Genomic DNA, 65,733 nt, shown 5'->3' with positions numbered 1-65,733 from the left:
AGGAAGTAAAGGGCTAAAGGTGTAGGAAAAGTGGGAAGGGTGGGGGAAAGGTAATAAGGGAGAGGAAAAATATATGAGAAACTGAAAAAATGGAAATAAAGTGTTTGTAAATGGGGAGGGGAGGAGGGGGTGAAGGGAAGGCAGGGACAAGGGGAAAAAATGAGAACCAAGACGTATTATGTAAAGGTACAGGATCCCAATAATGAATGTAACTGTATTGTATACCTAGATTGTACCAATCAACTCATAAAAAGAAAAAAAAAAAGAAAATGGAGTACTACTCAGCTACAAAGAATGAGAAATGAGAGACATTTATAGTTAAACGGATGCACATTGAGGCGATACTCTTAAGTGAAATAAATAGGACATATATGTGTGAATACCAAATAGTTTCTCTAGTGTGAGAAACTGAAAGTGTAAATAAGGACTAAAAGGTATAATAGATAATGTAAAATATGAAGAAAACGTTGAAAGGGGAAGGGGAAATGGAAGGAGTAGGGGAAAAGAAAGAAGGGAATAGAATTAACATGAGAAAAAGAAAAAATGTAGATAGGGAGATGTGGAGGGGTTGAAGGGAGGGCAGGGGAATGGGGAAAAAATAAGAGTCAAGATGGATGATGTAAAGGTACAAATTTCCAATGATGAAAGTTATTACATTGTATAACTTAATTGTGCAAAAAAAAATAATTAATTTTTTTTAAAAAGAGTAGGGTTTGGTATTTATGATGAAAATGAAGGCCAGGGATGGCTCGGGAGAGACAGAGGATTGCAGTAGCAGAATTCCCTGACATTTAGGGAGATGTCTAAAGAATCCCTTAAGATTAAGAAAACCTTAAGATAAAGTGAAACTTTGATATGACACTTTTCAAATTAAAAATTTGCAGACTGGATGCATCAAATGAAAACTTGCCTGTTGCAATGTTATGGTGACCTCTTGTGGCTCAGGACTCTAATGACTGAAAAATTAACTATGGCATTGTGAACACAAGATGTTTTTCAGTAGCCTCATTCAAAGCTCTTCCAAACTGGCAGCATTTGTATCTTTCACAGCAATGTTTTTTGTTTGTTTGTTTGCTTACTTGCTTTTATAGTATCGGGGACTGAGTTCAGGCCTTCACACTAGGTAAGACCTCTACTACTGTGCCACAGCTCCAGCCCAGGGGCTACCTTTTCAGCATAGTTATTAGGGATTTTTTTTTTTTAAATCAGTGTGTTTTTGTAATGATTCAATTTCTCCAAAAAGCTCTTGTTGCTCAGTAAGCAGAAAAGATGATAAGAACAAAATGTAATAAAATATAAGAAAAATTATCATCTTTCTCAGATAATCATTCATTTTCCAGCAAGCCAGTATACAGAATTAGATAAAAGTACTAATAAATTCCAGTGCCACAAAAAAAATACAACAGATTAAGTGACTCTTCAAGATGCGATCAACAATTTCTGAACCATGAAACTCTATAAGATATATGGCCCAATTTCTTAAAAATCAGAAGTAGGAAGAGAAATGATGTAGCTAAAAGAAAATTAAAAGACATACAATCCAATTGCCCCCTCTTTCACACAAACTATTAAAAAATCAAATAAACACTATGAGGCGTTTAAGAAATTGTGAACATTAACTGATTGGTGGGGGGGTCAGTTCTGGGGATTGAACCCAGGGTTTCACACCGAGCTGCATTTCTAGCCCTTTAAAAAAATTTTGTTTTTTTTAAATTTTGAGACCATCTCATTAAATTATCCAAACTGGACTGAACCTTGAGATCATCCTGCCTCTGTCTCCCAAGTAACTGGGATTACAGGTATGTGCCACCTGCACTTGGCTCATTGAAGGGGTTTTGATGACATTAAGGAAAACTTTTAAGTATTCTAATAGAATCATGATTGTATTGTAAAAGAATTTTTATCTTTTAAAGATACTGAAATATTTATGTATGAAATAGTATACTTTGGATTTATTTGAAAATAATTCAGGGTGAGAGAAAGTAAGTAAATTTATAGTTCAAGGGATGGCAAATTACAGCCCAGAGGTGAAATCTGGCCCAATAATCTGTTTTTATCAGAATACAGTAATGCTCACTTATTTGTGTGCGAACTATGACAGCCACTCACTACAATAGCAGAGTTCATGTTCAAGAGAGCTTCCACAGTTCATGGGGCCACAGAGAAAAGCCTGCTAATCCCTGTGATGACCGGACCAAGGCTGGCCATAAGCAACCATTATGGAAGCCAACCATGGGGATTTATTACAGCAGCATTTAGTTTTCTGTATGTTTGAAACTTTCTGTAATAAAGTCCTTTTTAAAAAAATGTAATGGTGTTAGAAAAGGACTTTGACTTGACTTCTGACTTTTTAAAGGATAGCATATGAGATAATTACATCCTTTGCCGCCTGTAAAGCACCTGCTTCAGGGGGTGTAGGGTTACCCACCGTGACACTGGCTCAGAGTTCTCAAGGCCCAAGCCTTCCTAACTACATCCCAGACACTCAGTGGAGGATACTCAAGCAGCCTGGGTCTGCTTTACTACTTCACCTTCAAGAGCCTACCACACCCAGAAAATTCTTTTTGTGACCAGAAGTATAGACTCTATTGTCCTCTAATGCTATAAAGCTAATGATTTAAGCAGGTGCAGTGACACTCGCCTGTAGTGCCAGCACTTGGGAGACTGGGGCACTTGGATCCCCCTGGATCACTTGGATCCTCCTGGATCACAAGATCAAAGCTATCCTGGGCTACACAGTGAGACTCTCTCTCAAAAAAAAATCCTTTTGGGACCTCTTAAAATTGACAGGAAGTCACAATAAAAGTTATATAGCCTATACAGATATAGACTATCTGTAGTTATATACCTATGTTATTATGCTACAAGCCATACCCTTATTATGTATTTAGAAATACTTATCAAGTGTGATGTTTCCTAGAGACACATGGATTAAAGACTCTGTAAGAGTAATTTAAAGTCATGCTGGTGGTCTGACTCTAGTAAACACAGAGAGCAGGTTTTGAGTATCCCACAAGCCATGCTGCTACACACGGTGAAGAGAGAAAACCAGAGGAGTCCTTCAGGACTGAGTCTAGCCTTATGTGATCAGGTTTAGGGTGGTTTGCTGGGGACTGGAGCAGGAAGAGCAGCCACTGCAGTAGCTCCTTTTATGGAGTACTTAGCGCACACACTCACATGTGCTAGCATTTTAAGGATTTCATCTCAGTTAGTCTTCAGAGCCACGTAGGAAGTGAAGCATTATACCCATTTTGTCATGAAAACGCTGGGCTCAGAGAGAAGCAGTGACCAGTGCACACCTGTCCCACTGCAAAGCCCACTTTCCTGAACATCAGTGACTTTAATCACGGAAATGCATTTATTTATTTTGCTTTTATCATAAGCACCTACTTATAAAAATGCCCCAGATCTTGTCACTGTATTGGGGTTCCTCTTATTTCTTATGAGTTGAGTCTGTGTTTGACAAATCCCTGCGGCAGGAATGAGGCATCTTTTCAGCTAGGCTCAAAGGCTAGTGTGAGGGGAAGGAGAAACACTGCCTGTCTAAGCCCTCAATTTAGTTAGAGCCCAAAATGTAGGCATCTCTCATTTTAAAGAATATTGGAACTTTTTCTCTACATATGAATAATGTGGTAATTAATATAAAATATAAAAGCCTATTTGTATATATTAAGCTTATTCTCTTTGATGGTAACTTATCTATTAATATACATGATTGTTCATATAAACAATGAGGAACTTCTATTAAATTGCAAGTGTCACAATGGTTGTGATTTTTGGAAAAGAATCCTATCTTAAAGAGAGATACATATTGAGTATTTACAAACAGAATTACATAGTGTCTGCCATATGCATCATGATAGTCCAGTATGAGAAAGGGTATTAAAAAAAACATTCATTATCAAAATTGATCATTTCTGAAGGTGAGTAGCAGGTATTCATACTAGTTTCTCTACTTTTGTAAATAATGGAAACTTTCCATTACATAAGATTTTACAAGAGAACAACCTTAAATTGAAAATTAAAAAGCTGCTACCAGTTTCATGAATAAATGTAGAATTGGACAAACTGGACCCACACACACAACAACAACAAAATTCTATTGCTTTGAGCATGTTGAGCGGCAGGCCTATCTAGAGGAAAAACTGTGCCTTATGCTGTGCAAGTTTAATAACTGCCCCTCACAGATTTGTGTTCATGTTTGTAATAAATTTTACTAATACAAAAATCATGTATCACCCAAGATACAAATAGCAGTAAAATAATATTCTTTATTATGAATTCCATATGGTAAGTTGATTTCACTATGTCTTTTATTGTTTGTTGTTTTGTCAGCTGCTGAGCAGAACAAGCAGCTTTAGGGTCAAACTTCTCTATTAAGGGGAAGTTTTCCTGCCTTTAAAAGACTGATATGTTCTTTCAACTGTTCTTTCTTTGTGTTCCAGCTAAGACTTTTGGGGAAAACTAAAGCAGAACTAGCCATGTTCAGCGAGTCACTCTGTCCTGTTCTTTTGGGTGATCTGCTCACTAAATTTCCTGCTCTGAAGCATTTGTGTTCCCATCTTTCCTTCCCGAACATGCGGTTTACGAGCTAAAACAGAATACTCAGTAAAGTGTCTGCCCCAGCATACGCTGTCTTATGTAAATATATATGTTTCCCTAATAAAATGCCTTCTACCACTTTCTTTGTTGTTTTGCAAATAACTCCAGGGACCTTTTTACTTGCTTCTAGTAATAAATCTCTTCAGGCTCCTTTAGCTTCTGTTTATACTCATTGGCTCTACCCTCACCAAGAAGGGAACCCATTGCATTCACAGTTGTTTTGCGCTTTTATCTATTACCAATCTACAGTTACAACTGATAAATAAACATACTTCCTGTTTGAATGCTTGTCATTATTTTTTATTTATATTAATGAATAATAGGAAAGTGGAACAATGAAGACCTAAGTCATAACTTCACTTGCTCTGCATAATGAGTGGCTTCTTCGCTGATTCAATTAAATTTTTAAATAATGAAAGAATATTTATTCAAATACTTTTTGCAACCCACAATATAATGGCTATAGACTCCACACACTTTGAAATTTAATTTTTTATTAACATTTTAAGGCTGAACAATCAATAAAGCAATAAATCAAGCCCTAGTTTTTTTCATTTGCATACTTTCATGGTGTAAATAGTTCTACCTTGGGTGGCCAAAAGTAGACACAAGGTAGTGCACTATTGCATAGACTATTTGCCATACTGGTTCTGGCAGCAGCTCAGCAGTAAAGCACTTGTGCAGCATACATGAAGCCCTGAATTCAATGCCCAGCATCACCAGCAAAACAAAACAAAACAGAAAGAATCTTCCCTACAAATAACAGACATAGTAACTTCAAGTACATGCATAATAGTAAACTACAATAGAATAATTAGGAAAATATACTTGTTTTATAATTTATTTAATTATAAGTTTATATTAGTTTGAACTATATAGACAACTGACATACAGCCATCTTTAGTTTTATCAAAATGTGACCTGAAGTTCTCTGAGGAAGTTACATCTGTACTGCAAATCCTGCACACTGTTCAGGGTTATCACTGGGATTGTGGAGTGATGGAATATTGTAGATTGAAAGCCAAAATTATTTTGGACTATCTTTCGTCTCTTGCAATTATCATTTACTACCAACTTCCATATCTGACCTAACATCCTTGTGACTAGTAGGCAAAACTCTTGGAATGTATCATTAAGCTTAGCAGATCTCTAGCCTCCACCAGCCTAAAAGCTAAGAATGCGATAAAAAAGCACCTGAAACTATAGAAGAGATTTTCCCACCTTCCTCTGTGTAGCCCACTTACCTGATATGCCTCACAATGTCATTGGTAAATTTGTTGATCTATGTCTTTCTTTTGTTTTGTGACTATGAAGTTCCTGTAACCCTTGCCAAGGTGGAACAATCCATTCAGGGTAACTTGAATCTGTGTGTCCAGGCCAGTTACTCCCCACTCAGAATAAGCAACCTTCTTACTTCCTTTAAAGCAGAGTTGTTATTTTACATTGGTGAAAATTATAAATGAACTCAATTATTCAATATGAAACGTACTAAGGATGTTTGAGGATGGTGGAATCGTCAGATGGAGGGGTAGATGAAAACATATACATAGATGATGACATACAAATAAAAGTTTATGCTATTTATTAAACATTTCCTAAGTCAGGCACTTTGTGAAGCTAAGTTGATTCTGTGTGATTTTCAACAATCAAAACAGAATGCGTACTGAGTCAATCTTCCCTACTCCCAAACAATGTGGACACCCAGAGACAGAGCCTGAACAATTTTTGGCACTTTATTCCACTAAAAGGATTTGACACAATGCATGTGAGATGCTACATATGGGTCAATACCATTCAAATGTTTGACATAGTTTTTGAGTGAAGTATATTAGGAGAACAAGCACTCCTTTTTGGAGCAGGACACAAGTAAGCTCCTACTTTATATATATATAAGTACCTACTTTATTACCAACACTGCAGTCTGAGCTACTTCACAGCTTCTGCTAGCAGACTCCTTATCTGCAATTTTAGTACTAAAATTGTCTCTGCTGATACTTGTCTCAGAATAATCAGGAGACTCAACTCAGAAAAAAGAAAAAGAAGAGCGCATTACATTTTACAAGGTGATGGATTCTTACTACAGAATCACAGGGCTCTGCTCCTAGACTGGCTAGGAAATACATAGTAGCTCTTGGCAATTTTAAGACATTATTAATTATTTGTTTTACAAATACACTTTGTTGTTGAATTAGCTTCTCGGATTTCTCCTAACTGCTCACTTTTGATCTAGTTACATCATCTAGTATTTTTATTTTGACAAAAGCCTTCTCTTTGTTCATATTGGTAGTCCTCCCAAAATTTGGAGTAATGTAACTTGAAAGTGGGAATGTTTCCAAAATATTCAGACGTTTGAAGCTCCAAATAGCAAAACCACAAAGGGCTAGTATTTCAAGGAGGGAAGAGCAGACTTCAGACCTTTCCCTCCTTTATTCGTCCCAGGAATGATTTTTGCCCTGGATTGATTTGGGTAATCTGGCTGATTCATTCTTGCCATAAAAACAGGTCTGAGCACACTGTTTTGAAAGCCACTAAAACCGGGCAGAACTAGTCACGGAAACCCTGACTATCAGCTGATTGTTTATACCACCAGCACTTTTCCGGACTAGGGCAAGTCGACAGGGCTGACCAAGACTCCAGAGCTGTTCAGCTGCAATCGCAGCCATCCTTCCCCATGCTGGAGAGTGCGGAGCTGCACTTCAACATCGACCATGGCTACCTGGAGGGCCTGGTACGAGGGTTCAAGGCCAGCCTCCTGACCCAGCAGGACTACATCAACCTGGTCCAGTGTGAGACCCTGGAAGGTAAGTGCAGCTCATCTCATCCTTCAGAGAGAGGAAATGATGTCCCTCTCCCCATGAACTTGGATAAGGTTAAAAAAAAAGACTATTTCTGTATATTTAAAGTAAGTGAAATATAACATTTCCTTTCCTTTTGAATGTAGAATACAAATCACAGTGGTTGGTATAAGTAGTACCTGTGACTTTTGATACCAACAGAAATTCAGTCTTGTCATATCTTTTTCTAAATTCTCACAGATACTTTAAAGTATCATTGATATTTTCTCTATTTTGAAGTTAGATATTACATGCATTGTTTTATTTTGTTTTGGTACCTGGGAACAAACTCAGGTCCTTGTGCTTGCAAGGCAGGCAGTGGCACCACTGAGCTAAATCCCCAGCAACACAAATCCTTCAAACTTGTGTTTTCTTCTTCCTTACCAGCATTACTGGAGATCAAGCCCAGTGAGCTACATTCCCAAGTTTACTTTATTTTATTATTTTGAGACAAGGTCATGCTAAGTTTGCCAGCCTCATCTGGAACTTATGATCCTCCTTCTCAGCCACACAAGCAATTGAGATCACAAGCCTGTGCCACCATGTCGGGCTAAACTTGATTTGTGATGTTTTAATAAAGAAGCATTCCATTTATTACATACCTTATAAGCATTTTATTGCATACTTTAAAATACATTATAAAAGCATTAAGCTTGATGTTAATGTTTAATAAAGAAACATTCCATTTATTGCATACTTTAAAAGCATTTTGATAACTATATTTAAAATATTTGATTTCCTTTGTAATCCTATATGTTTCACTCTACATATTTGGAGAAGGTTCTCACCAAGTTGGCAGGGTATCTGTAGCAAGCAAGAAGGAAAGAAGCAAGAGAGAAAAACAAAGAGAGAGAGAGAGAGAGAGAGAGAGAGAGAGAGAAGAAGGGAGAGGGAGAGAGGGAGGGAAGAAGAGAAAATATTTTAGTCTAGTGAATTTTTTTAAGCCCCGGTTTCTCAATATTGATTTGAGAGTATGAGATTTGCCTTTAATTTAAACTTTTTTTAAAAAACCACAAGTGTGATGACCCAACCTTAGATTCAAAAAATACCTCATTTATAACACGTGATGGTAATGCCTGATTAGCTGAGATATAGAGAAAAATAAATGAGAGAGCCCTTGGTAGATGGAGATGATCTTTAAACCACATTTTCTAAATCCTTACCCAAGACTCCACATCTGTAACAATATTTTATTATTAAAAAACAGCTTCAAAAATTGAGAACCAAGACCTGTCATGTAAAGGTACAAAAGCCCAATGATGAATGTAACTGTACTGTATACCTAAAATATACCAATAAACTGAATAAGAAAAAAATTTAAAAAAATAAAAAGCAGCTTCAGGGCCAGGGCTTTAGCTCAGTGGTGCCATTGCCTGCCTGCCTCACAAGCACAAGGTCTCCAGTTCAATCCCTAGTACAAAAAAAAAAAAAAAAGCTTCACTTTCTCACTTTGAAGTCAATAAAGTGCTTTAAAACTTACACATTATTCTATAAGAAGCAAGTAAGCACCAAGGATAAAACCTCCAAGAAAGTGTATTAGTGAGCAAAAGTAAACCAAAATTTTCTGAAGGTGACTTTGCAGACTTCTCAGGTAAAGCTGAAGGGTACTAGGGTCACTTGTTTATGGTTGTGACTGGTCAAAGCCAGAGCTGACTAGACCCCAACCTGGGACAGACCCTGCCCTTTCATTAACATTGGGAATGCTAGAATCTTTCAGGTGATAACTAATTCTGTCAGCTACAAATAATGATAATAATTCTAATAATAATACTCCTAGATCCTAAATGCCTTCAGCATAACAAATTAGGAGTTTGGTGACTGAAGAATATTAATCAAGTATAGAAAAAGCTACATAAATTAAAGTAGAAAAATGTTAAAACAGCAGAATACAAATGAGATTATGAATGAATTCTGAGAGAAGCCATTTGAATAATTTTTATTCAGTTTTCAGTCAAGTCTTTAAATGAAGTGAGGAATGCAAATTTAAGTGCAAGCAACGCAAAATATCTTCGCAATGTCAAAATCAAAGCTTAATATGCTCACAAAATAATTCAGAAATAAGTCAAGGAAAGCCATATCTAAAGCTATAGAAAAAATTTCTAGGAAAAAAAAAAAGTAAAAATCAAGAGTTTAAAAGTTGCTCCCAACATTTTCTGCCAAAAGATTCTGTTGAGGGAGGAAGAGAAAGAGATGAGAAGAGAAGAATGAAGTTAACAGATCTGTTATCTGAATAGTCCCTTAGTTGAATCTAGTACCTCTGTCTTCAATTTGAGATAAAAAGACCATTTTGGAGCTCTCAGAAGTGAAACTTACTGGGAAATATATGCCTACATGTATATGTACAAGGAACATATTGAGAAAATATTGAAAAATAGACATAAATGAATATGTGCAGAATTTTCCACACGATGTTAGGGGATTGTGGGTCTCCCAAATCCATCCCTGCACCCTGTTTAAGAAATCCTGCCATGTACACCATTGCTTTATCGTCATCGGAACTCAATGTTTTTACCTTTCTTCTGAATAATATATTTTTTTCAATTATTCATTTCACAACTATACTTCAATCTGTGTGCTAACTTACTACATGAAGATTTCCACAAATATCAAATATGAGTTACTAAATCATGTTTGGTTCATCGAAGCTCTGAACATTTTTGACCTAAATAAGAATTCCATGCCCATATTTAACAATTAAAGACCCTGAGGATTCGTATGGCTGTGACCAGCATACAGGCTGTCAGTCAGAGAAGAGAGAGTTACCTGCATCTCCTTTTCCACTAAAATGCCACTACTCACTGAGTATTAATTGAAGATACCTGAATAGGTCTATGTTCAGTTGATGGCAGCTTCATTTTAATAGTAGAAAATAATGGGGACTGCCCAGCCTGATAATTTTCCAGCATGTGGGGGAAAAAAATTGTGAAGACCAATGCATTTGTTGCTGATGCGAATATACTTAGAGAGCCTTAGCCACCTTCTGGGCTAGATTCAAAGTTGAGAATTAATCAAAAGCATTTGCTGGGGTAAAATTTAAAGAGTTAAGGATTTCTATTTACTTTTGCACAAAGTATGCACTGTACAAATTATGGATAAGGAAGAAGAGGTATAACTGTGTCTTTACAATGCTATCTGTTGAAACAAGTGCTTTATAAGTTAGAAAAGCTAACTTGTAAGCAAAATTGGATATGTTTAAAGGCCTTTATAAAGCCTCCTTAAATGTGTTCTGACCGCAACAAAGTATTTTAGAAACCACTTACAAGGAACACATAAGGTTTTAGGTAAATTTAGAAGATTAATAAAATTGTCCAGAAAAGGCTTAGGAAAGTTTTAGTACTCATAGTTGTTCTGGATTGTGTATGTAATGGGGCAAATGTGGTGAGAAATACTCATCCATTCCAAGGCCTGTCCCTGACTAACCCAAACTAGTCACCGGGACCCACCACGATTCAATCTTTCCTAGGTACAAAAGAAGGAAGCTCTTATTCCTTAAAATATTACCACAGCTATTTTGTCAGAATTTTAATTACAAATAAGACGATTGTGTAACTATTCTTTCCTCTCTGCCAAAGAAGGGATGTTGAAGCAAATACATAAAGTTTAGCAATACATTTTTTTTCTAAGACAGAGTGAACATGTGCACTAGCTCTCTAAGGTGTAGGAGAGCACTTTTCATTGAGTTTTTACTTTGTGCTCCTTGCCATATTTTTTGGAAGGACTGTGGGGAGCCCACTATGTCTCATTAACAGTAATAAGAGGAGCTTGACCTTCAGTCATTCTCCACCTGTGCCCTTTGGAAAGAATTAATTCAACATTCCTATCCTAAGTACTTCCCAGGGCCAAGGAAATAAAGATACATAAGGTATAATTCATGCTTTAGAAAGACTTCCACTCTGAAGAATAAAAATATTAGAAACCCTTAAGGGGGCCGGGGATTTAGCTTAGTGGCTCCACTGCCTTCACTGCAAGCACAAGGTCTTGAGTTCGATTCCCAGAACCAAAAAGAAACCCTTAAGGAAGAGAGCTTGGCAGTACCACCCAAACTACAAATACATGTCCACTCAGCCCTTGAATTCCATGTCCTACAAAAAGATTTGCACACATGTGAGATGACAGCTGTGAAAGGCTCTTCATGTAGCATTGCTTTGAGTAGAGAAATAGAAACAAATTAGATGTCACTCTGCAGGGAACAGGTTAAATCAGTTATGGACCATTCACATGATGGAATCTTCTGCAGCTAGGAAAAAAAAATGTAAGAAGCTTAAGGAGCACTCTAAGAGGAGGGAAATGAAAAGATCGCTTGGATTGAGGTAAGTGAGGCAAAGAATCATGTGAGCATGCTGCTTTGTAGTAAGAAAAGGCAATACATCTTTAAAGTGTTTTCTACATGATTGTCTAGATGCAAATAAAATACGAAAAGGTCCGAAAGATTGAAAATAGCAGTTTCCTGTGGCTAGGAAAGAGGTGCATAAAGTGGTGGACAGGTGGTGCTAAGTAGAATAGAATGCTCATAGTTTATCCACCACCTGTTTTTAAATTTTAAAAAATAAATATAAGAGGAAGACTCTTATTTCAATAAGCTTTCTCCAGGATTCCTTAGGTATTATTTGTACCTCCAGTGATAGGACTCGTGATTTATGTTTTATAGTAGAAATGCATATCCAACACTGTCACTGTTCAAAGATACATCAGTGGCTTCCATCAGGCAAGATCAATGTCGCTCTTTGCTTAAAGGGCTCCAGTAATCTGGCTGATCTCTACCTTTCAAGCATCTCCTCAGATCCCTCTGCCTTTTCTCAAGCTATTCCTTCCATCACAAATTCCATTCTCCATCTGGTTTCCCTGGAGAAAATCCATTCCCTTTAAAGTTTCCTTTCAAGCCTCATTCCCTGCAGACCCTTTGCTGCTAAAGCCCTGGTGAGACAGAACTGACAAGGCTCAACTTCTGTACTGCAACTTGTAATAAGCCTTCTGTAGGGCATCCATGACACTTGCATAGGGGTGTCACCCCGGGGCAGGACATTTGCCCCACTTGTCTTTCTAGTCCCAGAGACTATCAAAGTTAGTCCCAACTCATGAATGAATAAATGGCTTTTTCCCCTACATATTGAAAGACCACTTTGTAGCCTGTTTGTTTGTTTTTCTAGTGTTGGGGATCAACCCAAGACCTCATGCTCTACCACCGAACTACATCCCCTACCCTCTTATAAGCTTCTTAAGGGCAGAAAATACACCTTGAGCTTTTCTTTCTCCTGCCTCCTGGACCCTAAACTAGTGCTTTACATAGTAAGAATCTGAAAATGCACATTAGAAATAACTGTGTTCTGTTTCTTGGCTCTGAGATGGTAAGCAATCCATTTAACTTTTAATAGCCTGGTGCTTTTTAATACATTACTTAGATAACATCCCCCCTGACATAATGTCCAGCTCATTGGAAGATCAGACATTTCTGATAATGTTTTGGGTACTGTGAATCTTTGGCATTTCTGAGGTTCACCTCTCAGCTGCAGTGCCTGTATAACAAAAATGGGTTTTCCTTCTTCTGCTAGACTTTGGAAATCCTGAAAAAGTTCTTCCTGCTTCTTGGTGGTAGTTAATGGCATTTGGTATATGACTAATTGATCCTGTTCTCTTTCAGAGAGCACCATTTTTGGAAATATTCATTTTGGGGATAAGAATCAAAATGAAGAGTCAAACCTGGTAACATTCATTGAACTATGTATCATGAAGCACTGTGTGACTATGAGCATATAGGTTTCAGATTTAAATCACCGATTTAATTTTTGAGGCTTATGTAAGTGACAAAATATTGAATTAAGTACCATAGTGAATATGAAAAGCAATAAGACACTATTTGCTACTTGAGCAATTATCTAGTTGAGAGGATATAGTCAATCAGTAAAAAAAAAAATAAATAAATAAAAATACAAAAATATGAATCCGGCAGTAAAATTTGTAACAGACTATGTATGTACCTAGCATCTACAAAGCCCAGGTTTCAATCCTCAGCACAACAAAAACATTTCAAACCTATATTGGAAAATGAACCAAACGGAGTAACAGTAGGCTGAAAAACATAATTTAAGAGACATGTTCTACATGTACCAACTCCTCATGATGAATGTAATCATGATGTACTGCAAACACACGAATAAAGAGAAACAGAACAGGTCACTGAGGTGGTGCTCAGAGAGCAGTTGAAATGGCAAAACATTTTAGGTATGCAGAGAAAACTATGAATTACAGAGGGGAAAACACAAAAGCATCTATATGAGGGAGTAAATAGGCTTGGCAGCAGTGGAAGAATACCTGGAGATCAGGCTGGAGTTAAGGTTGGGGACAGTGTGTAAGGAACTTGAAGGTCTGATCGTGAACTTTCAAGACATTGAACCCCACTGAAGGAAGACGAGAGTCCCGCGTGAGTCCTCAAGCACTTGCAGGCATGGAAAACTTGAACTAGTTATTTCTCTGAGCCTCTGTTCCTTCATCTATGAAATGAAGAAAGTTAAAAGGCAATGAACCCTAAAACCATTGTGTCAATGGTAAACATGGTACGAATCCTGTAGAAGCTGTTTTTAATTAACCTACCACTCTTAACGGCTTCAGGCTCTTTGTAAGATCGTTACAAAATCAAAACAATTCTTAGAAAAGGTTGAACTTGCAGCTGGAAGTGCAAGAGGAAAAACAAGCCTGGGAAAATCATGTAAGAGATGGATGCAGTAATCTAGCTGTCAGGGGGTCATTCTATAAGTATCAGAAAAGTAAGGAGTAGCTATCAGAGAAGATACAGGAATTCTGCATAATAAAACACCAAAGACTGAAGTTTCAATACTGTACGGATAGTACTAATGTAACAAGAAAGGAGGGCAAGTGTCTACTTGTATAGATACTGATATATTTATTAGAAGTCTGAGTAATTGGACTGAGAATGTAGCTCAGCAGCACAGTGCCTGCCTGGCAAATGCAAGGCCCTGAGTTCAATTCCTAGTGCCCCCCCCAAAAAAAAATCTGAGTAATTTTTAGGTCTGATGGAAGAATCAAACATTTTGCTTGAAAACTTTCAAGCTTAGAGAATAAAAGTCAAAGATCTAAAAAAAAAAGAGTCAAAGATCTTACAAGTGAATCAATTTTTTTTTTTTTTGGAATTGGATTAGTACACATGAGAAGCTAAAATGAATATTTTGTAGTAGCTTCCATATCTGGCTCTTTACTTAAGTGGACTGTCCGCAGAACCATCACTCCATTCCACCCCTGCTCTAACCTGAAAACATAGACTCTATATATTTTGGGGTGAAGGGAAGGCTGCTGGGGATCAAGCCCAGAGCCTTGAGCATGATGGGCAAATGCTATACTCGCAGTCCTCTGTGTCCATTTTGTGGATAAGGAAACCGTTCAGCACTGGCGGAGGGGAGGAAAAGCACTCCCACTTCCTTTGGGGACAGCACCCTGGACAGTTACATCTAAAGCTGCTTCTTGTAGAGAGAGAGAGAGATCCAAATAGGGAGCAGCATGGAAAAACTAGGACTTTTCTAAAAATGATTTGCCAACATATTAATGTTGGCAAAAACATTATTAGAAGACAACCACAAAGTCTCTGCTCCCCATCCTGAGTCATTCACTAGCCCAGTGATCTCAAATAATCCCCTTAGTTCAGTGGCTGCCACCCTAAGAAGATACTTTTTAAATATTCTGATCATGCATGAACATGCGGGCACATATTTAGTTATGCTACTCTGTGATATACTTTGATATTTGTTAGAACAGCCTAATGGTTCCTTTTATTCTATTTGTGATTAGGACCTAGTAAACTGATTTACTTGGAAGCAGTTCCACAGTTTGGAAAATGTTCTATTTCCTCATTAAAATTAAACCAACAACAACAACAACACCATTTGCCACACCATCTCTCTGGGTAAAAGCGTAGTGTAATTTTCCCAATTGTGCTCTGCGAGGGGGCCCATTGTTCTTCAGTGGTTTGAAATGTTCTGTACCATACTCTTTTCAAAGAAAATGCTGAAATTAATGTATGAAATGTTTCCAATTCCTACCATAAAGAAACCTGTTTATTCCAAACTTATTTGACCACAAAGTCCTACTGATACACCTACTTAGATGCGTATTTAGAGAAGTGCAGGGGGGAAAATGAAGTCAACTCATTTTAAAACCCATAAAACTGTGAACAGTGTTGCTGGCAGTCTGTCGTCATCTCAGAGAAAACATTTCAGGGCCTAAGATTTTCTTAAAATCTGCATAAGACTGTCCCTTCGATCATTTTGCTGCTGCAGAAGGGAGGTACCTTCTCTTCCACTGACTCCAGCACTATATTCCAAGATTCCTACAGGGTCTGACAAATTTGAGACATTTAATTTCAGGATCTCACTAGCAGCTGAAAGGTCTGAACGTTATTTAGCTTAAAAGAAACATATGTCACAGAGCAAAATATCATGGTTTTGAAAGAAATACCATTTGTGTCAGTTCTGTTGGCAAATATTCCTTGGTGCTAAGGATGCAAACTGTCAAATCACACAAAAATCTGCACTGCCAAAATAAAAGCCAAACAAGCCATAGCAAAAAAAAAAAAAGAAATTGTTTTAAATTTAGTTAATTAAATAGGTAATTGAGCAAATGAATTCTGCAGTCAAATAAAGTGTATTTTGCATGCAAAATCTCCTTCAAACACTGAGGAAAAATGCCTGGGCCTAATACCTCAGCTGCTCACTGACCACATCATGCCTAACTGCACATCCACACTTCCCCAATTTTCTCTGGTCAAAGACCTCATGCCATCCTGGGAAGAACACCTGCTTTTTTATTTTTGGCTCAATTCTCTCTTCTCCTGTTCTAACATCAATTCTGCAGTCAAATAAAGTGCATTTTGCATGCAAAATCTCCTTCAAACACTGAGGAAAAATGCCTGGGCCTAATACCTCAGCTGCTCACTGACCACATCATGCCTAACTGCACATCCACACTTCCCCAATTTTCTCTGGTCAAAGACCTCATGCCATCCTGGGAAGAACACCTGCTTTTTTATTTTTGGCTCAATTCTCTCTTCTCCTGTTCTAACATCTTTTTAAAACTTTGTATATATTTATCATGTAAAACATGATTTTAAATTTTTTGGTAATCTTTTTTTTTTCTTTTCTTTTTTTTTGGGGTGGGGGGTACCGGGGATCAAACTCAGGTCCTTGTGCTTGCGAGGCAGGCGCCGGAACCACTGAGCTAAATCCCTGGCACTCTTGGTAATTTTTCATGAAAACATAAAATTGTACCTATTAATGAGGTATTGTACGATATTTCAATGCAAGTATATATTATGTAACATTTTAATCAAGTTAAACATACCTGTTTCTTCAAATATCATTTCTTTATGATGAAAACTTTCAAGGCCCTTTCTTCTAGCTTTTAAATGTAGGAGCATTATTGTAATCTATAGCCATTCTACTATGCAACAGCATAGCAAAACTTCTTCTAACTGTAACTTCAATATGATGTTTTTTAGTTCTGTTTTGTTTGCAGTTCTGGGGGTTGAACTCAGAGCCTGCACATTCCAGGCAAGTTATATTCTTCCTACCTACCTGAAATTTTGTATCCTTCGACCACCATCTCCCCATCCACATGCTTCCCAGCCTCTGGTAACCACCATTCTACTCTCCACATCCATAAACTCAAAGTTTCTTAGATTTTCCATCTCAGTGAGGTTATGCGGAACTTGCTTTCAGTGCCTGGACTATTTCACTTACCACCATATTCTCTAGATTTATCTCTATTGTCACCAATGACAGGTTTTCATTGCTTTCATGGCTGAATAGTATTCTACTATGAATGTGTCCCACATTTCCTTATCCATTCGTCCACTGGCGGACACTGAGCTCGCTTCCACAGCCAGACTTGTGAATAGTGCTGCACTGAGCGTGAGACTGCAGACACCTGCCGAACATGCTGCCTTCATTCCCTGTGGACAGGTACTCAGCAGTAGTGGGATTGCTGGATCATATGGGAGTTCCACTTTTAATTTCTATATCTACCACATAATATTCCATCACGGACCTGTTTGGAGTTCCTTGAACACAGTTTCCATCCTATCTCATGGAACACCTTCCTCTCACTTTTACATAGCACTTTAAAACCCATCTACAGCCTGGCTTTCTTCAGGAAACTTTCCTAGGCCTTTTTCTCCCATCCCTGTGGATCTGAGTCTTATTTTTTCTGTTCCTATAAATCGAGGTTCCTATCGCTGAATTCAGCACATTGCTTGTTGCTTTGTATGGTGTGTGTGTTTGTGTGTGTATGTGTGTGCGTGTGTGTGTGTGTGTTTGTATTATTGAGGATTGAACTCAGGGCCTCTGCACTAAGCTACATTCTCAGCCCCTTTTAAGTTTGATTTTTTTTTTTTTGAAGTGGGAGTAGATCTCACTAAGTCAGCTGCCCAGGCTGGGTTCCAACTTGTAACCTATCTCAGCCTTTCAGTGCTGGGATTACAGATATGCACCACCATGTACGAGTGAATTTAGTACATTTTTTGAATGAAATGTTTGTGATATCCTCTCCTGCCAGATTGGATGTTTCTTTCAAGTTGAGGACTAGATGGCTAGTTCATTGCTAGATTTCCTGCAGTTAATAGCACACACTAATTGCTCAGTAGATGTTTGAATGTAAGAGCCGGTAAGGCCCAGGTTGCTATATTGGCCCCAGTGTATGTACTCGATGCAGACAAAGATGTTTTACATATTCACAGATCACTTTAGATATTCATGTAACACCTACACATTAGGGACTTTGCAAGAAGTCATAGATAGAAGGCATAACTATGACAGCGTAGCTCCCTTTTTAGGTTAATATATTTAAAACTATATATCTTATAACACACATTATGCTAAAGCTATTATCCAAGTGCTTTAGAACTCAAATGAATGAGCTTGAATAATTCTGCCCAAGAGAATTAAGGCTTTACAGAGAAAGTGATAATCTGATCGTAATGGTTGACAATAAAGTATAGGTTTTAAGTGACTTTGAAATCAGATCTAACTGGCTTTTGACTCTTGAGTTTACCTGCGTGATCTTGAGAAAGTTTTTCCTCTCTTGGAGCTTCAGTGTTCTCATTTGAAAAGGGGGATAAAAATCATTCCTATCTCAAACCATCTCTGAATTAAGTATTTATTATTTTTTTTTAGCTCTGTGAAAAAAGGCCAGGTTTCTTAGATAGCTGGAAATTTTTATGCTATGCTAAAATAATATTTACATTGACTTTTTCACTGCCTTAGAGATAAACCCTGAAGTTTAAGTAATATCCAAACTGTATGTTGAAGTCTGATAAGATAATAAGTATGTATTTACTTTAAAGTTATCACAAATTCAATTAATGTTGAAAAGGCTACTCATAAATGCTCAAAATTTAACTTGACTTGGTGTTTCACTTAATTTCAGATCTGAAAATTCATCTCCAGACCACTGATTATGGCAACTTCTTGGCTAATGAGACAAATCCGCTTACTGTTTCCAAAATTGACACAGAGATGAGGAAGAAGCTATGCAGAGAATTTGACTATTTCCGGAATCATTCCCTGGAGCCCCTCAGCACTTTCCTTACCTACATGATGTAAGTGATGGCACGAAGCTCTATTAAGCCCCAGTGTGATCTCCTTCTAACAGTCACAGGTTGCATATTTGGCCAGAGTAAGACGTTAGACCTTTTCCATTGTTTATAAACTTGAATATGTTCAAATTTTAGCAACTAAAAATTCACGGCCACATTAGAAAAAATATTTCATATACTTACAAAGATGACTGTGTAAGTGGTAGTGGCCTCCCTATAAGATAGTGTTTTCATTTTTCATGTAAAAAATAAGGAGTGCTGTTGCTTAAAGTATCTGTAGTAAGATAAATGTTATTTGAGACATTTACATCATTTGTATGGTGGAGTTAAGATATCACAAAGTGTTCTACCTCTCTTGATTTGAACTCCATATTTAACTTCAGCATAATAGCAAATTGTGCCTTTATTAATCAATCCAGTTAATACTTATATCCAGTGCTCAAACAAGCCATTTGAAATAACTTTATGCCTCCATGTTTTCTTTAGCTGACAAGCTGGGAATGAAGGCCAGCTATGCAGAGTGGTGTGTTATATGTAAAATGTAGATATAATATTCAAAGTTAGGATTACTAGGCCCAAATCCTACCCTGGTGCCTAGCGCCCAGGCACTCAATATATTTGTGCAAAGATGTTAACAGTGTCGCAAGTTCTGAGTTGTACAAGCCAAAAATTAATCAAAAGGGAACAAAAGAACAGTAATTCAGGTCCAAGCCTGTGCTTATTACTAGAGATAGAGAATTAGATAAATGTGTATGAATAAAGAAAGTCGGTGTTGGGGTGTGCACAGGGAGGCTCTGAGAGACAGCCAAGAATGTTTAGAGGCAGGTTCCAAGAGAGCACAAGAAGGGCTAGACAGCAGGGGGCAGAGACGAACCTTCCATAAGGTGATTCCAAGCTCTACCCAATGGACTGTTAATACATAAAACAGTGCTGCCTCTAGGACCAGGGAGGAGGAATCAGCCCATCTGGCCAGGAGCATCCTCTCCTGTTTGCTAACCCTTTTTCCATCCTTCCATTTCTCCATCATCCATTCTTCCATTTTACAAGTGTCATTGGTTCTGCCCTTGAGTCCAGCAAGCAAGAATAGGACTAAGAATATCCACGTCAGACAGAGCTACATGGGCTCTAACTGATGTGGGTTACTGTTCCTTGAGAGGAAAGTAATATCCCAGTTAGTAAGCGTTCTCACACTGGGACAGACATTCCTTAGAATCTAAATGAGACAAACAGAAAATACTCCATGAAACAGATCTTCATTCCCAAGCTTTTGACACCCAGGAAAATCAGTGTAAACCTTCTGGTATTCATATTAGGCAAAACAAGAAGTACAGGAAGGCTATTCTGTTCGGGATTTCATATCACATCATGGATTTCAAAGATCAACTTTGCTTCATGAATAATTAAGAGAAAAAAAGGGTTTGGGAGTGTGATTCAGTAGTAGAGAGAGCACTAAAGAAAGAATGAGGGGAGAAACAGGAGGGAAAGAGGAGAGAGGAAGGGAGGAGGGAGGGAAGAAAAGAGAAAAAAGATATCAAAGGACATGATTATAACCCTACAGGATTTTAGGAGAACATAACATTACTCTGTTCTATCTGTCCCCTTCTTCTCTACCCTATTCTCCCCAAAGTAACTTTTCAGTGTCTTACATGTTTCTCCTTTTTTAAAAAAAAAATACTTATGTTTACATGTCTGTTACTACACACTCTACCCTCTCAATCCACATTTGAAATGTACGCATAATGACATATTTTTCTTCCGTGTTTTTTTTCCTTCTCTTAACACATAGGGCCTTTGTATATGCAAAGCGTGCTCTCTGCCACTGAGCTAAAACCCAGTCATGTATACAGGTCTCTAATGCATTTGTAAATTGAATTTATAGCACTGGAGGTGGTAAATCAAAAGAATGTGCATATTTTATTTTGGTAAACAATGCTAAGTTATTCTCAACAAAAGTAGCACCGGTATTTGTACCACCATAACAGTACATCAGAAGGCCTATATCTTTTTGCCATTATAACATTGGATATTCTTTTCAATTTTTCTCGATCGGTTAAAAATGGTATCTTCTTGCTCCAATTTATAGCTTTTTAATTAGTAAAATTGATTATTTCAGATGCATTATCTATGTATATTTGCTGGGTAGCCAATTATTTCACCTTTTTTTTTTTTTTTCTTGAAACAAGGTCTCACCATGTAGTTCAGGCCAGCCTTAAACTCACTGTATAGCCCAGGCTGGCCTCAAACTCAAGAGGATCCTCCTGACTCAGCCTCCCAAGTGCTGGGATTATAAGCATGCACCACCACATCCAGCCTCTACCTATTTTTTTACTTGAGATTTTCAGCTCTTTTTAATTGATATGTAACCCTTTGTAAATTTAGAAAGTTAACCCTATCTGGGTGTAGTGGAGCACACCTAAAATCCCAGAACTCTGTGAGACTGAGGCAGGAGAATCACAAGTTCAGGACCAGCCTGGGCAATGTAGCAAGACTGTATCTCAAAATAAAACATAAATAAATAAATGAAAGAGGGTGGTGATATATTTTAGTGTGAAGACCCTGGGCTTAATCCCCAGTACTGCAAATAATAATAATGTACTATTATAATATAATGAAATAATAACAGAACAAATTAGAATATAATATAAAATCTATTTTATTAAAATAACTGTTATTGGTTTGCTAAAATTTAATTTATAGCATTTATTATTTTATTATTATTTTGCTGTGAGAACATTAAAGTGTTGGCTGGGGATCAAACTCAGGACCTCAAGCATGCTGGACAAGCTCTCTGCCATAGAACCACAATTACAGCGCAAAGAACATTTTTAATTAGGTATAATTATCAGAGTTCTCACCATTAGCTCTGGTTATTTATAATTCCCGACTCAGAAAAGCCCCCCTTTATTTCAAATTCATAAACAAATCTACTTATCTTTTCTCTCATCCATTTGTTGTTCTTGATCTCATTTCATTTTTTTACATTTAAAACTTTGGTCTATCTTAGAGTTTATTTTGGTATAAAAAATGGGTCAAATTATTTTTTCTCAATAGCTGTCTACTATTCCTACACCACTCCTGTGAATGAACAAATCAAACAAATGGCCATAGTTCAAAGGAGGAAGTAATGGAGGCACCTGAGAAACGTGGGTAGAGCCCATGGTCCTCGTTTCCATGATCAGTGCTCCTGTCACTACTTGGGAGAGGGTTATTTTCTCCATTTTACTGGTAAGCAACCACAGATGCAAAGTCTTCAGTGCTAGGCTAAGAAAGTAGACTTTACCACATCAGAGTAACATGGTGTCCTAATTGTGTGGGAGTACCAGTGATAATCAAAATGCTAGACAATATTTTAGAATATTTACAATATGCCAAGGGCTCTGCTAAGTGCTTTACAAACACTGCTCCATTTAGTCCTTCTCAAATCTTTCTGGGGGAGGGGTCTTGGAAGTCTCATGCAGTTGTTATTTAGCACCATTCCAAAGACAAGGAAGCTTGCAGCGACTTTCTCAGACAGAAATCTAACAAAAGAGGAGTCAGGATCAAAGTAAATGCTATCAGTAGATTTCACAGAACTGTTTTGATCAGAATTTAATTGAGTTTAGAAAATCTGACCATAATGATGACAAAGGCCACCTCCAGGTTTAAATGGATCAGGAAGCTGCCAGGTTCTGTACTTTAAGATTGGGAGACAGATCTCACCAAAAAAAAAAAAAAAGAAAGACAGAAAATTTGCCCATTATATGCCAGAAAAGGATGTTCCAAGAATGACTGTGAGTTATTGGTCAATGGTTCTTCTCAAATGATAAACTCAATGATTTATTGTTTCCTAACTGTAGAATCTTAGTCCTGAAAGGAGCCTTAGCATTAATTAGGCAAGTATCCTGATTTCAAAACAAGCTGCTATGTTAAAATATAGTCTCATTCTTAAAAGCAAATTATTTAAAATTCCAAACTCTAGTCGATAACAATGTCAAAAAATTGTATGCTAGAGTACAACTAGTCACACACATAAGAAAAATGGCCAGGCGTTTGGTTGCACACACTTATAATTCCAGAACTCTGGGAGGCTAAGGCAGGGAGATGAAAGTTCAAGTCCACGCTGGGCAACTTAATAGGTTAGCAAGACTGTGTCACAAAATAAAAAGGACAATAGTAATCTTCCGAGTGTCCATCCGTATTTTGTCTCACCATGGCATCAGACTGTGTAACTGTCCATCCTTGGCAGCATCCTGCTACTTTCTGCAGAGCCTAGAGATTTATTTCAACAGCAAAGGTTGGACAAATAGGGGAATGGTGTCCCACCATTCTGACACCATTTTTTCTTATTTCTCTTCCAGAATGTTTTTGCAAAGTCAGGTTATCTTCGTAGTAGCCCTGAAATTCTTTCTTGATAGGAAGTGAACAAGGCAACATTATAGAGAGGATTAAATCAACTCTAAGAGAGGCAGTCTAAATTTAAGTTGCTATAATAAACATAATTTTAAGTATAGCACATTTTATGTGATATAATTACTGTACATGGGAAACTTATTTTGAAAATCTAGAACAGATATTTTTAAATTCTTAATAGCAGGAAGATCTGGAGGTTTTGTATACTATAATTACACACAGTTTATGAACAAAGGGAATGAATCTGGTAGCATTTTAATAAAGACTATTTAATATAGGCCAAGGTTGTTTTTTTTCTTCTTTGCTACCGAGCCCTTTCCAGCAGCATTTCTACTTCTCATCTTTTGAAATTAGCCTATTTTTGAAGAATAATCTCTCAAGTGTTCAAAGTACTCCACCTCAAGGGCTGTAAAATTTTTGAATAGAAGATAACCAAAGAAATAGTCTTGAATACTTACAGTTGGTGCTCCTTATTTGCAGCTTCCACATCTGCCAATTAAATGAACTATTATCACTATCACAAATATTAGGGAAAAATTTGAACCTTACTGAACATGTACAGACTTTTTCCTTGTCGCTCTTCCTAAACAACATAGTATAATAGCTATTTACATAGCATTTGTATTTTACTGGGTATTATAAGAAATCTGGAGATGATTTAAAGTATATGGAAGGATGTGTGTAGGTTATATGTAAATACTATGCCATTTAATATAAAGACTCAGAATCCTCAGATTTTGGCATTTGCAGAGAATCCAAGAATAAGCCCTCCCTTTCCCACACAGATATTAAGGTAGGTGTAGTGGTGGTGGGGGGGGGTGAATGCATAATCTTAGGTTGAGGAATTAAAACTGCACAGAATAAGGGCCACATACTGAAGAAATCTTTGGAGATTCCTTCATAAAAGCTGATAAACCTTTTAAACTATCTCACTGTACAACAAAGGATCTACAGAATCTGCCCTGTGCACTCTGGTGCTGCATATGGAGGGACTCTTAGTGCTAAAACCAGGAAAGTCGACAGCCATCCAGTTAATAGAGTGGGTCGCCCATTACCGCCTGGCTCTCAAGAAATGAATTCCAAAGCTCAGGATCATGAGGAGCTTCCAGCGAAACGAAGCAAGGAGATGTGTCCACAAATGGTGAAAAACAAAGACAGGACCAAGCAGCAGCTGTGATAGAGGCTTCAGCCCAGGGAATTAGAATAGCTAGCTCTGAATTACAAAGATTTTGCAGAGAAAACACAATATGAGCCAGAATATGCGAATAAGTATCTCAGTGGTAGAGCAAATGAAACGATTTCAGTCTCCTGAACTAAACAAACAAACAAACCAATAAACAGATAAATGTCTTTGATTGAAAGATTGACGGGGTGAAAAGGATTTGGGGTTTGGAGATAAGAGCTTTTCTGAGATGCGGCTAGAACATAAAAAACGAGCAGGAGGAGCATGAGCTGGGATAAGCGTACAAAGAGCCTGGTCATCCATAGGGTTTTGAGTCTAAGTCTCTAGGAAAAATAAAAGTGCAGAAAAAAAGACTGTTGGAGAGGTGCTGCCTTCACATGCTTTTCCTCTGCTGCAGTCTGTACTCTTCACTTAATGGTGCCCACCCTACAGGATGAGGAGAATCTTCCTACTGGGAGACCATAAGGTAGACTGACTGAACACTTAAACAACGTCTGGCTCCATGGCCAAAAAGCAGTTTAATCTCTAAGTACTAATGAGTTTCTCATGTAGCCAGTGGGAGAGCACCCGGTCTTAAAATTATTGTCCACATGCTGCTCATTCAGTACTTGACACTGGATGCTATTACGTGTATTCCTGGGGCTTATTTAAAAATAAAGTGCCCAAGTTTTTGTAGTTAGCAAGCCGATCACCTAAGATGCACTGGCAGGTTAGCGGTGGGACTTGAAGCAGAGAAACCATAGAAGAAGCTATTTTAAAATCTCGGCCTGGAAATTTCAGCCGTAGCGATAGGAAGGAGGGGTAATGGTTAGATATATTTGGAAGGCAGACTTCACAAAATTTAGAATTTTAATTTATGACAAGTGAGAGCAAGCAAAACAATCCTTGGGAATTCTAAATAAAAGGAAGGGACAATTTTCAACTACGATAAAAGATTTGACTTTTGTTTCTAATCAAAATGAATAGGAATCCCACTATGAGTTAGAGACAACTACATAAATTGCCCTTCATCTCACCATTATTTAACGTATTTTTCCACTCTTTTCCTACACATTTTTGAAAAACTTAAATCAGTGTCAGTATAATTTTGAATCTTAGTTTTCTATATATAATACCAGCATTTTTCCCATGTCAAAAATTTGTCTCACATGTTTTTAAATGACTGTATAGTCTTCCATCTGGTCATGAACATTTTAGAAGCATTGGATTTTATGTCATCTTCCTCACCACAAACTCTACGTAGTATTTAACTTGGTAAGTTCTGATTTTAATAAATTCCCAGTAATGTTATGAGGTTGATTAATTGACACCATTACATATTTGGGATTCTGAGTCACTAGTCAGAAGATTTCTTCTGAAGTCACACATCGGGCTACCTGAAAGGTGTTATGTCTCAATTTCATGGGACATTCTACAGGAAAAGTGTAGGACAAAATTGTCTCAACTGCAGTTGCTGGTAAGACCTTTAGTGTTTAAAACTGGTTTTTTTTTGTTGTTGTTGTTGTTTTTATTTTTTTGGAACCAGGGACAGAGCTCAGGTCCTTGTGCTTGCAAGGCAGGCGGCAGAACCACTGAGCTAAATCTGCGGCATAGCATTTAAAACTCTTAAACACTCCATGTATTTAAAAACACTGGTGCTGGGCTGGGGATTTAGCTCAGTGGTTCTGCCATCTGCCTCACCAAGCGCAAGGTGAGAATCGGAGCCCTGGTACTAAAAGCAAAAAAAACACACTGGTGCTATTGTGCAGAAGCAAAACTTGGTCTATCTGTAACTGAATGACACTCAGTTAATCATCATAGTATTGCTGGATTCTAAGATTAGAGATGAATTGAATCTAGACTCTTCACTAACCAGTGGAAGAATTATTCAAGGTGCAGATTTCAAAACTGTGCTCCCCCAAATTATGACTTACTAGATCACGGTATGTGGTCTAGACATCTGCATTTTAAAAGGCCTCGTGAACCTGAGGCAGATGGGAAACTCTTGCACCATTAAGGAGACTCTAACTTGGATCTACAGTTCACCAAGCTGTGGGACTTTGAAAAGTGTCCTGTAATCACTCAAAGCGTCAGGTTTCTCATCTCTAATAGAAAAATGTAGCTATGTGTAAGATGGAGTGTGCGACGATTTAAAAAGGCTAAAGGTGTAGGGAAAAGGGGAAGGGGAAGGGAAAGCTAATAAGGGAAAAGAAAAAAATAGGAGAAAATAAAAAATGGAAATAAAGTGTCTGTAAATGGGGAGGGGAGGAGGGGGTGAAGGGAGGGCAGAGACAAGGGGAAAAAATGAGAATCAAGACCTGTCATGTAAAGGTACAAGATCCCAATAATGAATGTAACTGTACTGTATACCTAAAATGTACCAATAAACTCAATGAGAAAAAAATAGGACCAGCTATCTATAGTGAAGCCAACTGCAAATGAAAATACAGGGCCTCTTGTTTAGAAATATTTGATAATTTTTAAGAGAAAAAAAGCAAATAATTCAACCAGAACCCTGAGTGATTATCCAGATTACACATCTATGAAACTGACTGATTAAACATATATCTGTAGATACCCACTATCTGAATATATCAAAATATAAGTAGTGCTCAAAACACGTCGCCAACTTTGTGTCTTCAAGTAAAATGCACACCTGTGACAGTTAGAAAAGGTATGTGATGTCCAGGCTCAGGCCTGAAGCATGGGTCTGTGGCTGTGTCCAGGAGAGACAATACAGGTCTTACTAGGGCTGCTCTTCTGTTGCTGATACTACAAGGTGTCAGAACAATGGCTGAAGGTTAAGGGTTTTATGGTAATGGGTGCAAAAGGACTTAGGATACTGCAGCTTCAGCCATTCTCTGAGTAGGTTGCACGTGAGGGCCAAGGCGGACCTGTTTTTCCTCTGCGCTCATCAACTTCTTGGAGATGGCATCCATCACCACCAGGGGGCATGATTGATCCCAGTAACCTGTTCTCCAAGGTATTACTCCTTTCCCACTACTTTTCAAGGGTGTTTGAGGCTGTCCCACAGCTTTCATTTTCAGGACTGACACTGCAGTTTACCCTGGTACTCATCCCGATGTCTATTTCCCTAGTTTTATTTTGTCTTACAGATTTTTTTTATTTGAAAAGAAGCATGTGTGTTTAAAAATGTTTATAATCAAAATTTATTCTATCCACCAGTACATTTATACTCACATATGTTGAATACATTTAATTCTCAAAACCCTACTGAGTAACAATAATATTGTTGGCTTTTTCTTGAAATAAGGGAACAGGTTAAATACCCATGTCTCAAAGCCGAGTGCTAACCACTCCTAAATTCATATATGTCCTTCCAAATATTTTCTAGAAAAGTTATGTACATAACTATATATTATATATAAGTATATAGTTATATACATATAACTTTTATGTTTTGTTTTATTTTTGGTTTTTTGAGACAGGGTCTTACTATGTAGTTGAGACTGTCCTGTAACTCACTATGTAGCCCAGGATGGTCTCGAACTCACAGCGATCCTCCTGCCTCAGCCTCCCGGGTGCTGGGATTACAGGCGCATGCCACCACACCTGGTTCAGGATTGCTTTGGGATGGATTCACAGAAGCAAAAGATATGTATGTTTTGGATTGTGGTAGGTAATCCATTAGTAAAGTTTGAAAGTCTTGTTGCTTCTTTCCTACCTTCTTAGCTGAGGTTTTCTTTCTTTTTTACATTTGCCCCCCAAAAATGAGATTTTCAAAAACTGTCACAACTGATATTTTAAATATACTGAAGCAGATATGTGTAGACCACTGTTCTTACAGGTTCTGACAGACACAACACGATTAACTGACTCACTGGTGTCTACTAGAATATTCCATACATGACTAAAAGAGGGGCAACATTGGAGCCCTCTCTCTAATGTTATAATAATTGTTCCCGATAGAGAAATTACCAAATGTACAAGAAACAGGGAGCTGTGTCTCCTAGAAAAGGAACACAGGATAAGATATCAGGTAGCCAGTTATTGCCTTTACTTCTGTTTGCCCAATGAGTTAACGTACTTGTGTGAACATAGAGAAAAATTTATTCATCAAATGAAAAATGATAATTGTTTCCTTGTTCTGTGCAAGATAGAATTCAGGCTGATATGAGGCCACAACCAAAGTATTCAATAAAATCCCTGTGTCCACAAATACTATAGTTAATAAAGACAGGTAAAAATTAACTGCAAAAAACTATATTTAAAATGGACATTCGAAATGACTTACCCAAGAACACACAGTTGAGCAGAGTTAGAATTAGTACTGAAATCCAAATCTTATGCTATAACAAACATGTGACAAATATTTGTGAATGAATGCAATAACTGTCCCTCGTGGACCTCTCTGTTACTAACAGTGTGTATTGAAATTTAATTTTATCTCAAGATAAATATAAATACGGGAAATTCAGAGGGAAGAAAAGATGTCACTTCTCACTAGATACACTTTAAAAAGCTTAGGGAAAATATGGTATAGCCTTAAAGCATGGGAAAGATTGCAACTTCTAGCAACTTCGTACATCTAGAGAAGAGTAGAAACAAAGACACCAGAGTGGAAAAGAGCAGAAGTTTGCGATCATTTTAGTCCAGACAGATGTGTTAGGCTAAGATTATGCAGAATCTTAAATACAAAAAAGTTTAAAGAGTACAACAAGTCAGGAAATGCATAGTGATCAGCATTCTTTCTGAAGTATTTTATTACAGACTATGCTGACTTCTGAATAATTTTGCAGTATTTTACTTTACTAGAAGGAAAAATGAATATGACAGCAAAATTAATTGCTTTTTAAAATTTATTTTCACTTCTTCTATTTGAAAAAAGAGAAGCTTTAGAGAAATAAATATTACTAAAATGGTACGGTAGCAAAATGTATGTGGGGAATTTTAAATTTCATTAGGTCATTTAGGGAATCAGGCGAAATGATAGGCCTTCCCCATGTGATTTCTCATAGATTAAGCAAATCCAGAGTATAACAAAATGTTTATTAATGTAATCAAGAAAAGCTTTCATTTGAAAAGCAGTATGTTGGGAAAGACATCCAACATGGTCTTTACTATCCATGTCACAACAGGTAACTGGTAGATCTGTGAAAACTGAACCAGTACCTTGTATTGGGAGTTTTCATGGGGGATTTAAATAACTTATAAAAACAACTCCAGGGGCCTTGAATGTGACCCAGCAGTACAGCACTTGACTACCATGTGCAAGGCCTTGGTTTAATGGCTCCGCCAAAAGCATCAAATCTCAGCCCCCACCCTTTCCATGAACAATTTACCCCAGGAAATGCAATTTATGTTCCAATTTCTGTATATTCCATGTGTACAAATGTGATCTCACCAACATATCACTTAGTTCCCTGGTCACATACAACATAACTGTCATTGAGAATATTTTTCAGATAAAAGGATAAGGACCTGAGCCCTCAGGTAGAAGGGAACCAACTCATACATAGCCTGATCTGAGGATGTAACTTTTCCCAATAAGCAAAATCTTAGTCACAGTGGTACTAGACAGTGAATCTGCTTTAATCATCAAATTATTTACTATTCAATCAAAAACAAAAGCTAAGGGGCCAGGGATTTAGCTCAGCGGTTTGGTGGCCTGCCTTGCAAGCGCAAGGACCCAAGTTCAATCCCCAGTACCAAAAAAAAAGAACAAAAGCTCAAGTTCAGATTGTTTTGGGAAGTGCCTCCTTCTAACAAAGGAATTCAGATCTTTGATATTATTTGGGACAGTTAGGAAGCTTTGAATCAAAAGTAATAATTACATTCCCAGGGACACAGACAATACTGAACTTTTGAAGTTCACCTACCTTAAAGAAAACATCATATAAAACAATGACCATGCAGAAATGTGAAGAAAATGGCTAAAGGGGAAGTGGGAAGGGGAGGGGAAAGGAAATAAGGAAAAATAAAAAATGTTGAAAAAAGGAAACAGTGGAAACAAAGTCTTTGTAAATAAGGAAGGGTAAAGGGAATGAAGGGAGGTCAAAGGTATGGGGAAAAAATAAGAACCAAGACACATCGTGTGAAAGTACAAGTTCCCAGTGATAAATGTAATTGTACTGTTTGTTTTAAATGTATCAATAGACTTAATGGCGGGGGATGACCATGCAAAGACATCTGAGAGTTCCAAGATGCAAAATAGAATGGTAACAGGTTTTTCAAACAGGCCTAAGTCAGACATGGAGGTAGGTACCTTTCCAAGAAGTAACATGATTCGTGGTCTTGTAGGTTTTTGAGTCTTCTGCATGACTGTGCTGCATGGCTTCTTGTTCCTGCACCACAGTGCCTTGATAATCTCTTATTGTCTAAAAGCAATAAATAAATTTAAAAATCGCAGTCTCAATAAAAGAGTACAAACTCAGAGAAATTTTTTACACTGAAGATTATATGTGTGGGCTGTCCCTATTGAAGCAAAGAAGAGTTTATAAGAAAATTCTTTTTAGTGCCTATGGCCTGCCTTCTTTATACAAAGCACTGAACTAATGCTTTAGTATGTATTGTTGCATCTGATTCAACCACTCAAAATTGAATAAACATTTCTGCTTTAGAGTGAGGAAATGGAATGCTTGCTAAACTGATTTTATGTGGCAGAACTGAGTTAAAATGAAGTCTGTGTGCTCCAAGCTGAGATCCTTCTACTGTGGCAATCTCTTGATGGTTTCCAAACTGCTTTCTTCTGCTTGATTTGATTTAATCTGCCCAGTGACCCTGTGAAGTTTGCCCCTTCTTATCCCATGATGCCAAATTTGCTGAAAAGAATAATCTATTCCCCTCTATTTCTTCACTTGTTCACTCACTCACTTTCGTCTTGTTTCCTACCTCATCATGCCATTAAATCAGGCTAGTTGCTAAGTACCATGGATACTTCTCCAGCTCTGACTTAACTCAGACTGGGGGCAATAAATGATTAAACAAATTAACAAGTAAGGGAGAAGGAACAGATCTTAGCTGCAGAAGAATTTGAATAAACTGTATATATACTCCACCTTCAAGGAGGGGAACCCCTATTTCTTCTCTTTTCTATATTTAATTTATGTATTGTATAGTGGCCAAAATCTCTGTTTCTTTAGGTCAGTGATCATTATGCCCTGATTATATACCACAGTAATTAAAAAATGAGACAAAGCCAATGTAAACATATTTAATGATATATTATAAGAACATACCATTCTTCTAATATATTGTGTATATTTTAAAATATTAAACTGTACAGACTTAAAAAAGAAATTGAAAGCCACCCAGACAAATAATTTTGAATACCTTCTAGGATAACAACCGGCCAAATGTGTTATGTATCCCCACAGTATAGAGGATGGCTTTCTAAGGGTTACAGAGGTAAGAAGAGTGGCAAGGTGGTGACCATGTTCATAACCTGAGTGCCTATATGGATATGTTCTGCCTAAGACTGCTTGCCATCAGGACATCAAGCTGCATTCTCTTCCTCTTCCCTTTTCCCAATTATCCTTTCCCCACCTTTCTCTCTAAACCATTCTGTGATGCAGAGCTCTGAGGTATGGAAAACTTTGGGGCACTAGACAAGCCATAGGCTACTGAAAATATTCCTGTGGCATAGCACACTGGATATTTTCACTGCACTGTGTTTTTCTTAGAAGGTCTGCATCTTTTCCTCTCATGCCCGGTTACTTAGCCAATGACCATCATTTCTCAACTATTGCTAATGACATTAAAGTGACACATTTTTTTATCCACTGAAGAAAGTTCCTTTAATTCAGCAAATATGGCTGAATAGTATTTGGTCATTATCACACAGGAAATATAGTAATTTTCATTGTCCTTAAAAGAATTAGTAAAGAAGTGCCAGAAGGAAATGTTAAAATACTGTCTGGCTTGGGCTCTTATGTTGGAACCCAATAAAGGAATCTGAGCTTTGACTTTGGGAAGAGGATCGTTTAACATTCATCCCTAGCCTCAGTACTACCTCAGCTCTTTACACACTCTGCGGAAGTGGTGGACACTTAGGAGTGAGGCGGGGGTGGCAGCAAGTTACCAGCTGGTTACAGCAGTGTGATCTGAGGCAAAGTATTTCATACTGCCACGTCTCCCTTCCCTTATCCATGAAGCAATCACAATAATGGTCCCTGTGACATTGAACTGCCTGAAAGTTCAGTGAAAATATACGTATAATGCCTATCACATACTAAAAACCTCTAAAACATTAAGTATTTTAAAACTATATTTTTACAACCTAACATTCTGGGATTAAGTAATTAATTCTATCACAGTTTCAAGTGACTTCATGATTTTCACAGGTGCCAATGTCAGAGTTACAGAATAAATTATCTAGAAAGCTAAAAATAAGGATATTTATAAGATTGTGGCTAAAAGAAAAATTAACCTGACCAAATAGGCACTGATCCTGGCTCTGCCACTACCTGTGGACATAATTATCTAAAACATAGGGAGTTTGAGCTAGGTGAATTACCAGGTGTTCTGAAGCTCAAACATTACCCAGGCAGCAACAACAATCATTTCATTGCTCACCATAATATGCATGGCCCTGGAGGTCTATAAAGATTGCAATCTGGAGAAAGTAAACTTCTTGTGGGCGTGTTATCTCCCTACCCCAACAGTCCATGCTGTGTGATGGAGAGAGGGGAGGGGAGGAAAGAGACATCCTGGCCCTCAGCAGGAGCCAAGCCCTGGGTTCTCCCTTTATTTCCTAAATCACACTCTCAGAACTGATGTTGTGTTCCATTTTAGAAAATGGGTCATTCGAATAATGAAATAAAACCGAACCCAATCTACAAAAAGCTCTTGCTATTTGCAATACAAGGCCTAGCCTATTAATTAAAAAATCAGCATACTGAATACAGTAGTACTTCAGTTCAAGAACTCCACTCTCTATGTGATCCTGCTGGCAAAACAAACTGGATGAGAACCAAATCAAATTTCCCCATAAGGTCAAAATTGAACCTAACCGTTGAATTTGATTCCATTCTTGTTCACCTCGGCTTGAGACCAGAATCATGGAAATAAATGAGTTCATGAGCTGAAGTACCACCGTACACACACCGTGGGCATCAGTTTGGGTGTTATGTATGTGTGCAAAACTCTACTCAGCACTGACATTGGTTGCCCGTCAATGCTGATCTACTACTCATCTACAAATTGGGAGTGTTAGCAGCTCATATGCTTTTACATTACAGAGGTGCTGTGGGAAGATTAAATATCTCGAGCCCGCTAAGGATTATTAAGTACTGGCAATTCCATATTCAGGTAATTGCTTTTGAGCCTTATAGGGACAGTTAAATAAGCATTTCCATTTTAATATAATTTTCAAGAGATAAAAAGGATTCTGAAATTCCATCATGTCTAAATTTGGTACTGCTGTTGGGGAGGTGAAAAAACTTTATAGTCATGTGCTTTTTATAAAGGTATAATTGCTTGCTTCAAAAACTTCTTTAGTTAGAATTTTTATTGGGATTAGCTGTAGAAGTTCTACAGTGAAGAAGCTCACTTTTTCACTCCAAAATACATTCTATCACACTATAACCTGCATGGCCAACTCTAACAACAGCTCTTCTTGGTGTCCAAGTTGGGTTTAATCCATTGCAAGGAATAAGTTTTTATCTGTCTTGTGCAGGGATTTAGCCTCCACTTCTATCAATTCCAGAGAACCTCAGTTCACCAGTGGGCTGTTCCCTTCCTTTCCCAATCCACAGCCTCACCTTCTCTACTGCCTCTCACCCCTCTGCACTGAAGCACCTTCAGCTCTCTCCTACTTTGAACAAATATTAAAACTGAAAACTTCAAGTTCCTTTTGGCCCTGTTTTTCTGCCTAGCTATTTTCCTCTTACTTGAAGACCACATTATGACGTGAACTCTCTCTGACCTCCTCACTTCCCGTTTTAAACGCACAGTGCTCAGCTGTTTGCCTTCCTTCTTTTTCCCTCCCCCACAAACATTCCACTGAAAGTGTTTTACTGTGTTCTCAGATGACCTCTTAGTTGCTATTTCCTATGTATGTTTACATCCACATTTACCTTGATGTACCTGTGACCTTTGACATTCTACCTCTTCTTCCAGAAGCTCTCTAGAAATTTCTAGAGTTCACTGCCTGTGTTTTTATCCTCCCATCCGGTTATTCCTCTTAATTTCCTTCAGAGTCCTAAAATGCTGAGGGAGACTGCAGGGGGCTAAGCAACCTGTCTCCATTGTTGGTTGGAATGTAATCTAGTAGAACCATGACAGAGATGAGTGTGGAGCCGGGTGTTTGGCTCAGTGTTTCCACTGCCTGCCTTGCAAGCACAAGGGCCCGAGTTCGATACCCAGTACCAAAAACAAAACAAAACGAGATCAGTTCGGAGATTCCTCAAAACCCAAAAGTAGAAACTCCATTTGACTCAGCTATTGCTCTTCTAGGTATCTTCTCAAAGGATTGAAGACACCATATTGCAGTGATGGATGCACATCCGTGTTTATAGCATCATAATTTATAATAGCTAAATTTGGGGAGCAGCCCATCAACAGATGAATGAATAAAGAGATTGTGGTGTTTACACATCATGAAGTACTATTCTGCCACAAAGATGACCTCGAGTCATTTGTAGGAAAACGGATGCAGACCACAATGTGAAATAGAATAAATTCGACACACAAACACAAACTTAAATATGGCATCGTTTCTCTTGTAGGAGAAACCCACATTATAAATAAGGGGCAAAAGAAAAGATAGGTAATAGGAAATAGGGTGAAAGAACTCTCTCAAATAGAAAGGGGATCAAGAGATGGAGGGAGGAGGAGGAAAGGGATGAAAAAAGAAATTAAGATACATTACGTACAACTCCACACAAGAAATGTAAACGTGCTAATAAAAACTGAAATGAGTACTGAAAACAAGTACTAATAAAAAAAAGTTTTGCGTACTAGACTTCCCCAAAGTTCTCAGGAAAGAACTCTTATGTGACCAATTATTCCCAAGACTTCAGCTTCCACCTTTAAAATACTTCTTCTTGCCTTCCAAATAAATGCCTCTTATCTGTGCCTGTCTTCCAGACTCAGACTTCTAAAGCCTCTTAGCACCCTGTCTTCCTGCGACATCATCATGTCAGTTAAGAGCCCCCAACCTAACTGTTCAACATAGAAATCTATGCATCCCCTTTGACAACTAAAAGCAGCCTGATGATAGGACCTGGGTTCCACAGGCTGAAGACCTGGGTTTGATTCTCAGCTGTCGCATTTGACAGTTCTGAATTATCATGGGCTACATTTGCGTCTCTCTGGGCCTCGGATTCTTTACCTGTAAAGTGGAGATAATAACAGTACCAACTTTACAGCATTCTTATTGAGATCAAAGAACTGTTGTGAAGCACTTGATCTGTTTGTTTATCTCTCCCCCTGTTTTAATACTTAATATATTACTCCTTTCAGTATAAAAACATTCAGCATCCTCCATTGTGCTTAGCATCCAAATTCCTGTGGTCCTCATGAAGGACCCAGCATACTCAGCCCCACCTCAAGGGCTCCACGTCAGGCAAAAGAAACAACAGGATGTCTTTGCGCTGACCTCTCTGGTCAAATGCTCTTGCTTCTGTTTTAAAACACTCTTTCTCCCAGTTCTTTGCCCCTTGTGTCTGAACAGCTCCTACTCACTCTTCAAGGTTAAAATTGGGTGTCACTTCCCTGGGAAATCTGATTCCTGGACTGGTTTAGGACCAACAATAAATACCTACACCCTTTGAAAATGTGTTTTGCGTAGCACAGGTGCTTCATGTATAGCTGGTTGCAAATGCTTCTCTGTCCAGTCCCTCCCTTGAATTGTATTCTCTGTGAAGGAAGGTACTAGATCTCCTCTCCTTCTGCTCTTCAGTTCTTAGAACATCCCAGGTGCTGAAAGCACATACATGCAGACTATCCAGGCAGGATTTAGGCCAAGTAAAGAAATCGTGTCATGTATGAACTTGTGGACTCCAGGGAGCATGGGAGTGAGTAGGCTAGAACATTCCCTGTTGGTCTTGTGGGAGAAGAATAGGCTGCGTTGTACAATCAAATACTCAGTACTTAAAGCAGAATTTAGATGCCCTGTTTCTCAACTTTTCAAGACTATAATTCATTAAATATAGAAGAAGAAATAAAACCAAAGTTTTATTTAACTTTACTTAGTTGAATGTTATCTTTCAAACTAAAGCATCTTCTGGGATATTTTTTTCCCACCCAGCTCCTAAACTTCAGAGTTAAAAGTAAAAGATACTCTTTTTTCTTTAAACAAAGGTGTGTGTGTGTGTGCCTGAACTGTGATTTCTTACTTGTGCGATATTTCTTGTCTTCATGTGATTATTGTCCTAGTGACTAAATCTTCTTCTAAACCAGGTGCAGTTACATGATAGACAATGTGATTTTACTGATGAATGGTGCATTACAAAAAAAATCCGTGAAAGAAATTCTGGTGAAGTGCCACCCACTGGGCAGTTTTACAGAAATGGAAGCAGTCAACATAGCAGAGACCATTTCAGATCTCTTCAATGCGGTTCTGGTTGAAACCCCATTAGGTACGAATACATAAGTATGTAGCTGCCTGTGAATGTTATCACTGGCATTAGAAAATGTATTTGCAGTTCACAACTGTTTTCCAAGTATGCAGTTTCTTATTATGCTGACTCATAACATTAAAGAATCATCTAGTGTTGCTTCCTCATTTTTCAGATGAAGGAACCAGCTCAGGGTCACAGGAGAACCATTTGTAGCAGAGAAAGAGCAGCAGCTAAGCTCCCAACCTTCAAACCCTTGTACTGTCTACCAGCCCATAGTGCATAAATGACAAAACACATCGTTATTCAAACTATTAGTTTTCTCGCTGAGTTTCATGATAATTCTTCATTTTCCATTTTAAACTAAGGTCTAAATAAAGACAACTTAGGAAGGACTTTTTTTTAGGAAGCTTGACAATGTCATTTTTCTGAGATATTCTGTCAAAGGATCTGAAGCGATGATGAAAAAAATGTCAATTTCATTATAATTTGACCCTGACTAACACTGGATTACTTAAAATACTAAAAAGGATAATTTCATTTACTTATCTATGATTGTTAGAAAATTGGGATAGTAGTAATCGACTATTGATCGTTTGTCAAAATATTTCCACTTTGTTTTAATTTGGGGGGAGCCCACGAGGATCACACACCTGATAAGAACGCTCTCTCCCTCTGACATGCTGACATTGCCAGCCAAAATAGTATCTACTTAAAACAGAAATTTTAAAAGACAAAAATAATATGTGTGTCATCCATTAGAGTCTGAGGCTGAGACCTTGTGGAAAGAGTATAAGCCTGGAATCAGACAGCTGCGATCTTTCCCAACAGCTCTGCCTTCTCCCAACAAGGTGACCTGGGGTGATTCAATTCATCCAGTTTCCTCACTTTAAAAACAATCATATCTGATTATAGAAGGGTTTTGAGAATGAAATAAAACATAGTCTTAATACAACTCAATGACTGGTATAAGTTAGGTTACAAACGGTAAATGTTACTAATAGGCAACATTTACTGGGGACTTAGGAGGAATTTCAAAAAGCAATCTTTGAGTTAATAGTTCCAAGGTGTTATGAAGACTAAATAAATAGAAACGTGTGCAACATAGCAAGCAGTATTTAGGGCTCACACATAGTAAATGTTTAATAAGGAATAATTCCTATCATCCCAACTGCTGTTAGCAGAATCAAGTCTGTGAATTGCAACTCCGTAGTGTCCTCATTAGGAGTTAGCAGAGGGTGGTAAGTTCAGGAAATATCATCTGCAGTTATAACCTTGCTTTTAATTCATTCACTTTGATAATTTTTGCTTTTAGCTCCATTCTTTCAAGACTGTATGTCTGAAAATACTCTAGACGAACTGAATGTTGAATTACTGCGCAATAAACTATATAAGGTAATGGTCTTCCCAGATAACACATTTTTCTTGATTACACAATATATCGTAACTAGAATCTTTTACTAACAAAATTTATTTGTTTTTTGTTGTTTGATTTCGTTTTTGGTACTGGGGACTGAACTTGGGTTGTTGCGCTTGCGAGGCAGGCGGTGGAACCACTGAGCTAAATCCCCAGCCCAACAGTTTGTCCATTAGCCAACATCAGCAATTAGAAAGTTATATAGATTTGGAATATAGCTTTTATTGTGTTGGCCTATCTTCTAGTTACACACATGTATATCAACTTCCCCCAGCCATCAACATATTTGAGAAGAAATAGCACAGTCTTCTGTGTTCTTAGCTTCTTGCACAGTGCCCAGAACATAAAACGTGCCGATTGGGTGGTAGTGGGTGGCTGGATAAGTGAGTAGGGTGACCCATATGAACCCGTATGAACCATCATGCATATTAAGTCCTCTGTTTTTTATTTTTATTTTTATTTTTTGTGGTACCGGGGATCGAACTCAGGACCTTGAACTTGCTAGGCAGGTGCAGTTCCACTGAGCTACATCTCTGACCCTAAGTCTTCTGTTTTATAGCCACCACCTCTGTCGCTGATATGGTTATAGAAGCCCCCAAGCCTCACAATTAAGCTTCCCACAGAATTGTAAACCACTATGTGCAGTACACCAGGGTGACCAGCTGGTGGACACTGCATCTATGTCCCACTTTGCATACTGTGGCTGTCTGGACAAGGCTGCCACAATTAGAGTGGCCCTGTGTTTTCTGGGTTGAGCAAAATCTGCCCATTTTCACTCATACAACCACAGCACCTTTGGACACTCTCAAAGCATAAATGAATATATACTACTGTACCATATATATTATATATTTAGTGAAAGCATGACAGGAAATTCTTTTTGAAAAGAGACATGTGGACTTTGAGGGCCCTCTTCTGAGCAATATATAGGCCTTAATTCCATTAATCTACTAGCAAAACTATGAGATTTATGCTGTACCCATTCTTCAGATGAGAAAAACTGATCCATGGAGGGGTAAGGATTCCTCACAGAAGTCCACTGGCTGGTAAGTATTAGAGTTGGGTCTCAGACACAGGCAGGCTGGTACTATAGCTTTTCCAATATATCCCCATACTCAAAGCCATTCCTAATTATCTCTGAAAGATTAAATGTCAGCATAAGACCGCTAAAATCTTTTGCTGAGCTCAGAAAAGAACTTGGCACTCTTGTTAGAATAGCCCGAATTAGCCATGTGAAATAATCCAAGAACCATGTGAAAAAAAAATGTTTAAGTAATTATAATCCATGGTAAGTGCAGTTTTGTTCTTTCATGGAGTTCTTTTTTAGTCTGTGCAACATGCTGCAATGTGAAAATTTCTACCAAATTCATTATAAAATATCTCCCTACGGGAAAAACAATTCAATTTTCATTAAAGAATTTCATAAGTCATGAAAAGATAACTTAGAAATTTTCAAAAGGAAAGTATGTTCATTTCATTGTTTTATGATCTTTACTCCTTTTTAGTCTTACCTTGAGTCATTCTACAAATTCTGTAAGGATCATGGTGATGTCACTGCAGAAGTTATGTGCCCCATTCTTGAGGTAAGAGTCTTTGAACTTTTTATGCTGAGTAATGTGTTTATATACTTTTCCTTGTTTGGGTTTTGCTTATATTTCTTTATCTTATAAATCATATAGAAAAAAAGTAAGCACTACAGTGTAATACATGTATCATTTCACGTCTTCAATGAAGAATAGCATTTTTTGAGGGCCAGAAGTGGAGCTCAGTGGTACAGCCTTTGCCTAGCACACTCAAGGTCATAGGTATGATTCCAGCTCTACCAAAAACAAACAAACCAACAAACGAATAAACCATTTGCCAAGTTTTCTACACAAGGGAATCATTTTGTAATTAGGAAAGAAAAATGCTTCCAAAAGTTTGATCATGATTCATTTTGATGTAATATGTAGAATGCATATTAAAACGATTTAATGTTTAGCAGTGTGAGCACTTGGTGAACTGTAGGAACTCTCACAATAATCATTCAAATTCCCTCCAATGGAAGAACTCTAGGCAGCTAGAAACTTCTACAACTTGGCCCCAAAGTACAATGTGACTCTATCCACAGGGGCATCATTCTTGATACAAAACAAATCCTAAAATAAAGACTGCCCCGGGCAGTCCTTGAGCATTCTAGTTTTCATTAAGAAGGCTCCAGTTCAGTGATTAACAGTTAACAAACTTATTTAATAATGTATCAGTTGCCACTATTGATATTTACCTCTGTAGATGATTTTGTGTGTGTGTGTGTGTGTGTGTGTGTGTGTGTGTGTATGACGCTGGAGATAGAACCCAGGATTTTGAGCATGCTAGAGGAGGACTCTAGCCCTGAGCTACATCCCCAGCCCCTATACCCTTTAATTCTTCTTTATCACTACAAGTCCATCTATGCTCAGAGGTCCTCTCATAAGGTTGACCTGCAAATATGAGGGAGTCTGGGATGGAAATCTGGACTGTGTGTGAGGCATCCTGGGCAGTTTACACCAGTGTTTCAGTTATTTTTTTATTTTTTAATTTTTTTACACCAGTGTTTTAGATACATCTCTCTTGTTGGTTTCCTAATCCACTTGAATAATAAAACACCACTTTGCATTTTTCTAAGCCTTTGCTTTGCTCTACAAAACTGTTATCTAAGAATATTTCTTAAGTACTAGATTATCTGTCACAGTGGCTTGTAGATAGTCAAATAACTCAAAGTCTTACAATCTCAAGAAAAATCTAATAAGTATTACTCATTGGGAAAAAAAACCCACAACTATTAACATTATTTGCGTATATTTTAATTCATGTTCTGATACTGCATATGATGAAATACGTGCTCCTCAGATGGCTAATCATTTAAATTTTACAGTTAAAGCTATGATGGTAACCCTTGTTGAAATTCCTAAAAATGCCAAATAGTCCTTGAAGCAAACATCTTATCACTGGAGAACTCCAAAAATATTTTTGTCTTTATCTGTATTACACAGAAAGTGGGCACTGAATAAATAAATAACATTTTTGTGGCGCATGTATTGTTAGCAAGTGAACTGCCCTCTTTCAGACATTGGCCCTGTGACATGAGTAACATAGTGACCCTATGAAAATGTCCCCTCCATTTCCACAAATTGAATGACTGGCCACAGTGGAAGAAGCCATATAATCTGTGGTTCGAAACTACAGTTTCTATTTGGCATAATTCCTGTGGTTTAGAAGTGGTTTGTGTATTCTGTACCTAGAAATATGTGAAACCAAAGTTGTGTTAAAACTCAGAGCCTTAGAAAGGTGTAAATGGGACTATCAGTAGCTAACACTATTAGCACAATGTGCCACATTCCATCCTGAGTGCTTCATATACATGAATCCACTTGGACTTCAAAACTACACAACAAGGTAGGTATTTTAGTGGACATTTTTCAGAAGAAGCAACTAAGCCATAGAGAAGGCTCCAGTGACTTGCCTGGTGTCATGCTGCTAGGAAGTGGTAGCGTCAGGATATGAACCCAAGCATCTGGCACCAGTTCCTTTACTCATACTGAGTGCAGTTGCCTCTAATCCCAGCTACTCAAGGGACTAAGGCAAGAGGACTGCAAGATCAAGGCCAGCCTGGACAACTTAGCAAGAACTTGTCTCAAAATAAAAAATCAAATTAAGGGTTGAGAATATAGAGATGTATCTGAGTGTTCCCTGGATTTCATCCCTAGTACTAGAAAAATAAATCACCATTCACAGTTCTTTTGTATAGAAAGTAAGAGCTTATTCATAAGAAAGACCCTACTATCTGACCTATGAAAATCAGAAATACATAAGAATTATTTCTTTTTTATCCTCAGTGGGGTAAAAAAATAGTATTAGCACAATGAGTGTCAATCAAAGAATTTGATGAAACTAATAAACGTCTGGTGTTTTTATTTTCCCTTTCTACCCTCACAGTGCTATCAGATTAGAATAGATTTTTTTCAAATTGCATTAAAAATAAAAATACATCCAACTACCTTTACACATTTACATAGAATAGTAGCTATTGATAGCATTCAATTAGAACTTTTCTAATAATATGATCAGAGTAGATTTTTGAGCTGTATACATTCTTTTTACATAGATATTTTTTAGATCATAAAATTGCTGTTTATTTGTGCAGCTATAGAACACAAAGTTTCACATACATATGTTTGTCTCTTGAATCTTATTTGAGGTTTTTTGTTTTTGTTTTTTGTTTGATTTTTTTTTTTTTTTTTTTTTTTTTTTTTTTTTATTTTTTTATTTTTTTTTTTTTTTTTTTTTTTTTTTGAGACAGGGTCTCACTATGTAATTGAGACTGACCTGGAATTCTCTTTGTAGCCCAGGCTGGTCTCGAACTCCCAGAGATCCTCCTGCCTCCGCCTTCCAAGTGCTGGGATTAAAGGCATGCGCCACCACGCCCAGCTTGAATCTTATTTGAGAGGAAACTTCACAATACTTACTGTAGTAGAAGAAAGCATTCATCTATCTAGGCTTGCATGTGAAAATCTGACTTAATTACAAGATTATAAGAAAAGAAGAGACTCTGACTCACCTTCAGGGCAGATGCACGGCCACACACCCTGCTCTTCCACTGAGTGCATCTGGTTAACAGCACTGCACACGAGCTTCTAAAGCAGGGCTCCACTCTAGCTCACTTCCCTTTGCCATCAGCACGGACACCTCTGCCCTGTACCCTTCTTCCTCTAAGAAGGTTTGACCCCACCAGTCCAAATCTATGATGGGCAACTGCTAAGGATTTTGAACAAATCAACACTGTTATTTCTTTTTCTCACAACAAGAAGAAGTTATTATTTGAAAATGTAGATTTCTAACGAAGACTGAAGGAAAGACACAGGGCATCCAGTATACTGTGCACCACATGGCAACCGGATTCTCTGCAAAGGAAACAGGCAGAATCAAACCACTGCTACCCCTCTTAGTCTCCTCTCATAAGATGCTACGTCCAGCTCTGCTTAGGTGTGATCAAAAAGCAGTCCTTTCATAATTTCAGAATTATTTTTTTTTCACTCAGGACACACACTCACACACACACACATGCACGCGCGCACACACACACACACACACACACACACGAAAACCCCATGACTAGTAAAATAAGATAGAAACGCACACAGTTACAGGGATATGAAAATGTAATAGGGATTGAAAGCCAATCATTTCCAATTATGGAATAAATAAAGGCCTTGCTATGAAGATGGCATTGGGTGGGACCCTCAAACACACATCGGAGTTCACCCTGCAGACGCATGAGATGGAGCATGTGTCTCCCAGGCGAAGGGGAGAAGTGGTGATAAGGACAAGGACTTGGGGAGTGTGGACTGTTCCGATGACTGGTGTGTCAGTCAAGGCCATCCCGCCTTGTCAGGGCATGTGGAGCCCTTCCTGCTGTCACCTCCACTACCTGTCCAGTTATTGCTGACTCTTCTTGCTCAGCATTGGAGTTTCAACCACTCCTCCAAAATGTGCGCGCAGGCGGGTTTCCCCTTGGCACACGCTGTACACGTGCTCTGCTATCTTTAATGTCTGCAGTGCTGTCTACCCGTCCTGTTTCTCTCTTGACAATTCTAACATCTTAGATCTAGAGAGCACATAAAAGACCATCTGGGACAATTACTTCCTTTGTTGCTTCTCCTGTCCTAATTTTTATTTTAAGGTTTATTATTGCCACGAAATCTCCCTCTTGTATTTCTTCTCTTATCCCTGTAAGGTCTAAAATTACTGACAGGACTGGTTATATTCAGTGGCCAAAGGCAGCTGCCTTTGCTTCCAAATAAGGCTACTTCCTGCTTCTGGCCCACCGGTAATTTCCATGAGAGCAATCAAAAGGATCATATGAAACTAACTCACAATCCTTCTGATAGGAAACACCTGTTCTAACAAAAGAGTTCCAGGAAAATCTGTTGCAAGTTTGATTTTGTTACTGGTTAATAGTCAAAAGTAATGATTAAAGGATAGTGTAGACCAATTCTTTTCAACTTTCCTGTGTGTGTAAATGACCTTGGAATGGTGTTAAAATGCAAATTTTGGTTTAGTAGGTCTGGATTGGGACCTGAGACTCCACATTTCTGATGAGCTTCCTGGTACTTTCAAAGCCTGGTGCCATGAAACACTTGGAGCAGCAGCATTATAGAGAACATTGCAGGATTCAAATTAGCAAAATCACAAACTGTTCTGTTGGGTTTGATAAATACTTAAACTATTACTGAGTATCAATGCTACGCACAACCTGTAATCTCAGCATTCTGGGAGAATAGACAGGCAGATAACAAGTTCTAGCCCAGCCTGAAAACAAAATTTTTAAAAGGCTTGGAATGTACCTCTCCCATGTTCAGTCATGTGTGTGTGTGTTGTGTGTGTGTGTGTGTATTCATTCTTATGTGTCAGCCACTGACTATTCAAAAACAATGAATAAGAGAGAGAGATGGTGATAAGATTCCTTGTTAAAAAAAAAGCAGAGTTGGGTACCTAGAATAGAATTTCTGAGCTCAAGAACAGCTTGGCAAACATCCAGAGTGGACAGAACAGGAGCCCATGGAGAACAGACTGAGATAAAATGGTCAGAGTAGGTAAGAGGAGAACCAAGAGTGAAATATGGAGAGTAAAGTGAAAGAAATTTCAAGAATGACTGGGTGATTACATGAAACAGAGTGGTCTGACCTGAAGACGGGAGCTCAGGTACTCAGCTAGACAATTTAGCAACTTAGCAAGAGCCTGACTAAAAAAAAAAAGTAAAGGCCTGAGAATGTAGCTAATGATAAAGGCCTTGGGTTTAATCATATGTACATATGATGTTAATATGTTTGATGACCACTTTTTTTTGTTCAAACATCTGGGTAGGCACATCCACTTACATTATCTTGATCTGTCCCTGAAGGAACTACAGTAGATGTTACTTCCACTTTTATACAAAAGATACTTGTAACTCTAGTGGCTTATATGATATAGACTCAGGGTGCTTGGGAAGTAAAGTCTGGTGAGGTTTCAAGAGTCATAGGCCATCACTGACATGGCAAAGTTATTTCATTTCAAGAAAAGAGCAAGGAAGAATAATAACATATGTCTACATTATAATTAATTTTAGATCAGAAAAGGAAAGCAAATCACTTCAGAAATGGATTTGTCCACAGGGTTGTCTTTACAGCATTTAGTAGAGTATCAGATATCACTGATTTTATGTCTTATAAATTCAGTTTGAGGCTGACCGACGAGCCTTCATTATCACCCTTAACTCCTTTGGGACAGAACTGAGCAAAGAAGACCGGGAGACGCTCTATCCGACCTGTGGCAGGCTCTATCCTGAGGGTTTGCGCTTGTTGACCCAAGCCGAAGACTTTGATCAGATGAAGAGAGTAGCGGATCATTATGGAGTAAGTAATCGCACCAGGTCCCTGCATGCCTTGTGCTATTTCATCATGCGTGCTTTAGAAATTCATGCCTTAAATTTGCACTTAGTACCAAAAGAAAGTATAATGCTTTAAGGTAGCAAGCAGCACCTCTTGCTGTAATTCTGTCTTCCAAAGAAATACAAGTTTCTAGACAAAGCTGTTTGGTTTTTTTAAGGTTCCTGTCAAGTAAGTATTGCTAAAATCTTCACAGAGTGGTCATCTGAGCACTTTCTTCAAGTGTTTGATGAGGCAAGTTCCCAAGAAACAGAGTGCTATTCTGTAAATATGAGCTCACGTCAAAGTTACATAAAATAGCCTGACCCCATGGTCCTTTCCAGTACCCATTATGGAAACAGGGCTAGGTGCAGAATGTCCATGAGAACTACAGGGAGAATATGTGTCTAGGTGTGGACTTTTCTATTCCCTTTGCCAATGGAAGGAATCAGGAGAGGACAGAAAGCTACTTGTGTCCTACCCCCTACTCTAGCTTCCAACAAGATGCTTTGGGTATTGCAAGGACAAGGTCTTGAGTTTGATCCCTGGTACCCCCCCAAAATGCTTTGGGTAAGACAACCCAAAGTTCTCAGCTCTACGTTACGAACCTTCTCCCAGATTCTAGGCCCTCTGACTTGCACTCTCTCTCTCTCTCTCTCAATCTCTCTCTCTCTCTCTCTCTCTCTCCCTCTCTATCTCTCTCTATCTCTCTCTCTCTCTCTCCAAGTCATTTTCCCAGGACTAGACTGGCACCTGCCTTTCCCTGTGGATTTCTGAAGCCCTCCAGGAAAGATAAAAGTCAGCAAAGGATATAGAAACCCTTGTAACATCTCATCTGTCATTGCATGAGACTCTTCAGCTGAATATTAACATCTGAGCTTTTTCCCCATTCCAACCCCTTTCCACACTTGGAATTCTGCATGGGTTGTATCAGGTGTCAATCTCAAAGAACCCATGAGCCCATACTCATCAAACTGCAAGCATTCATTGGGCCCCAAGAATATGAGATTGGAAATTAACTTTAACAATGCATACGGAGAATAGAATAAATTTGGACTCTTGCCTCATAGCCCCGAATAAGCCAATAAGTTAGAATTTCATCCGCACTCTTACTATTTGAAATTTTTGCTATTGTGTCAGGAAACCAAAGATCTTACAACAAGAAATTCAGGCCTTCTGGTGTAGATTTTTAAAAAATAAATACACAAGTCTATATTGCTAAAAATATATTTATACACACTTATAAAAAATGAAAGATTTGACCTCTCATCTTTATTTTTAAGGTGTACAAGCCTATATTTGAGGCTGTAGGTGGCCAAGGAGGAAAGACACTGGAAGATGTGTTTTACGAGCATGAGGTATGAGATAACTGGGAATGCTATTAGCTTATGTACTTTTCTTTAACTGTGGGTTATTTTTTGTTTTGTTTTTGTTTGTTTGTTTGTTTGCTTTGCTTTGGGTTTTCTTTTGCAGTTGGTCAGGCAGATTGATGTTTGCCAATCAGCAGTGTTAATATTTCCTTGTGGCCACATGTGATAGCCTCCCATAGAATTGTCCCACCTATAGACAGATGTGCACATTATGAAGCCCTGGAAGAAATGTAGCTTTTCTGTAGTTAATTAACTAGGAAGCAAAGCAAGGACATTTCTGTCATCACATACTGTGTACCCTCACTGTTACAACTCATTCTCTAACTCCTCTCTCTTTCAAGGAGGCTTTATCCATGACTAAAGCCCATGGACACAATTATACCCTTGGGAAATATTCATAGGGGAATCCACTCAGAGAGTCTAGATTATTCTCTTTCCCTGAAAATGTCAGAGGAGTATTTAAACCATTAATGATTGAATCCTGGGCTCTTGAACTATTTAACAAAATTCCCCCTCCCCCACAACAGGCAAGTTTCCCCAAACCTGGAGAACTTTTCTAGGGCATTTCTTTGAAACCATCTCAATCAGACTGAAACTAATGAAGAACCAATCTTCCAGGGACAGTGGCACATGCCTGTAATGCCAGCACACAGGAAGCTAAGACAGGAAAGTCATGAGTTTGGGTCCAGCCTGGGCAACTCGGTGAAACCCTGTCTCAGAAAACAAACAAAAAAGAACCAAACATCAGGAGTAGCTCCAGAAAGCAGTTTGCAAAACCTTCTTGCATCTACCCTTTAAACATTTTCCAGTGGCTCTCTAGTGTCTGTCATAGAAAAAAGTAACAGCCGTGCAAATTATCCAACATAACAGGGATATATATATATATATATACCCACGCCACTGCACCAGGGCTGCAAAGGAGGCTGCTGAGAAAGCTGCTCATGGCGGGAAGGATGAGTGTCTATTCCTGAGAACAGAGGCGGCCTCCGCTTCCTGGCTTCTTTGCTTGGGGTTTTCAGAGTGCATAAGACTCAGTTACCTCTCTTCCTCTCTTGTCAAAATGGAAAAGAGTGAAAGAATCATTCTATTTCCATCTTTATGCCAGTTTTTAATTTTTTTAAATTTTCTTTTACTCACTTAACTTTTGTAGAATAAAACAATTCAACTGCATGAAAGTTGCTTCAGAGTATCCTAAAAAAGCTCATAATATCACTCAATCTAAATTCCAGGAGCCTGTGACATTGCTCAGGAAGGGAGTTAGATAGCCTTAAATGCCTTCATTAAATGTTGAAACTGTGGCCAAGAAGAAATGCTTTACCCAAATGAGGCAAGCTCACTACCTGAAAGCCGGGTATATATTACTACAAAGTTGGACACGCATTCAAAACACACCCAGAAATCTTTGTGATAGCAGTGCTGTTGGAAGGTTATTTTGTGAGTCCATAAACTTACATTTTTAAACTGCTGGTGTCTACATTTGTCAGAATGAAGCTTGCTCTTTAGAATTTGTTGAGTTGTCACTGTTTTCCTCTATTTGGCCCAATTTGGACACTGACTATCCCAACACAAAGAAGCACTGCACACTCAGAAGCCACTGTGTAGCTTAATATCACTTTAAAAATGTACACCTTCCAAATAAGTTGATAGTCCATGTTACTTGTTTTTTTCTTCCTCAGGTACAAGTGAATGTCCTGGCATTCAACAGGCAATTCCACTATGGAGTGTTTTATGCATATGTAAAGCTAAAGGAACAAGAAATGAGAAATGTTGTGTGGATAGCAGAATGCATTTCCCAGAGACATCGAACGAAAATCAACAGCTACATCCCGATTTTGTAAGATGATGGGAAGGTCTCAAATGCAGAAAAATCATAAAGGTTACAGGAAGCTACTAAGTAAAATAAAAGAAATTGTACTACATTAGCTAGATAACATAAAAGTAAGCCAGGTTGGACCTTTGTGAAACCCCTAAAACTAACTCTGAAACTAACCTGAAATGAAGCATTTCTGTTTTTTTTCTCTTCAGCAGCCTTAACTCTTGCTTCCACATTTATGTCTCATTACTCACCAGTCCCTACACATTAATTTTAATTAACTATGCAGTACTTTTCATTTTCTCACTTGATCATGTTAAAATCAGATCTAATAAAAGTGTTTTATTCTTGCTTTTCTAGCTTCTCTACGGGCCCAGATATGAAGTGTCTGTTTTAAATTTTAGCTGTCTGTTCTTACACTAGCTCCACAAAAATCTAAATATGGACTTAGCCAACGGAACCATATTTGATGGGAAGGGTTGCATTTATTTTTCCAATATGCTTTGATCTGGTACCTAAAGAATACTACACAGTTCCCTAGATGCAACTAGTGCTACACTGATAATGAACTAGTTGCTCATAACTTTCTTTAAATTAAAAAAACATTGTTTCTTTTGGTTCCTTAAATTTTACCTTGGAAACAACCCATAAGATGGTTTTGTATTCAGTCAGAGGCAAAAATTATAGGTGCAGTTTATAGAGTATGCATTCTCTATAAAACCTGAGTAGAACAAGTGCACAAATCTACAGAGAAAAAGAAAAATCAGTAAAACAGAGATTAAATTCTTTCTTTAAATATAAAAAAGTTCTGTGTTTTTTATCTTTAAAAATCAAACATGTACTTATTTGAAAATTATCTTTCTTCCTTTCCTTCTTTTTTCTTTTTGGTGGTGCTGTCATTATAGTACCAGGAACTGAACTCAGGGCCTCATGATTGCCACTAAGCTACATTCCCAGACCTTTTTTTATTTCTGTTTTGAGACAGGATCTTGTTAAATCGCCCAGGCTTGCCTCCAACTTGTAGTCCTCCTGCCTAAGCTTCCCAAGTGGCTAGGATTACAAGTATATATAGCCTTCCCCAGTTTAGATATTTGAATACTCTTTAAATGTGAATATGTGCAGAGATTATGCATATACATATATCTGGATTTGGGTGTGTAGACAAAGGATTAAATTTTTTATAGAGTCAAATGTGTTAGCAAAATATTTTAGTAATTTTAGTGGTAGAGATTTTTAAGCATAAGAAAAAAATAGTGATTCACAAACAGGAAAGAAGGCCAAATGCCAAGCCACATCCTCAAGCAAGAGTCCTAGCCTGTACCTGAGTTCTGGTGCCAGAAAGCCAATGTGCTTTGCGGGCTGCAGTGCAGACCCATCAGCAGGAATCAAAGCATCCACTGACCAAGTGATCCCTGGTTGAAAAAGCATGTTCCCTGTCTTGTCAGATCTCTGCTCTTCACACTAGAATTCAGAAGAATAGACACCTACATTTACATTTTATTCTGTGGTATCTGCAGGACAGGTTGGAACCAAAGACATTATTAAGAAAGAGGCATGAGAAGAGCATGGAAATGCTGCTTTGACTACCCCTTGCCCTCCCCACTCTTCTGCATGGGGTACTAACTCTCCTTAATATGTCACAGTCTGCAGGCAGAAGTTACATTCCTTTTCCCTATATATAAACAGTGAGGACTCTGGTTCCGCAAACCTCTTCCCCAATTACCCAAGAGCCCAACCATTGTGAGATTATAGTGGAACGTCCCTAAAATTCCCTGAGTCAAATAGAATGTGCCCTATCACAAGTAAGTATATACACCTTGAAATTTGAGGAATTTGCCCTGAAGTTTTTCAGCTTTGACGTTTTCACGGACTGAGCTGGGATATTCCTTCTCCATCATGCCTTGGGGATCTGGCTTACAACAGGAAGTACGGATCTTTGAAAAATATTTTATCATTCAGGGCCAAAAAGTCAGTTCTATAGAACTCTGGAAACAATGAGGCCAAAATGAATTTCTCATTCTCAGTGATTAACACTGGCTTCCTCACCATCCCACCCTACCTTGGTACCAACAGTTCAGCAATCTCAAATATCTACTAGCATTTAGTCTTGGAACATTATATGCCAATGAATTCCACACCCAGAATTTCTTGCAGCCAATGCTTCCTGTATATCTGTATGGTCTTCTAACCACCCCTACCTTCTTCATTCTGCTGCTCTTAACATTGTTCCCATGGGTTTGCAAACCTCGTTTCAGCATGTCTGTGGACAGGAACTTGTAAAACCTCCAACGAAGTCTTGCAGTTAGTAGAATTGTGGTGCTCTGTGAGATCTAAGTAGAGCAGTTGGAATTCTTGGGACATTTTGAGAACATCTAAGAAATAAAGACCTTTGGTTTTGATGCTTTAGGAGTGAGGAACACTGGCAGAGAGGAGGTGGAGGTGGCCATCTTGAAACTAAGTGAGATTGTCCAAGGCTAAATATTGTTAAACAATGAAGGAATTCAGTTAACCAGTCTGAAGTGCCCTTTCTCACCCAGCCAAGTGTGGCAAAAATGAAGCATGACATTGAGAAGATTAAAAGAAATCCTTGGAAGAAAGATAGTTATATTTTAAGAGCTTCATTAAAAGTAACTAAAGTTTACTATTTAAAATGTTATTAGCATTGCCCTCCACCCCAGGGCCTCTGAGGAGCTGAGAGCCACATGGGTGCCTTCAACACCACCCTGGGCCTTCCCCTCCCCCTCCTGGCTGTGCTGGTACCTGGATCTACATCACAGAGGCATAGGGGGTCATAAGCCCATTTTTCTGAGATTTAGAAGATAGACCAGATAGAAAAAAAATTGAAACAATCTATGTAAATAGAGAAGGGTAGAAGGGGTGAAGGGAGGGCAGGGGTATGGGGAAAAACTAAGAACCAAGATATATCATGTAAAGGCACAAGATCCCAATGATGAATGTAACTGTATTGTACACTTACAATGTACCAATATATATATTTTTAAAAAGATAGGAAGTGAACAAGTGAGAGAGGGCCTCTCTGAGGCTCCTTGATGAAAATTGAAGAAGCTCTCTGAAAAGTGAAGAATATCTCTGCAATAAAAGCAAACCAGACCACCATAGTTGGTAAATTGGAGGGATTAATACCTCCCATCAGAACCTGGACTATCTTCAAGGAAAGGGCAGCTAGAATCTGTGGTAGAATCATTCAGAGTTCTATCCAGAAGGTCAGGGAGCTCAACATGGGCCTTGCAGCCAGAAATCAGCCTGAATTTTAGTGGACTGCTGCTGACTTCCTGGGACTAATTTATATAGATCTTCATCCTGTTGTCCATATTGTCCACTTTGACAGCAGAGACATATCCTAAAGGAGAAATGTTTTTCTAGTTATTTTTTGTTTTATTTATAATTTTTTTATTCTTTTCAAAAAAATTTTTTTATCTTCTTTTTCCTTTTTGTTTTTCTCTCTCTCCCTTTCTCTCCTCTTTTTCTTACTCACTCTCTTTCTCCCCCACCTTGTTCTTCACCTCTCTTCCATTTTGTTCTTGTTCTTTTCCTAATTTGGTTCTCTTTTTTTCTTTTTCTTTTCTTCTTTCTTTTTCCTTCACTCCTTGTCATTAGTTTTATAGGAAAGTGAATACAGTTTCTAGCTTCCCAATTGTTGTTAGTTTTTTTTGTTCTTTTCTTTGTTCTTTTGTTCTGACTTTTCCTGTTCTCTCCAACAATTTCCCAAAGTTAGCCTGAACTTCCTGTGTCCTCTGGCCTTACTTCTAACCTTTCCATATCCTTCTACCTATATCCTTGGTTCAATCGAATTTTTAAACTCCTGGATATCTGTTTGAATCTTTTTCATGGATTCTGTTTCTTTCTTATGCTGGGCATTCACAGCTTCCATCATAGTCCTAATCTCATCATCATCTTCTTTTTTTTAATCTGTTTCTTGACTCTTCTACCATATCCTCCCTCCCCAACTCCTTGAAAATCCTCATCCTGAAGGGAAAAGGTGCTATATTGAAGAGTTTATTCATTACAACCATATTTTGGGCTGATCCTCAATTTTAATTTAATTCACACAATTAAAGGTGATAGATTAATTGCTACCACAAAAAGTCATTCTCTAAGCTGTGCTTGAGGCTACTGTTGTTGATGATTATATCACTTGGGCTAAGGTGTTGTGATTGCTGTAATCAGTTGTCCTTCCTGGTATACTGAAAACAAGATTGCCTAAGAGTCATTAGAGACTCAAAACCTACAGACCAGCTATATCTGTATGATATCTCTGAGAAGCAATCATCCCATTAGGCTTCTAAATACAAGCAACACAGATACGTACAACAAACAATATTGAAGTAACAACCCAGGAATTAAACCAAAAACAGTACCAATAACAAAAATAGAAATGAGAAGTCACCTAAGCATGGCACAAACACAGACTTCCAGCTCATCAAAGGCAAATTCTAGGGAAAACAAGCTGGAAAAATCTGACAATCAACCATGTGGGCACCTTGAACTGCTAGCATAGGAAGTAACAACAGAGGAATGAGGCTCTAGAAAAATTGAAAGCAAAAATAATTTCCTAGATAACTACAGAGATGGTGAGCAGAATGAAAGACATGGTTAGAAACTCTAGAACAGAAACAGATAAAAAGAAGAAGAGGAGGAGGAGGAGGAGGAGATTAGAACTATGATGGAAGCCATGAAGGCCCAGGATAGGAAAGAAATAGAATCTATGAAAAAGATTCAATCAGATATCCAGGAAATTAAAAACTCTATTGAAAGTATTCAGAGCAGAATGAGCCAATGTGAAGACAGAGTGTCAGATATAGAAGACAGGATTGCTCTTAGTGACCATGAAAAGAGATATCTCTTAAAAATAGTAAAGGACCATGAGAAATCAATGCAGTAGCTCCTAGATGATGCAAAGAAGAGTAACATAGGACTGATAGGAGTCCATGAAAAAGCAGGATAAAGTAAAAATGACATAAAAAAAAAACTGTTCACAGAATTAATGACAGAAAATTTCCCAAACAGAGCGAAAGAATTTGACATACAGATAAGTGAGGCATAGAGGGCTCCAAATAGCCACAATGAAAAAAATCTACACCTAGACATAAAATATTCAAGATCCTGTAAACGCAGCAGAAGAACAAGTACTACAAGCAGTTAGAGAAAAGAAACAAATCACATACAAATGAAAGCCCATCAGAAAAACAGCAGACTTTTCAACAAAAACCATCAAGTGAAGGAGAGTGAGGTCTTTCAAACTCTATAAGAAAACAATCTCTAACTGGATTTATTTATCCTGGGAAAATAAGGTAGATCCAACAACAAAGAACACCTGAGAAACTTCATGAATCCCCAACCAGTACTTCAAGCAATCTAAGCAATATCCTAGAAAAAGACAATGAAGGTCACTACTCTATGAGGCCCAACAGAGCAAAGCCATGAGGTAAAGCAAAAAATTAAGGGGGAATAAAAATAAAAGGGGGGGATAAAAAACATAAGAGCCAATACCAGGAAAATAATGTGACAAGTATAAGTCAATACATATCAGTTATAACCATCAATGTTAATGGCCTCAATTCACCAATCAAAAGAAATAGACTTGCAGAATGGATTAAGAAGCATCATCCAACAATATACTGTATACAAGAAATGCACCTACTTGTTAACAGACCATCAACAGGAAACTGGATAAAGAAGATGTAGCTTTTTTTGGTTTTGTTTTTGGGTTTTTTTTATGAAATGGAGTGCTCAGCCATAAAGAATGAGAAACTGGAGATATTTATTGCTAAGTGGATGCACATTGAGGACATGCTCAAGTGCAATTAATGGGACACACATGTGTAAAAACCATATAGTTTGTCTGGTGTGATAAACTAAAAGTGTAAATAAGGGTCAAAATGTATAATTGATATAGTTCAATAGGAAGAAAAGGTCTGAAGGTGTTGGGGAAATGAGAGAGGTAAGGGAAACGTAAGAAGGGAAAAGAAAAAATAAGAGAAAATTAAAAAAATTGAAACAAAGTCTTTCTAAACAGGGAAGGGTGGTGAGAGGAAGGGAGGCTAGGGCAATGGGGGAAAAATAAGAACCAATATATATCCTGTAAAGGTTCAAGATACCAATGATGAATGTAACTGTATTGTATTATAATATATATGTAAGAAACACATGTAGTTCAAAAAGAAACTCATAGACTGAAAGTAAAAGAATGAAAAATAGTTCTCCATGTGACAGGAACCCAGAAAAAAGCAGTGGTAGTTATCTCATTTGCAGACAAAATAGATTTCAAACCAAAACTAATTAAGAGAGACAAAGAAGGTCACTACATCATTGAAAAGGGAACCATCCAACAGAAAGAGATGAGAATTACAAATATATATGCACCAAATACTAATGCCACCAACTATACAAAGCAAATATTAAGGGGTATGAAAAACAAAATAAGCACTAATACAGTTGTAGTGGGGGACCTCCATACCTCACTATCACAAATAGACTAATCATCTACACAAAATAAAATACTAGAAGTGAACCAAGCCTTTCAACAAATGGACTTAACAGATATCTACAGAGTGTTCCACCCCAAAAAATCAGAATATACATTGTTTTGGCTGCACATGGGTCATTCTCTAGATACACCAATTGTTAGCTCATAGAACATGTCTAAGTAAATGCAAAGAAACTGAAGTTATCTCCTGTATATTATCAGATTGGAGATCAATAGCCTAAGAAACTGCAAGAACTCCACAAATACATGGAAATTGAATAACACTCTCCAGAACAACCAATGGGTCACAGAGCAAATTAAAGAAGATATTAGACAGCTTCTAAAATTAAATAACAATGCCAGTACAACATACAGGAATTCATGATACACAATGAAAGCAGTTATATGAGGGAAATTCATAGCAGTAAATGCCCACACAAAGAAAACAGAGCAAATTCAAATAAACAACTGAGTGTTGAACCTCATGCTCCTAGCAAAAGAAAAGCAAGACAAACCCAAAGCTTGTACAAGAGAGGAAATTATAAAGATAAGAGTAGAAATCAATGCAGTGGAGACTAAGAAAATGATACAAAGAATTCAACAAATCAAAGAGTTGGTTTTTGAAAATAAAAAATGAAATCAATAAATCCTTCACCAACCTTTTCAAAAAAGGAAAGAAAAGGCTCAAATCCATGCAATTAGGAACAAAAAAGGTGAAGTCACAACAGATCCCCCAGAACTCAGAGGTCCATCAATACCTACATCGAGAAACTCTGCTCTAATAAAATGGAAAACACAGAAGAAATGCACAGATTTCTAAATACATATGAATTACAAAAAATGAATGAAGAAGATATAAAAATTCTAGACAGCACAATTATAATCAATGAAATTGAAAAAGAAGTTAAAAATTTACCAACAAAGAAAACCCCAGGTTCTAATGGTTTCACTACTGAATTCTACAAAACATTTTGAGAACTATTGAATTACCCTTTAGATTCTTTAATGAAATTAAAGAGATGCAGTACTTCCGAATTCATTTCTGGAAGAAAGTATTACTTTGATTCCAAAAGCAGAGAAGGACCCAACCAAAAAAGAGGACTACAGGCCAATCTCTCTAATGAACATAAATGCAAAAATCCTCGACAAGATACTGGCAAACAGAATATAGAGGGTCATCAAGAGATCATAAACCCTGAGGGCTGAGGACTTAGCTCAGTGGTTCCGCTGCCTGCCTTGCAAGCTCAAGGACCCAAGTTCAATCCCCAGTACCAAAAAAAAAAAAAAAAGTATAAGAGATCATAAACCCTGACTGAGTTGTATTTATCCCAGGGATTCAAGGATGATTCAACATATATAAATAAATAAATGTAATATATTATATTAACAGTCAAGGAGAAAAATGATATAATCATCTCAATATATGCAAAAAAACCACATTTGACAAAATCCAACACCCATTCATGATAAAAACCTTACAGAAAATTGGAATAGATGGTCATTAAGTCAACCCAATAAAGGCTGTCTATGAAAAACCAACAGCCAACATCATACTAAATTGTCAAAAACTAAAAAATCTTCATTCTAAAATCAGGAATAAGACAAAGATGTTCACTAACACTGCTCCTGTTCAATACAGTTCTGGAAACATTAGCCAGAGAAATTAGATAAGAGAAAGATGTAAAAAAAAATAATAAAGATAGGAAAAGCAGTTAAACTATCGTTATTTGCTGACAACATGATACTTTGCATAGAAGACCCAAAATACTCCACCAAAAGACATCTAGACTTAATTGCCAGACTCATTAGAGTAGCAGGATACAAGGTCAACACACAAAAAACCAGTAGCTTTCTTGTACACAAATAAAAGACTCCCTGAGAGAGAAATTAGGGAAAACAATTCCTTTCACAATAGCATCCAAAAAAATGAAATACCTAAGAATCAGTCTAACGAAGGAAGTAAAAGACCTCTACATTGAAAACTACAGCACTCTGAAGAAAAGAGATCAAAGAGGATATCAGAAAATGGGAAGACATCCCTTATTCCTGGGTAGGAAGAGCCAATACAGTGAAAATGGCCATACTTTTAAAACTGCTATATGAAATCCCGTTTAAAATCCCAACAGTATATTTCACAGAACTAGAGAAAACAACACAAAAATTCATTTGGAACCAGAAGAGACCTAAAATAGCAAAAGCAATTCTAGGCAACAGAGACATGACAGTGGGTATCACAATCCCTAACTTGAAACTATACTATAAAGCCACTATGATAAAAATAGAATGGTACTGGCAAAGAAACAGACCTGAGGGGCAGTGGAATAGATTAGAAGATGCAGAAACAACTTCAGACATACTCAGCAACCTCATCTTTGACAAAGGAGCCAATCATCCTCACTGGAGAAAAGATAGCCTGTTTAATAAGTGGTGTTGGAAAAACTGGATTTCAACTTGCCAAAGATTAAAACTAGACCCCTATCTTTCACCATGTACTAAATTAAAATTAAAGTGGATTAAAGAACTAAATATTAAAACAGAAACACCACAACTCCTCCATCCTCCCTATCTACAAAGACTTTGTTTCCATTTTTTTCATATTCTTATATTAATTCGATTTCCTCCTATTCTTTCCCCTACCCCTCCTGGAGGAGTTGAAGGGAGGGCAGGAAAATGGGGTTAAAAATAAGAACCAAGATGGATTATGTAAAGGTGAAAATTTCCAATGATGAATATTATTATATTCTGTACCTTAAATATACCAATAAAAATTAATTTATCTCCCCCCCAAAAAACCAGAAATACCAAAATTGCTGGAAGATAAATTAGGTAGAACTCTTGAAGATACTGGCATAGGAGAAGATTTTATAAACAAAACTTCAGTATCACATGAACTAGCAGAAAGAATCAACAACTGGGATCTCATCTTATTAAAAAGTTCTGCACTGCAAGAGAAACCACCAACAGAGCTAAGAGACAACCTATGATGTGGAAAAAAATTTTTGTCAGCTGTTCCTCAGACAAAGGACTAATATCTAGAATGTATGAAGAACTTTAAAAAATCAGACACCCCAAATTTAAAGACCCAATTCAAAAATGGGCATCTGAAATGAACAGACATTTCTCAAACAAGTAAAAGCAGCAAATAAACAAATGAAAAAATGTTCTACATTACTCGTCATTCAAGAAATGCAGATGAAAACAATGCTGAGATTTCACCTCACCTCTGAAAGAATGGCTGCTATCAAGAAATCAACCAAATGCTGGGCGTGGTGGCGCATGCCTGTAATCCCAGCACTTGGAAGGCTGAGGCAGGAGGATCACTGTGTGTTTGAGACCAGCCTGGGCTGCATAGTGAGTTCCAGGTCAGTCTCAACTACATAGTGAGTCCCTGTCTCAAAAAACCAAAAAAAAAAAGAAAAGAAAAGAAAGAAAGAAATCAACCAATAACAAATGTTGGCGGGGTTGTGGGAAGAAAGGAACCCATCTCCATTGTTCGTGGGAGTGTAGACTGGTGCAACCACTGAGAAAAATCAATATGGACATACCTCAAAGAGCTAGGATTAGAGGTACCACTTGATCCAGCTATTCCTCTGCTGGGTATCTTCCCAAAAGAATTAAAAGAATCATACCACAGTGATATATGTGCACTCATGTTCATAGTGGCACAGTCTATAATAGTTAAAGCTTGGAAACAGCCAGTTTGCCTATTGACAGGAGACCGGGGTCTCTTTTAAATAAAATGGAGTCCTACACAGCCATAAAGAATGAGAAACTAGAGATGTTTATAGCTAAATGGATGCAATTGAGTCGATACTCTTAAGTGAAATGAATAGGACACAGATGTGTAAATGTGAAATAATTTCTCTAGTGTGAAAAACTAAAAGTGTAAATAAGGATCAAAATGTACAATAGATAATGTGGAATAAGCAGAAAAGGGCTAAATGGGGTAGGGGCAGTAGGAGGGATAGCAGAAAGGAAAGAATGGAAAGGAAAAAATATTAGAAAAGGAAAAATGAAAACAAAGTCTTTGCAAATAGAAGGGGTAGAGGGTTTGAAAGGAGGGCAGAGGAATGGGGGAAAAATAAGAACCAAAATACATCATGTAAAAAGGGATAAGATTCCAATGTTGAATGTAACTTTATTGTATATGTAAAATGTACCAAGAAACTTAATGAAAAAATGTTGTTAGTAATAGCTTAGATCCACAGAGATGACATGGGAAAGATACAATCATAATTTCACTGTTTTCTCACGGTTACTTTCAGGACCAGACAAATTTCTCTGTATTGTATCATTTATTCTGAGTTATTTTCTCTCCATTTCAGCAAACAGAAGTATCCCACCCTCAAAATTGCTAGGAAATATATATGACACTATCAGAGGGTATAATTCTTAGTGATTTCATCCTTTGTGCCTCACAATAGCTGAGCCCAGGAGTCTTGATGTCATTTTAGATGACTGCACAGCCATAAAATGTGTAAGATTTTTATATACACAAAAACAAAATGTAGAAACTAGAATGAGGCCCAAATCACCTTTGCCAAGTAAGCAATTTATCCTCTCTTTCATCTTCACTATTCCTTTGGACATCCCATCAGTTACCTTTCCATCGCCTGGTCACCCATTCTCTTCAGTCACCTTGCACTGTTGTTTCCATTTTTGACTGCTGGCTGAAGGCTTAGGCACTAAGAGAAGTCCAATGTGCCAGATCACTGCTTAACATAGGCCATACTGGTTGCTTATGCTTGAGAAGAAGGGAGGTAAGTAAAGAAAATTTATACATAGACCAGTGTGAGTGTCAATATATTAGAAGGTAATGGTCCCCCAGAGAATGAGCAGTCTAACCATATTCACAAATGTCATTTAAAAGCTAGGATCTTTGATGAAATGTAGAAGTCCATCAGTATCTCTATGGCTTTAGTGGACTTCTGAGATCAGAGAGATTGTGGGCTTAATATGTGGCTCTCTGGTTGACAATGACAGTAGCACCAGATTCACTTACGGTGAATCTAATTCTTTTGTGGTGAAACTCATTACTACCTTTCTTGTCTTTTGGACAGACAGCAATTTTAGATTTTAAATAATTTAAAGGTTTCTGTGTAGGTTTTTAAAAATTAAAGCATCTAATTATTTCTGTACTCAGCTATTAATGCTGAGATGCATTGTTCCTTGTGTAAGATGCTCACTGTTTTACATACTGAGATTGTTTCAATTTGGAATTCAAAATGATTTTAAGTGTGGAGTGAATATATTTCAGTTTACTGGTGCAATGTCCAGAATTTTTTTTAATTGAAAGGTATTTTAAAAAGAAAAAGAAAATAAAGCTAAGATTATGGTCATGATTAGATTCTTATCAATCCAGTAGTGTACTTAATAACATTTGCAGTGTCTTGGAAGGGTGAGTGACCACAAACTCCAGGTTCTAGTGTCCACATCACATGGCTGTACACAAGGATTCAGCCTGATGATGTGAGCACTGTAGCATATGTTGAATAAATCCTTCAGAGCTTCAAAAGGTTGTTCAGTAGGTGACTCATAGGAAAGTTCTGCAAGATCCATACATGCAAATAAGTAAACATAAATTATAGTGTAGGAGATTAACATTTCACAGTTTAACTACAGAATTTAACATGAGTCCTTACAAGTGACTTTCATTTGTGTTCATGTACCCTTCAGGAGTCTGATGGGCACAGGGCACATTTCTTGGATAGTATAGACAGCTACACATCTAGCCAAACTTTTGCATAACATATTAAAGGAGTAAGGACCCTTTAAAACCCATTCATTAGCAGCCTAGAGTTCTGGAGACACTAGGTTAGAAATCTCCATTCAGAGGCCAAGGAAGGAATGGAAGAAAATCACAGATTAGAAAGCAAAAGATGGGAAAGAATTTTACTTTGAAAATAAAAGTAAGTACTCATATACATTTCTGATCATCTAAAAGGATATCCTGTTGAGTTGAATAAGGAGATTCTAGAAGAAGTCACTATACCTGCTTAGATGAACAAGAGCTCCTTACTCTCTGCACAAAGTCAGTCATGTCAATCACAGAGAGAAGCCAAGATCACAAGTAGCTTACTCTCATACTAAATTGAAATCATAATACAAAGCAACTCTACTCTATATCTTAAAATTATTTATGTTTCAGTGTATCACCAGTGCTACTGGTTTTTGCACAATTAAGTGAGATCTTTGTGCATTGGTTAAGAAAGTGTATGCTTTCCTGATGCATATCTCCAGAGCTGAATAATCAAGTGGGGAAATTACTTTTAAGGCTTCATCTTCTATGACTTAGAAGAAAGTTGTGTGCTCATGTTCCCCCATGGCACCTAGAAATGAATCACGTCTATCCTTTTAGCTATTTTTTATTACTTAAAGCCAAATAAAAGTAAGGCAAGTAGAAGAGTAAAGAGTGAGCAAGACAGATGCATAACCTCCTCAGTAAATACTATAAACCCAGAAAGGGCAAGTGGAAATTCAAATCAGTATATACCCCAGAAGGAAGCATATATCTTTACAATCAGGAAGTAGTCTGTGCTGTCTCACATTTATGAGGCCATTTTCAGGCATGACTGTAGAGAGTGATTTTATGTGAATCAAAAACAGCTGGATATATTGCTGGCTCCTTCTGAACTGCATGGAAGGCATAAACTGACTTGCAACAGGTGTCATTTGGAAATACCAGAAGGCAATAGCAAGGAGATAAGGGATGCCTCTGTAAAAAATAAAGCAGAAATCATCATTCAGTTCAGAGAAAACCTCAACAGAATATGAAATTAACTCTAGATTTGAGCCATGAGAATTTCCTACTTTGAAAGATAATCTAGGAAAAATAAGTAAAAGCACATCTCATTAATGCAAATGAGAAGCAGGTTTTTTTGCTATTTTTAAGTTAACCTAATACTTTAACTTTTTTGTTTTTCCCATTTCTTTGCATTTGGGGTCTTTTCATATGTATTTTCCTAGTAGGATAATGTAGCAGATATCTCTGCCCAGTATTAGCAGGTTGTAGTGGCACAAGTATCTTCCCCTCAGTAATTCAGCTGGGTTACATTGGAAGTAGCAGAGCTTGGCTGAGTTCACTTCCAGTCAAGGTCAACTGACTCCAACTAAATTCTTCCCCTCTGAATTAACCGTTTGTTCTCTTTGGCAAAGATATGCTTGTGCCCTCATTCTACGGTCCTGCCTGCTTGATACTTGTTATCAGCAGGTGTCTCAAGGCCTGCCCAGCTTCCCACCTTCCCACAGTTGTAATAAATAAACACTGGATGGCCTGGGAGTCTTTTGTCTTTGCTGCCCAGAGAAACTTAGATCAGCCCAAGACTCAGCTTTTCTCAAGTTTCTGTCTCTGTATCTTTATTTCCCACTTTCCTATCTCACAGATGACACACTGGCTTGCAGGAGACCAGGACCCACTGCAAGGATCTGTAGTAATGTCCCTTTTTTGTTAGCTATAGGATATAATCATTACAACATGAGCACTAAGTTTAACAAGGAAAGAACAGACTCAGAAGAAAAAAATAAAAGTTGACTTTCTAGGTAACTCACACGCACTATGTAAGCAAAAAATTTAACCTGTGGGAGATAAGGAAAGGCAGTATCACAGGATTTGCTGAATACCCAAAGGATCACCATCACATAATGGCTACTTCAGTGCTTTACACATATCTTTAAAAGGCTCATTGAATTCAACAAATAGTTATTAGAATATGACCTCCATAACCTGCAAATCTGTGAATGTGGTTACAGGCACAAAGCAATAGGTCCCTTTTTTACTAAATAGAAATTTTAAGAGTTTCCTTATTGTTTCAGCTGACATAAGTTGAAGGTGTATCTTTTCAGGCTTATCAAAGTACTAAGAGCAGTGTTAGACTAATGGGCCAAATGATACTGCAACTATAAAGCCCAAAGCCCAAATTTTGGACAAGGGGTTTTTGAGACTCCATTTGGGGAAGAAACAATTAATGGGATATATGCAACACATTTGTGTCTTAAACCAGAGTTTCCCAGCTACTGTGTTAAAGACCACAGCTGTGCCTCCTTTGGATACCAGGGATGCAGAAGTGTTGGCTCCACAGCCTTAGGTGCCCACAGCCTCTAGTCTTCTCTGATCTCCATTACCATTCTGCCAACCCCTAGGTGTCAAACCAAAGTTACGTCTATATGTACACAATGATTTGGAAAATAGTAGGAAGCAGTTTTAAACAAGAAAGATAATAGATGAATAACCATGGTTTCTCAAAAGGTATATAAGCCAAGATCCGCAGAGCCATTTTTATATTTTTATGGTTTCCTTTATGGACCTCAACACTCCTGTTCTGCACAGTTTGGTTTCTATGTTTCTGAGAGATTAGTTTTTACACATTCTTTGTAGCTATCTATGTCTTTGTCTTACAGCAACATTCAAATAGAATATTAACAAAATACTCCCATAAATAAATAACATACATGAATGATTTCTTGATTTCTCTACTGTAAATCAATGTATTCTCATGGTCATTTCTTGATATCTCAACCTTGATACATTACACTTAATACTCTTTATTTCTTTTTTAAGTATGACCTTCTACACAACACATCTTTGTTTCCTCACTACTGTCTTCCTAAAGAGACCAAGAAATATGATGTTTGATTTAACAATAACATGTGAAATATAGACATAAATGGAAGCTTAGAAATACAGATAGTCTCCATTTTAACAATGATTGACTTAACAATGTTTGGCTTCATGATGGTGAGATAGTATAGAAACTGTAATTGGTGGCTCTGTGCTAAACCATGCACATGGCCTAGGTTCGATTCCCATTAGGGAGAGAAGGAAGATGGGAAAGAAAGAAGAAACCACGCTGGAAATTTTGAGTTTTGATCATTTGTAGGGAAGTATATTAACAACCTCTCATGATAGCACCAAGACAAGAGGCCATAACTTCCAGCAAATCGCATGATCCTGAGGATAAAACCCTCTACCACAGACTGTGTTGCTAAGTCCTTATGTTTAGTAAGTCAGCTATACTTACAATATTTTCAGTTTATGATAGTTTTGTTACATGTAATCCCATTATAAGTTAATAATTATCTGTATAGTATTTTGGAACTAGAATGAACACTTGTTTTCCAAATGAGAAAACTGAATCAGAAAAACTAAAGTAGGAGAGTCAAAGCTAAAGGCCATATTTCCTAACTCCTGTGTATATAAAATATGACTTTCTTATGTTTGCCTTCACTTTTTTTTTGTCTCTCTAAATTATAGCCTCCAATTTAAAACTAAAGTATGCGGATTGCTCCTGACCCAATGCCAAGGGGGTGAGTTTCAGGAAAGCGGCTGGCTTGGATTACAGATCTCCCTCCACCGGCTGGGGCCCAATCTAATGGTCCACATAGCCGCGCCTTTTCCTGTGGGTGCCATTGCTCCAGACCCAGTGCCAGGAGGGTAGCAGCATAGGCCCTGCTGAGCACTGCCTTCCCCACCCCCACTTTCAGATCCCCTGATTGTGCCAGTCCCTGTACACACTCCACAGAGGCATGGCTGTCTATAAAGGGTGGTGATTGATCCTAATGTGCTCCTGATTGTATCCATTAGGATAAAGGATAGGGATTGATTTGACTAGTTGTTTTCTCTATTATGAAAATGAGAATGCCTATGAGTCATTAGAGAATCAAAGGCTAGGACACAAAGATATCAGGAAGATTTAATGACCCAGAGATTGAATCAAGGATAACCCAACAGCAAAAATAAAGATGAGAAAACACTTAAGGAAGACACAAAGACAGACTTCCAGTTCACCAATGGCAAACAGTAGGTCAAAGGAAGATGAAAAGTCTGATAGTGAACCTCCAGGACACTCAGAACTCATAGCACAGGAAGTAACAAAATAGATCAATTAATCTCTAGAAAAATTCAAAACAGAATTTCCCAGATAACCATAGAGATGGTGAGCAAAATGAAAGTCATGATTCGAGACTCTAGAACAGAAACTGACAAAAAAATAGATGAGCTCAGAAACATAACAGAAACCATGAAGACCCAGCATAAGAAAGAAATGGAAACAATGACCACCCAACATTGGAAAGAGATGGAATCCATTAAACAGATTCAGACATCCAGGAGATTAAAAACT

General features: G+C 37.7%; 1 protein-coding gene across 1 annotated transcript; it reads left to right on the top strand.

The window, feature by feature from the left end:
- Window positions 1–7,041: 7,041 nt before the first annotated feature.
- On the top strand, window positions 7,042–49,874 carry Atp6v0d2 (ATPase H+ transporting V0 subunit d2). The gene is made up of 8 exons (XM_010606440.3): window positions 7,042–7,403; window positions 18,864–19,035; window positions 36,947–37,125; window positions 38,420–38,499; window positions 40,027–40,104; window positions 45,757–45,933; window positions 47,229–47,303; window positions 48,992–49,874. Exons 1-8 carry the CDS (start codon window positions 7,274–7,276, stop codon window positions 49,151–49,153), a joined length of 1,053 nt encoding a protein of 350 aa, XP_010604742.1. The 5' UTR covers window positions 7,042–7,273; the 3' UTR covers window positions 49,154–49,874.
- The last annotated feature ends 15,859 nt before the right edge of the window (window positions 49,875–65,733 follow it).

The sequence above is a fragment of the Fukomys damarensis genome, unplaced genomic scaffold, assembly GCF_012274545.1.
Source record: "Fukomys damarensis isolate Sample0158 unplaced genomic scaffold, DMR_v1.0_HiC HiC_scaffold_5, whole genome shotgun sequence".
Lineage (NCBI taxonomy): Eukaryota > Metazoa > Chordata > Mammalia > Rodentia > Bathyergidae > Fukomys > Fukomys damarensis.
This window is presented reverse-complemented; position numbering and strand designations above follow the sequence as displayed.

Excerpts from the sequence above, each read along its gene's own strand:
- Atp6v0d2 (XM_010606440.3), top strand. The coding sequence starts at position 7,274 with ATGCTGGAGAGTGCGGAGCTGCACTTCAACATCGACCATGGCTACCTG. Across the intron at positions 37,126-38,419 it reads TCTGGTTGAAACCCCATTAG|CTCCATTCTTTCAAGACTGT; the intron begins GTACGAATACAT and ends TTTTGCTTTTAG. Across the intron at positions 40,105-45,756 it reads TTATGTGCCCCATTCTTGAG|TTTGAGGCTGACCGACGAGC; the intron begins GTAAGAGTCTTT and ends TTATAAATTCAG.